Source organism: Phragmites australis, chromosome 2 (genome assembly GCF_958298935.1).
Source record: "Phragmites australis chromosome 2, lpPhrAust1.1, whole genome shotgun sequence".
NCBI lineage: Eukaryota > Viridiplantae > Streptophyta > Magnoliopsida > Poales > Poaceae > Phragmites > Phragmites australis.
The window spans coordinates 30,496,722-30,568,810 of NC_084922.1; the positions used below are offsets into that span (position 1 = coordinate 30,496,722).

The window sequence follows — 72,089 nt, forward strand, 5'->3', positions numbered from 1 at the left end:
AGATTATATCATTTTTTTGAGATTGTTGATAAAGGGGGAGAAGTTTGATGACCAAAGCAAGATACAATATGTCTAGGAATGCCAAAGTTGATAAAGGGGGAGGAAAAGAAGATACAAGAAGCAACATGATGCACCTAGGTTGACAAAAGGGAGAAGTTCTTGCATGGGTCAATAAAGGGAGATAGTGACAATGAAGAAAGAAGAACCACAACATAGGAGAAGTAAATGATAAGATCATGCATCCAAGCAATGTGGTGAGGCTTTGTGCTCTTTACGAGTGATATTATTTATTATTTGTCACTTGCTTTGATTGTGTTATCATTAATCATAAAAAGGGAAGATTGTAGTGAAAATTACTCTATTACGCTATGATTGTGATTTTGGTGATTAATGACAACATAGTCATTAGGACTAATATGTTTGTCAAAAATATATGTTAGTAGATCTCATGAATGCAATACATCAAGAAGCCACCGTAGTCGGGATAAAGTTAGGATGAATTGGAGAAGTTATAGGAGAATTAACCTCACCGGAAGATTTGATGAAGAGGAGTTTGCACTCATCGAAGCATTATGCATAGAGGTTGATAGCCTCACCGGATAGTCCGGTGAATAGGACATAAAGTCATGGAGTATTTCTGATAAAAGGGGAAAATACTGAGGACCTCAGCGGGTAGTTTGGTGATCTGCACAGGGTAACACCGAAGTATTTCTTGCAGAGAAGAATGCAAGTGCAGAACACTGAAGAGTAACTTGCCATCATGATCGTGAGCTTGAGCCCAAGTATATAATACAAATGGCAACAGCATATTTACTTGAGAAAAAAAAACTGCCTTTCTTGTGATACTTTATATCTTCTTTGCAATCGTCCAGTCAGTGTGTAAACGGTTTGTGATTGCATGACTTCAGGGGCTTGTTTGGTTCTTGAGTACTGGCCATGGAACATACATTGACAATTTATCTATTGTTCTGATATAAATTTGCTTCCTGTTCCATGTCCATGAGGTTTGCGTCTCACCCTTACGGAGTCTCATATGATGTATCCACATATTCCAGATTAGTGAGAGCGCGCACAAATACACAAGACATAAAATCTAAGTAGTATTTTCCAAGACCAGATAAAAATAAAGTATTCATAGCAGAGCTTTATGCACATTATCTATCTCCAAAAGCAAAACAAGTTATGTGTGTGATTAGTGAAGTATGCTTGATATAGTAATACAAGAGGAAAAAAGAGACCAGATGACTGCTTAATGCAGTGATACAAACTTGATTAATTTATAAAAGTTGAGAAGGAATAAGGGTGAAACAATTGTGACTTGGATAACAAAACATGGATGCAAACAGCCACGTGCGCGACGAAATTAGCGTCCGGTGGTATGTCATCAAATATAGCATCGATGATGTCCTCACAATGAAGGCTCTCCCACCCGGAGCGTCGTGGTGATCAGACCCCACGCCAGACATGGTGTCGTGGAGCACCGTGAAATCGTGGTGAAGGTCGTTTTCATTCGGTGCACCGTCGGAGTCGTAGTTGGAGTCAGGCCAGCCATGTCGTCGTGGTCGGGGTTGTCTCCGGCCATGCGAAGATTGGGAGCAAATCTGTAGCCCAGTTGATGGAGGAGACCAGGAGCACGTCATGGTCAAGCATTGATGGAGGGAATCGGGAACCACAACCCATTTGCCGATTCTCATCTATACTTATTGATGGTATATGGAAATAGGAAACATAACGGTTGGTTAATAGAATCCTTGGATTAATGGGGTGGTTAGTGGGATGGGTGCATTAAGATTAGTGCCACCACATGTCACCATTTGGAAAGGGTCCAGCTTAATGAAGCGATGAACCTGGTCTCCTAGGATTTTTTTTTCGTGCGTTGGGGTCGTGGGACACATGGTCAGCGAGTAGTGGTTTTGCTGCCTTCTGCAGTTCTGCTTGGCTCCGTCTTGGCTGCGCTTATTTTCTGTCAGGTTGAGGGGCTGGGGCTCGTGGAACGGGAGTAGTTGCGCTGAAAGGCAGGGATCACTTGGCCGTTCTGGTCTGACTATCTAGTCTTAGCTTTGAGCAGTAAATCGCGAGGAAGCAAGGTCTAGCTATCAATTCGCGCCCAGTTTCTTCGGCTTCTTGGTCTAGATATCAAAAGGTGACGTCACTGCATTGGCTATGTTCTTTCCAAGGAAGAGTGATGGCGCTGTGGTGAGGCACCGTCGGTCAGGGGTGGTGATGGTGGGCGGTGACTGCATGGAGAGTGCCGAGCAGAGGTTGTGAAGGGGTCTGCGATGGACGCTAGATCAAAAGCCGCGATCCAGGCAAAAACAGACCGGCGACGAGGAAAATATGGTAAGGACGGCAGGGTGGCAGCGCACTCACGGAGTCAAGCGATCATGCCAGCGGTGGCACCTTTAGCCCCGCGCACTCATATGCGCAAAAGTAACCTAACGAGCGAATTACTTCCTATGTCGGGACTAGCAGAGAGTTGGTTGGGCTGTCCGTGTGCCAAGCTGCCATTGGCGCACCCTGGAGCCTCACTGTGCACTGCAGAGGTGCAACAGACGACATCATTCATGGCAGGTTCAGCTCTCGGGACACCCTCTGTGTTGGTGAACACACAAGCGAGGTTCCCCCATGTTGGGGAACGGCCCAACAATTTATAAAGGAAAAAGTCTATTATACTTCCTAAACTATGTATTTGGTTAAAAATGTTTTAAACTATTAAACCGTTTGTTTTACCTTAGAAATTCAAATCTGAATCATTTTGCACCTTTGACAGTGATTTTGTTTATGGAGACAATGGTTTTGCAAAGATGAGAAGACGAGGGGTTGGGGATTGAGCGAGACTGGTTGGGCTAGGGAGTTTAGTATACTGGAATTGTCATGCCACATCGTCCAGCGTATGTGGTAGGTTCAGTTAGCAAACTAGAGTACTAATCAGCTCAAATCACTGTCAAAGTGTAAAATGATCCGGATTTGGATTCCCATGGGTTAAACAAATGGTTTAATAGTTCATGGGATTTTCCGAACCAACTGTATAGTTTGGGAGAGTAAAATAGAATTTTTTTCATTTATAAATAAGTTCATACCAGGAAATGACCTACTCCCTCCGGTTCTATATTAGATCTCATTTTAGACCGGATTTAGAATACCAAGTGGCTTAAGTAAGATTATTTCTTTATCATTTTACCCATCATATCTTAACTACCTGAGAGTTATTCAATACAACAATAAATGTCTACCAGCAGAGCTATGTGCACAAGCTCCTCTCTCTAAAGGTTTAGGGTTCAAGTATGAGTTGTAGCAATTACATTTTTTTCTTCTAATTTTTTTCTCCTTGCTGTGACTCTTTATCTATTCGTGTTTTTTTTAACCCTTTTCAATGGAAACGTTACCTTGTTCTCCCAATTTCAACAAAGCAAAATTTGTACCATGAAAATGGAAATGTTACCTTGTTCTCCCAATTTCTGCAAGCTCTGCTTATTTTCTTTCTTCTCTATGAACCTCCAGTGAATGATGGTGAGTTGAGATCAATAAGACCGCTCTCTCTGTATAGATAAAAAGGAGAAGTAGTACTACTACTTAGTACTCCTGGCGTGAATGGAATTAATAGTGCATGCAATGTTGGCTCGCTGGCTTTGAGAAGAGCAAGCAACATTTGAATGAAGTTAATGGTCCATGCAAGCCTCCAGTAATTGCAAAAGTAAAACGGACCATATGACCCATAAAATTCTTCAATGGCAACTTTTCAAGCACCCACCTAAAACTCTCTAACGACATCTAATATGAAACCGAATGGAGTAATATATATCATAGCGAAATTGTAATTCAAGTATCCCATAGGGGGCAAAAGGGGGAACAACCCTTCCCCCACTCCTATAAATAGAAGATCCTGAGGGGTAATAAGCTCTCAAGCTCATTCACTTCTCCACTTCCACTATTTCTTTTCCTAGGTCAGCACTAGGGATAGCAATGTGCACGTTTTACCTGCGTGCGTGTAAAAACCATAACATGCACAGGTTTAGGTTCCAATTTTTACCCATAGGTATGTGTGCGGGTTTAAAGTTGAATCCAATGGGTATAGAGAGATGTGTATGAAATCGTCTTACATGTGCTCCCTTTGCTCGTGTATCCGCTCCACTAATCTGACATGTGGGTCCATTCCTATTTGATATATAACCTACAGTCTGCAGACTTCCTACCCAGCGCCCCCAAGTCCCCAACCCTAGCCGCCACCACTCACCACTCATGACTCCCCATCTCCCACTTGCCCAGATCCAGACGACCAGACCTCCCTCCACCCTCCTTAATTGCCGACTGCCAAACTCCGACCGTGCTGTCCATGGCTTCGCGCCCGTTCCTGACTCTGACCATTGTTTGTGCTTGTCCCCGACCATCGACCTCGCCTATCCCTGACTGCTGACCGCCCAGATCCAAATCCTCGACCACGCCGACCGCCATCTGCACCCATCCCCGACCTACGCCGACCATCGTCTACGCCCGTCCTTGCTGACGCCAACCTTCAACCGCCGTCCCCACCCATCCTCAACCGCACCGACCACCCTGCCCCTCTTATTGAATCAGGTAATGAAGCAAACCCATGCCTACATTGGTTTAGTTATTGCTATCCTGAAAGAATCTTGCATCGGTTTTGTTGACTCAGATTAATGAACTACTTGTTGTAATGTTGTGTAGTGACGCTTTATTGATATTTGTTTCCATGGTTTGACTTGTGTTGTTGAACAATGTTCTGTTTTGTACTAAGTATGGTTGTGAAACAATATGTTCCAGGTGTTAATGTGTCATGTGTGAACTGTGGTAAACTGGTAATGGACCAATGACTAATGAGAATATGAGATATGCATGATATTTGGCTAGTTGCTATGTATGATGTATCTGTCAATCTGTGAGACGTTCATAAGTTCATTATCTTTAGTTTAGATGCATGTTTAAATTGCTGATATGCTCGGTCGGTTGGTATATATGTGGTTTGACTTGTGTAATTGTGCTGTTGTTATATGCTTGATCTTACAATGCTTGTTTACTATATTTGCGAGTATACGGGCGTGGCCATGAGTGACGGGCACGGGTTTTAGTTTTTACCCGTGGTGTGTAATGGGTGCGGACACGGGTTTGGGAATTAGCTCACGGGTATGAGTTTGTATAACTTCTACTCATGGATATTATGCACGTTGCCATCCCTAGTCCGCACCACCTTAGCCTATTTAGGTGAAGCCTCAATGCCCATTTTGTTCGGGGCAATTCCCTATTTCCCCAAGAGTGACGCCATATGTAGGGACTCGGTACCGAAAGGTAGGAAGTGAAACCTTCGAGCGAGGGACTTCGTCAAGTGAAGGCTTCGTCGATGACTTCATCGAGTGATGCAACCTAGACATCCTCCCCGGTAAAAAATGTTGCTAGGGGGCCAGAGTACTATTCCTCATGCAAGCCTTTCTACGAAACCAGGCATGACCAAGCATATATCTACACTAGGGAGTATTGATGTTACACATGAACTATGATGCTTGCTAGCTACTTTATACTTGCTATATGCTTTCAGTCACGAGATTTTGTAGTGTAGTAGGGAGTTGTGTTCCTGTTTATGTGCACATCTCAAACATACAGGCTGGATACTGCAATAGGGGTGTGTTTGGTTCTCCGAACGATGTTTTGTATAGTTGCATTGTATAAGTAGATTGAAAGGAAGTAAGCTGAGTGGAGTCATATTTATTGAAAAGAATAGTATTTAGTTGGTTGTATCTGTTTAGACATGCTAATTTAAATTTTTATTTGGTTGACTAAATTTGAGGCTGCATGAGCAGATGCAAGAGTTGATATTGTGATTGGTTACTCGTATGAAGATGATTTGTGACACTAACCAGTGGGCTCGTCTACATTAGCGAGATATAGATCCTGCATCCGTCGGTCCAAGGTGGGACAGGATGATCCTATATATTTGCACCCGTCGGGCCATACTGCAACAGTGAATGTAGGCAATCAAACGAGTTTCTTTTCGGAATTCTAAGCATTCGCTAGGCTAGGATGGGGGAGATGCGAGAAACCAAACACACCCTGGTTGAAGGCTCTTGTTGAGCATACTCAGAGTTCCAAGGCATTGGGAACCAAAGCTTGTGATTTACATTAGAGGTGTTGTTCTTTCAGGTGTGACATGAAACTTGTTAGCTGTTTAATTTCCTCTCTATATGCCTTCCGCCATGAAATATTGTGGCATGTTAAGACATGTTGCTCTCTTCATGCACACCCGAAGCATTTGCATCACATGCGCATGCATAGCATGAGCGCACATAAGCACTTACATCACATACATATGCATGACATAAGGAAAGATGGGCCCATCCTTTGTGCGCACCCGCAGGAAAGGCGGGAGCAACCTTCGGGCGTACTGCAGGAAAGACAGATCATAGCTTTCGGGTGCCCTGCAGGAAAGACGGGCGGATAAGCTGTAGCTTTTGAGTGCACCCACAGGAAAGACGAATGCGGCCTTCAGGTGCCCCGCAGGAAAGACATGTTGAGGCCTTGGAGTGCACTAGCAGGAACCACAGGAAAGACAGGTGCAGCTTTGGGCGCACCACAGGAAAGACAGGCTGCAGCCTTTGGGCGCCCTGGAGGAAGAAAAATAAAACCTAGGGTTTTAAGGACTCACCTCCGAAGTCAGGTTGACATATTACTCTTCCCGCAAGATGCGAACATGCACATTTGTATCATAGTAAGGCTCGACAAGAGGTAGACATTCCACATCGAGGGATAGCTCCATGGTTTGCTCATGTGCTATGGCACTACATTGCACTTTGGTGCTAGTCTCTCTGCGGCAAGGTATGACCTCCATAAATCAAACAACCACTCATTTCGAGTACCATCCAAGGAGGATGGCAGTGATGTTTTGTCCCGAAGCCTTCAAGTTACTACGGAGTGCATCATCGCTCATTTCGAGCACCATAAGTGGTGGGTGGGGGATGACGCTACGCCATGAAGCATCCGTGTTTCTAAGGGATGTATCATCACTCATTCTCGAGTAGCGGTCAAAAGGGAGGAAGGAACAATGATAGGGGTAGAGAGCAACCCCATAAATCAAACAATCACTCATTTTGAGCACCATCCGAGGAGGATGGCGCCCGAAGCCTTCAAGTTACTAGGGAGTGGGTGCATCACCACTCATTTTGAGTACTATACATGGTGGATGGGGGACGACGCTACGCCATGAAGCATCCGTGTTTCTAAGGGATGTATCATCACTCATTCTTGAGTAGCAATCAAAAGGGAGGAGGGGCAGATGCTAGTGGTAGAGAGCAACCCCAAAGTATTTGAAAACTTTGACCATTTCACATGACCGGGTGTTACTTTGATAGTTTCAACTTTGACACACACCTTGATGACTTCGGCCTAGGTGCAGAGTCATCTTAAGGGCATCATCCTCATAACGCATCTTGTAGACTTCAGTCTCAGTGCTCAAACACTTTCTTTAACTTTGGTGTAGTCAATGTATGTCATATAGTAGGCCACACACTGCATAGGCCTTGACTCTCACTACCATGGGGCTTCGAGCAGCTCTACGACTTCAACACTATCTTGCTTCGCCGTTGCCGTCCCACTCAGCTCTCACCATCGTAAGACTTTGAGCGGCCCTACACCTTAGACTTTGTCATGCTTCGCCGCTGTTGTTCCCCTCGGCTCTCACTATCGCGGAGCTTCAAGCAGCTCTACGCCTTTGACTCCATCGAGCTTCACCGCTACCGTTCGCCTTAGATATAATGTCACGGCCCTTCGAGTAGCTCTATGCCTTGAACTTCGTCGAGCTTTCTTCACTGCCATTCCCTCGGCTCTCACCGCTACGGGCTCTACTCCCTTGATGCTTCATGGAGCTTCACCACTGGGGCCTACGGCTCACGCTGTCAGGTCGCTTTGGCCAGCTGGAACCCAACCATCGGCCGTAGTAAACCTCTATGTAGACTTTTCTATCTTACTAGCTTTCATGTAAAGCAAGATCTGCATGACATACATGCATCGCGGTCATTGCCCAGATACTCCAAATTTTGAGGGACTAGGGCCATTTCTAGTTACATCTGCTCGTCCATCCGCGTCTCAGAACTTACAAATGAGGGAGTATTATTAGGGAAATGGCCTAGCAATTTAAGAATAGGCCCAAATGAGGAAACAACCCAATATATACCATGGCGAAATTGTAATCCAAGTATCCCACTAGAATTATATATATATATATATATATATGGGGTCATGAACTCTCATGCTCATTCACCTCTCCACTTTCTCTCTCTACCTGGGTCAACACCATCTTAACATTAGGGAGCACCTTCAAGTAGAATCATGCCCATTGTGTTTGGGGGCAATTTCCTATTTCCCCCGACACCCTAGAACCAGCTCCTCAAATGAGCGAGCTACGAGTAGGGGTGAAAATTAGCTAGATTTTTCTCACCTGTCTGATCGTCCAAACCGTTTTAAATACTAATCAGATCTCGGATATTTGAAAGAAATTTTGGATATCGGATTGGATCTCGGATATCGGATTCAGATATAGTAAGCTAGGTATCCATGATATCTGGTATCCAATAATAAAATCGGATATTTTCAAAAACTATGCGACAACTATCCGAGTCTATCTTTCAGGGCTTGTAATTTTTTCACAAGGAATTAGATAGAGACGATATTTATATAAAAATTATAGCTCTAGATGAGATCTATAAATTTGTAGTTGATAGTTTTTTTTATTTGAAGTAATTAATATGTTAAAATAATAAATAGAAGCTTCAACCAATATATTAGACTCTTGTAACTTCTCTAATTGCGCTCTAATATAACTTCTTCTATGTAAGTATATGATTTGTTTATTAGACCTTTAATATAGATGAGTTTTGGAACATAAAATTATCAAATAATTATAACATATGCGATATATATGATTGTTACTTTTATTTAATATTCGAATAAATATTCGTAACCGATATTATCTACATTTGATTTGTCACATATCCAATCCTTATCTATTCATATTTGTGACCAAGACTATCTATATTTATATCTATATCCAATATTATTCTTGTTCAACTCTAATTTTGATAAAATAAATGATATAGGACCAGTGATATCGTTCGTATCGATCCGCCGATCCGAGGCATCTCGCAAATGGATGGACGCTCCAAATGGTATAGGTCCCGGCAATCCCAGTGGCAGCGACGCTAGTTTGGATGGAACGCATCCGTATTCTCGTGGCCAAACCTATCCCTGTGGCGAAAATAATAATAATGCGCCTAAGCCGGGTGGCCGGACAGGTGCTGCTGATGGGGACTGACCGGGCGGCGCGCGCGCGGCAGGCGAGGCGGCCGTGGACTTGGAACCATCATCACCACACACGCGTCCGAGTGTTCTAACTCCAAAATCCAAATGGACCGGCTTGAGCTTCTCTGGGTTGAGGTCTGCATTTGGTTGCAAGAAATATTTTAGATTTTCTGATGATTTTTTAAATTTTTATCAAATGTATCAAAATGTGAAACGTTTTATCTCGAATCATCTGAAACGTTTCTTATTTTTAACACTATAAAGAGAATCACCTAAAATGGTATTTTATCCGTTTCGAGAATCACTCAGGTCATTTTTCTTCAACAATCTGAATCCAGAATCTCTGTCAAACATTTTCAGAAAATTAAGAGTGATTCAACAGAAAAATATTTTTACAGAATCTGAAACCGAAATATTTTTGAGAGAATTTAAAGCCATGCCAAACAAGCCCTGAGTCGAGCTCGCAGTCACTGGCGAAGTGATGTGTGTACGTGGCATGGCTGCTAGCGGAAGCAGCCAATCGGAGAATATTTTTCGAGAACGCAAACCAATTGGAGGGAGAATGATTCAGCGGCCGGACCGCGGCGAGATGCCTAGATATCATCGGAAAGCAACGGACAGACACGGGAATCGCTTCTTCTGCTGCGTTTCTCTGCTTCGCACTCGCAATTGTTGCATGAGTAAACTTGACAGGTGTTGCCTCCCCAAAGCTGAATTTCCGGAAAAGAAAGAAAGATAACCCAGTGCAGGCAGAATTATGCGACCGAGCAAGCCGGATAGCCTATAGGCGCTACCGAGTTCCGCTCGGCCCAACCGTCGTGGTGCGTGCCGAATACGCTCAAGAGCAAAGAGTCGATTCGAGTACGCGGCCACAGGTCACTGGAGTACTGTACGTACGTGGCCTGGCCGCGCTAGCGGTCAAGCGGTACCATCACAGCAGACAGCTCAGTGAAAGAGCAGAGGATTATTAAAAGGAGAGTAAGTAGTCACCGACCGGATTGCAGCGAGATAAGTTATAAAAAAGCAACGGACGTGATATTGTTGCGTGATTAAATTGGACAGGGCAGCATTTCCGGTGGTAGGCTGTCAAGTAAACAAAATTAGTGCAAGCCGAATTATGCAACCATGACCTATGATCTACAAGATACTAATACGAGTATAATAATACCACCATATATCGTGGCATGGCACCCATGCACTACAACTACAACTGTGAATTTATCGTCCCAAAAAAAGAAGAAAAGCTTTGCTCCACCATGAGACGAGTAGGCAAATTTTAGACCGGACTCGTTTGCCTCGTGATACAAACTGAACGGTATATATATCAGAAATAAATGCCGACATGCAACCAGCTAACTTCGCTCGTGTTTCATACTTTTTGGTCGGACTGAGAATGGAGGATTATAAGATTATTTCTAATAGATGCTTAAAAATCTATCCCCTATAATATTATTATAGTATCATCTAACACTATTACAATTCATCTTCAATAGGTACCATATTTCTTATCTTTTATTACTATTTTTCTCCCCTCAGGCCCATAGACATACTCAGGGAACGGTGATACCGCTCCCGTATCCATTGGCAAACTTGTCGATCAATGCCTCCTCCCGCTTCCCTGTAGCACGGGAAAAAGCAAAAATGCCGATTCCGTTGGAGCTGTTTGTAGCGCATGTGATCGGTAAAAGTACGATCGAACAGGGATATGACAAAAATGCCATCTCCGTTGGAGATGGCCTAATCGCGTTATACAAGAACGAGTATAAAGTTAATGGAGAACCCAGATTACATCTCGATTGTTGCCACTTGCCACATGTGGTATGCCCAGCTGTTGATGAAAAAAGTTGCCTTCCATGAACATGATGCGGCGAAAATCAATCGCACTGATTGACTTAAGTTTAGAGAAGTAGTTGAGAGAAAATAATGTCTACGATAGTTTTCAAAAAAATTCATCTGTAGGATCGTGTGAGAGGAATTGTGACGTCCTAAGGGGTGGTTGAATTAAAACACTTAAAAACCAATGGCTCTAAAAACTTTGTAGATAAACATATATCAAATTATATCTAAATGTGCTCTAGGTTTATCTAGTGTGTCTACTTTACCGTTCAAAAGGTTTGCAACATACTCCAGAAAGATAAATTGCAAGTATATAAATGCAAAAATGTAAATAAGATAGAGAAAACAAACTCAGCACAATAGATTTTATCCCGTGGTATTAGTGGCACGCAAGCCACTTCTAGTCCATGTTAGAGCTCCATAAAGGATGTACTCCTGATCGCCAAGACTCTCTGGTCATAGCTCTTGAGCTACCAAGCCACAAGGCAAGCACAACGAGCTACCAAGCTAAGGTCTCACCACTAACCTCTCTTCTGATTACTTGTATGCCATCTTCACTTCAGAGTTTTAGCCACCAAGGCAAGGGCATCCACGTCCCCGTATATGCTTCTTGCCGCTGCTTTACACCAAGTCGAAGTATCAACAAGCTTAAACCACTAAGGCTCAAGGTGTCGATGAGTCACCAAGATTTTAAGGTGCCGACATACCTCTTGGTACAAGGTTAGATGACTCCTTGATTCACTCTCTAGGTTGCAGCATCTAGCAACACTTCTCTTTAGGCCTATAAGCACTAATCACTATCTAATCTTCTATTTAATCATCTTAGATGATCATTTTTAGCACTTTGATGGCGTGTATATCATCTCAAGTGCATATAGGCTTTTTTGGACTCTAGTACCTTCAAATGGCCGAATGGGTGGGTATTTATAGCCTCAAACTCGCCAACTAGTCGTTGCTCAAATGGCTCAACTTTACTGTGAATACCAAACGTTACGACATTGCCAGTGGTACAAGCACCGAAACATCCAGTGTGTACTACCTTAGAAACTAGCCGTTAAAATCTCACTCAGAACCACTGTGAATACCGGACATTCCTGTGTAACTGCAACTCCATCACCGTACTATCCGATGAGTTATCTTGAGCCAACCGAGCCACTTCTCTTCTTCTCTGCAAGAAATAATGCATTCTGAAGCAAGGAGTTAGGATCCACAAAGCACCATTTCCTCCGCTATAGTACTCTGGTGTGTTCACCTCGAAGCGTTAGATCTTTCGGTGTGTTGGTCATCAACTCTCTTCAAAAAAATCTAATGTTCTATTAAATGCTTTGGTGTTCTTACTCTTCTAATACCGGACCATTTGATGAAGTAATCATCACCCTCTATCACAAATACTCCGGCGTGTTCACTGGGGAATCATCGGACCTTTTGGTGAGTGTAACTTCACTGACAGAATACTCCGACGTTGCCAAAGCTTTTTTAGGTATTGCATCCATGAGACCTACTAATATATATTCTTAACAAATATGTTAGTATCATTGATTATATTGTTATTAATTATCAAAATCACAATCATAGTCCAATAAGGCTATTTTTGCTACAATCTCCCCATTTTTTGTGATTGATCACAACACAACCAAAAAAAATGGCAAGTAATAAATAATACTAATTGTAAAGATCACAAAGTCTTACCACATTGCTTATATGCATGTTCTTACCACTTAGTCTTCCTTTTGTTGTGGCTCCCCCTTTCTCCAATGCTACTATCTCACTTGATAAACTTATGCAAGAGCCTCTTCTTCTCCCCTTTTATCAACTTTGACATCCCTAAATATCTTGCTTCCTTGTTTGTTTTTCCCTAGGCATGTCATCTTTTAAATTTCTTCTTTCTTTAATCATTAAAATTCTCTCCATTTATCAATAATCTTAAAAAGGTTATAAATGCATGTTAAACTCAAGGGAAAACATTAAAACACATGGGAGATAGTTTTATAAATCACGATCCATATGAATAGTACCACTTGAGATATGAAAGGGTAATGTGGATACTAGTTGAAAAAGGTTATGAGGCATTGATAAAAATCATAATTTATGAAACTTACATAATATAGTCTAAACTCCCCCTATATATGTGCATACATATGATGAAAAAGAAACATATGCATAACTAGGCAATATATCAAGATAGGAAGTTTAAGTCATATTATACATGGTAGTATCTTAAATCAACAAAAGATTTGATAAAGATACCAATTGAAACTTTTAAGCATTGCATACCTCTGAGGACTTGTAGATTACTCTATAAGACAAAGATATCACTTGCAAAACATGTTAGTCTCAAAATAACAACCCATAGGAATGTTCCCTCTAAATGTGTGTATATAAGTTTCGAATCTTTGTGAGATATATGTACTTATTATTGATAACAATGGGGAGGGTACCCTATAGGTTGATTCATGACACATAGAAGATGCCAATTGTAAAGCTAGTGTCATATAAATAACCTACAACTAATAAATAATGTAGGTTATACATAAGATAGAGAGAAATACAAACAACCAACCATATAAAAAACATACACTAGATATTGCAATAAATTAAAGTAAGCATATGCAATCCTAGATGAGGCAAAGATACTAATCATATAAAAAGAATTTGCATCTAGTATCATTACCTCCTTTTACATTTAGATGGGGATTTGCGTATATCATGAACATAATCTTCATCAATACGCTCAATCTTGTACATTTGGCTTCTATGCTTGATCCTTCACTTCATTTTGTGAGCAAGTCTCCAAATCATCATAGACACCTCGGGCTTTAAGTTTTCTTTGGAACCCAAATCAGTTGAGATCCTTTCATATTGGTGATGAATTCTCTAGGCACCCAAATGGGTTAGTTCCACCCCCAATCCGTTCTCCCAATAATGTGTGCAACCACTTTGGCATTGTCCTTCTTCTTGAGTTTATAGTGGTTGCTCTTAGTCTTGATCTTGTAGTTGGGCTTGGTGTAGATGTTGGAGGTCTTGTTGAAGAGGTTCTTTATCTTCTTCTCCTCCTTAATCTCCTTCTTGACTTGCTTGCATTAGAAGGACTTGTAGCCTTCTTAATGTCACTTGAAGCATGTCACGGTGGACCTCTCCACAAGCTTGTTCACCATGCTATCATGGTTATCTTGAGGAGGTTGGACCTTTCATTTGCCCTTTAATATTTCCAAGTCTTCCTTGAGCTTATTCACTTCTTGCTTGAGTTCATCATTCTCTTGTGCAATGAGTTCATTAGATGGTTCTAAAACAATATTCTCAACACATGTCTCATTGCAAAGGGGTGAGCTAGATAAATCAATCAAATCATCACAAGAACTAGAAGCATCTACCTTAAGATTGAAATTAAAGAGAGTGATAGATTGCTTCAAAGGGGTATTAGATTAAGATTCAATGTACTCAAATTTTATCTTAAGCTCTTAATGCTCCTTGTTTAGCAATTCAAAATTGATTAAAAATTGTTGATAATTGAAAATAAAGGTAGCATGAATCTCATTGAGAGCATTGAATTTCTTAAGTTGTTTAGATTGTTTTTTTTAAGACCCTTTGTTGCTCATTTATCAAATCAAGAAGTTCTTCATGGGATGGAGAATCCCTATCAGATTAATCATCATCTACATCGCTAAGGCACTTCTGTGATGATGATTTACGTGATGACGACCTTGAGAAAGAGCTTTTCTTGCAGGAGTGAATGGTGATGCTTTCATCATTTGAGCTTGACTCTTCATCTTTGCTCTCTCATATTACTATACTTACAAATGATTTGTCTCTTCCCTTTGTCCCCCTCTTCTTGATCTTGATCTTCTTCTCCTTCTTGATATGATTAATTATTTTGACCAAATCTTTCGTGGAGATTGGATAATCAATCTTAGTATTGATCCTCTTCATGTTCTTCTCCAATTGTAAGATGAGCTTGGTGACCTTGGGATCCATGTCTTCATTAATTGAGGTGCTTTACTCATCTTCTTCATCGCTTTCTTTATCTTCATCTCCATCATCTTCGCTTGAGCTTGACTCTTTCTCTCTCCTCCTCATCTTCGCCTTTATGTGTGTGCGCGGAGCTTGTTTGCTTGTGAGAGCAAAGGTCTTGGCGCCAGATGAGTAAGAAGTTTTAACCCGATGTTCATGATCATCTCATGCACGGTGATCTTGCCGAGTACTTGGCTTGGAGTCGTTTTCTTGATATCATTGTCGTCGTTAATGATGAAGACTATCAACTTGTACTTTAGAAGAAGAGCTTGGAGTATTCTTCTCATCACTTGATCATCTTCAATTTGCGTCAAACCTAGTCTATGATCTCATTGACAAAAATATTGAAATGTGAGTACATGTTATTAACACTTTCATAGGTAAATTATTTAATATTATTAAGCTTGGAGACTATCACATGATATTTCTTATTGCACATATCATTTGCATCTTCATGTATTTCAATGAGACTAGTCCAAATATCATGTGCACTGGTGAGAGAATAAATATGATTAAATGCATCAATACATAAAGATGATAAAAGAATACTCTTCACTAATGCATCACATTCTCTCTCTTTGTTTGTAAGGTGTTGCCTCATCCATTCCTCAGTGACTCTCCAAAGATCTAACTCCTTAGCATGAAGAAAACAAGTTATTAGAATTTTCCATCGGGGAAAATTAGTGTCGTCGAAATGCAAAGTGCTATGATTATCCATTCCAACTCTAAACTTCACAACTCTATGCGGTTAAACCTATCAAGAGCATGAGGCTCTGATACCAATTATGAGGAACAATGACGTCTTAAAAGGGGGGTTGAATTAAGACACTTAAAAATTTAATGGCTCCAAAAACTTCACAAGATAAATCTATATTAAATTCTATCTAAATGTGCTCTAGGTTTATCTAGTGTGTTTACTCTACCATTTAAATAGTTTGTAACCTACTCTAGGAAGGTAAATTGCAAATATGTAAATACAAAAATGTAAATAAGATAGAGAGAGAAAACTCAGCACAAGAGATTTTTATCCTGTGATATCGGTGGCACACAAGTCACCCCTAGTCCACGTTAGAGCTCCGCAAAGGATATTCTCCCAGATGTCAAGACTCTTTCGGTCACGACATTTGAGCTACCAAGCCACCAAGATAATGTCTCAAGAACGATGAGCCACAAAGCCACTAAGGTGAGGTCTCACTACGAACCTCTCTTCCAAACACTTGTACGCCATCTTTACTTCAGAGTTTTAGCCACCAAGACAATAGCCTCCGTGTCCCCATACACGATTCTTGCTGCCGCTCCACACCAAGTCGGAGGGTCAACAAGCTTGAGCCACCAAAGCTCAAGGTGTCGGCGAGTCACTAAGACTCCAAAGTGCTAGTGTACCTCTCGATACAAGATTGGATCATTCCTTGATCCATTCTCTAGGTTGCAGCACCTAGCAACACTTCTCTCTAAGCCTATAAGCACTAATCACTCTATAATCTTGTGCTTAATCACCTTGGATGATCACTTTAACATTTTGATGGCTTAGATGTATTCTCAAGTGTATATGGGCTTCTCTGGACTTTAGCACCTTCAAATGACTGAGTGGGTCAGTATTTATAGCCTCAAGTTCATCAACTAGCTATTGCTCCAACGGCTCAACTTTACGGTGAACACTGGACGTTCCGGCGTTGATAGTGGTACAAGCACCGAAACATCCGTGTCTACAACCTCATAAAGTAGCCGTTAGAACCCCACTCAGAACCACTATGAACACCGTACATTCTGATGTAACTGTAATTCTATCACCAGACTATCCGGTGAATTGTCTTGAGCCATCCGAGCCACTTCTCTTCTTCTTTGCAAGAAATACTCTGGTGTGTTCAACTCAAAGCGTTGGACCTTTTGGTGTTTTGATCTTCAACTCTCTTGAGAAAATCCAATGTTCTGTTAAATGCTCTAGTGTTCTTACTCTTCTAACATGAATCCATCCGATGAGGTGATCCTCACCCTCTGTCAGAAATACTCTAGTGTGTTCACCAGGGCATCACCGGACCTTCCGGTGAGTGTAACTTCATTGAACTCAACTGACAGAATACTCCAATGTTACCAAAGCTTTATCACCGGACCATCTGGTAAGTTCAATATCCTCTGGACACAATACTCCGGTGAGTGCAAATTCCTCTGCACTAGACGATTCAGTGAGAATAATTTCTCTAAGACTTCTCCAATTCAATCAAACTTTGTCTTGGCTTCAGTGACTTCTTCATGTATTGCATCCATGAGACATACTAATATATATTCTTAACAAACATGTTAGTCTTATTGACTATATTTTCATTAATCACCAAAATCATAATCATGACCTAACATGGTCATTTTCGCTACACCGTGTGCCCATGGTCAGTATTTGTATTGTTTTCCTAAGCGTATGTTTACAGACATGTCCATACCATAGGTAGAGATACGAGCTATTACTTGTACAACCGGGTTACATAGCTAGTTTACTAATACATCGCCCAAGCCAGAGGCCAAAATATTGACACGTTGATGATATCATCCAACCATGGCAATCACTGTGGTGTGGTGGCGAGCGACCATTGTGCTTGGTTGATCGCCAAATACGGTGTCAGTCTTGTTTGACGTGTTAGGGTAGCCACCACTTGCACCATCGCGTTAGGGCGGCCGCAACTTGATTAGCATTAAATGTCAGTCACATAGTGACAGATACCACGTGGTCGGAGGGCCTAGCCCCACTGGTCTTATTGGGGGCCTTAGCCCCACTGGTCTTATTGGGGGCCCTTGCCCCTTCCCAAGCCTCTAGTGGTTAGAAACCTAAGGGCCTCCGGAAGGTTCTGGAGGCTTGCATCATCAGGACCGCTCTGGAGCCTGGGAGTTCTGGAGGGGCTCTGAGCTTGATGGTCTTCGGTCTTAAGTGAGCGGAGTTAAGGGCCGATAGGAGTCCTTGATGGTGACCCCCCAACAGCAGCCCCTCGCGAGTATGGCCAGCGAAGCGGGCCTCCCCACGGTCCCCGAAGCAGGGCCTTTGGTGATCCTTGACTCTATTACTATGGGGCCCATAACTATCCATTTGTTTTGAGCTGCTTAAAGTGTGAACCCAATGGTTGAGCTGAACGCCTAACATCACCTACGAGAGAGGGCATTAAATGCAACCTACGGTTAGTGGTGCTGTCACGTCCTAGTAGCGGTAGTGGGACACGTGGTGTCCTAGTATTGGACAGTCGTGACGGACGGTTACGCTTCCCCATGATCGTGGGTGATTGGATGGGGTGCTCATAGGCCTTGAGGAGGCAATAACTCCTCCCTTAGATTTATAAGGTGGGGGTCCTAGCCAAGCAACGGCCTGATCCGGTGCTCCCATTTTTGAGTTGTCTTCGTTTTTAGTGAGTGCGTGCCCGCTAGACATTGTGCTCCCATTTTCCATCGCCAACAAGTGTCCTCGCCACCTCCAAGGATCCTTCACGGCTCGCTCTGGTGCTCGTAGCAAAGCTGGTTCCCTAGCAAAGGGCCACATGACATCAAGGGACCCCGACGCCTCCCGCTGCACGGAAGCAGCATCCACTATCGTCGGCCAAAGAGCGCCTGCGATGAGTGAGACCATTGATATGCACGTGCCACGAAGACCATGGCGGCATCAATTCCTCCACCACTGCCTGGACCACCATCGAGCATGGAGCTATGCCACGCTAGCAAGAAGTTCCCTCGGCAGACTAGTGCACTGGGGCATCCACCGTCACCGAGGTCGAGCATGATCGGATTGTTAATGAGGGGAAGATCTTCTCACAGGGCCATGATACCATGGTCTTCGAGGCCTTCTTCGACGCGGGCCTTGGTTTCCTAGTTGTGCCGCTCCTTGAAGGGGTGCTTCGTCACTTTTTCGTGGAGCTCCCCTAACTCTCGGCCAACGTTATCGCCCGCCTGGCCATCTTAGAATGGGCCATGCGAGTGGAGAGTTATGAGGGAAGAGCGGAGCTTTTTGCTGCCATCCATGAGGTTAGCTGCCAGCTGAAGACCCGGACGCAGGACGGAGAGATAAGGACACTTCGCTTCAGCAGCGTCAACTTCTAGCTCTGGTAGGAGTACCAGGAAGTGTTCACGTTGAAGGCCATCAATGAACGATTTTACATCAGGTGGTCAAAGGGGTGGTTCTACTACGATATAGGCTCTGAGTCCCCCCTCCTCTCTACCAACCAAAACATCAATTACGTATGGACCCCATCAGTGGATGTTTCTGAGGCTCAGATGGCCTCGAGGGTAGTGCTCCTTCAGAGGGTCGCCCAAAAGATGAGCAAGTGTGACCTCACAGAGGAGTTCATGATGTTACATGTCAGGCCCCTCCAGGCGGATTGGGATCAAGCCTTCGAGTAAGATGAGGAGGGCGAGTCGAGCATGTACTCTAGGCCCACCGTCCACTCTAGTGAGTCCTCTCCATTGTCTAGCTTCGAATATGTAGATGCGAGACACCTCTTTATTTCAGGGAATTGTCTCACTCTGGACCAAGCAGCCGAAATCGTGGAAAAGTTCCTCAGCCAGCCCTCTGTTGCAGAGTGTGACCAGCGTATGGAGCTAGTAGGGAGCTACGAGCGGCATAACCGCATATGCTCCCGCCTCGAACTAGCTGCTCCAGACTGGCTAGATTCAGCGAAGTCTCGTGTTACCAGAAGGTGAGGGCACCTGGCTATTGGCGTTGTAGCCTCCATAATTCTCGTGATCCTGCTCCGAGCCTGAGCTCCACCTGATCCTAGGCGCTCGTGTGCCAGCTCGGTGGCCGAGTCATCCGAGCCTACGTCGGATGGGACAAAGTGCCAAAAGCTTGCAATAGACACCTTGTCCATGGGCCGCACAGCTGATGACAAGGCCCAGTCCAGTGATGGTGACACAGGGAGGGCTCTAGTCCCTCTGGACCTGGCTGGTCATGTCCAAATGGGAGGAGGGGGCGAGGTGTCCCCTGATGACTATATGGTGTGGGAATTTGCCGATCCCTTCGACTTTGAGGATGTCATGGGCTCCACTAATGTGATGACCAATGGAACGAGTAAGGCATGATCCCAATTCAGCCTCTATTTTTGTTCTGCTGCTCGATGCCCGAGGATCCTGACTTTTGTGTTTCTTCTATCTGGTATTCAGAGGTTGCCCAAATGGACCCGGCCTCAGTCCTCGCTCCTGAGGTTCTGGCAACCTCGGAGAACCTAAGGACCACCCTAGAGGTGCTCGCGACAACCACTCCGGAGGTGATGGCTTTAACGCCTTGAGGCATCGCGCCAGACCACATTTTGGCCTTTGCAGCGGGCGCAGGGGAAGCCAGACTCTCCATGGTGGTTGTCTCTGCACTCTCAAGGAGGAGCTTGAGCTTCAAGGCCCTGACTCCGGATGATTTAGCTCTCTACCCAGAGGTGTTGAGAGCCTTTTGCTTCGGCCTTGTCATTTCTCAGGAGAGGAGATATAGAGCTGTCACTTGCTCCGAGGCTCTCAGAGGAGGTGGTGGCGCACCTAGAAGTGGTTGTCTAGCAGGTATGTCCTGGAGGCAGGTCTTTTTAACTCCGACCCTCAGGCCACTATCTTATTGGTCCTTCTCTGTGTTTTTGCAGCACCAGACCCTCATGGTGGCCCAAGACACTACTCAGGAGGAAAAGATGGGGCTCCAACAAGCCCTGGAGGAGGTCATGAAGCGAGCATAATCAACGGAGGATCGCCTGCAGCAAGAGACTACACGCTGAGAGCGTGCAGAGGCCACAACCTAAGAGACTGCCAAAGCTCACCGTGTTGTGGCTGAAGGCGAAGCCCAGGACCTCCGGATTGTAGTGGTCGTGGCTCAACAAGAGCGGAGGGAGGCACGTGCAGTAGAGGATGTGCTGCGTGTGGAGCGCCAAGGACTGGTCGAGCGTGCTACGAAGGCGGCATGTGCTATTGAAAGTGTCTTGGGCGACCTCGAGGCTAAAGGCCCACCATTGCCCTCTAGCTCTGATGGCATGGTCTCGGCACTCCATTAGCTCCAGTCCACGGAAGGGGTGGTGACTAGCACTGTTGAGGCCTACTCTAGCTCAAGCGTCTTGGTGCTCTGGCTAGCACTTCTACATCGAGCGGGGGTCCGCCAGTTCAGTGTGTTGGAGTAGCTAGACCTAGGCTTCACAGTTGAGGACGTCCAGCCCATGGCACCTTCAGTGTAGATTCATGTCACCTTTGATGGCTTCCACAGGGGAGTATGGGCGAGGCACGACTAGCCTGTGAGACTGCGTTTCATAGCAGAACGCGTGAAATCTAGTGCCCAAGGGGCACCCCATTCCGAAGTTCAGGCTCCGCATCCCGATAGCTCCTCTAACGCACTGACGCCACCAAAATGACCTCCTCGTCCGGACATCGCTTCATAAGAATAGTCACCGCACGCGGGGGATGCTCCACAGGATCGACCTTCGAAGGTGTAGCCCTGAGTAAGCTTTATCTTTTATTTCTCTTCTTTTTCTGCAGGGGGTCAGAGGCCTAGCGTGTTAGTTCGTCCGTCCTGCTTCGTGTATCTTGATTATGCTCGCCGAACTTATGGAGCTATGTCCCCTTCAAGCTTTTATCCACTTATTTGTACATGGTGCTAGAATGTGCTTGCCATATAGCTAACTTTTGAGCAACATTTACGCATTCAAGTTTGGTGACCCGAGGCAATAGGAACGTTTCCAAGTGCTCGGACTACCACTTTCAGAGGAGCGCTCAGCATGCCTCGATCCTCTAGGCCTGAGCTACCTTCCTTGCAGCGAGAGTGCTTTGTACTTCCTTATGATTCCCAAGGACACGTGGACCCAGAGTTGGTCGCCGATATATTGGTTAAGGTGGAGCTGAAGGATCCTCCTGCTTCTACTTTGGAGGTTGGCCCAAGTTCCGTAGGGGTAGACGAGAGGTGGAGGATCTTTGAGGATGTCGGCTTGCGTGACTCTCGGTGTTCTGTTCTCCCACAGGCCCCTAATAGATTGGTGCCAATAGATATTCTTAAGGATTTCATGGCTCGGATCAAGACGGATGATGCATAGGCTACACCGTCATCAGAGGAGTTGAATTTTATGGCCTTCAACTCCTTACTCCTTCCAGGTGGAACTTTTGTTGCTTCGGGTTCGAGGAGATTCTATCTTCTCTAGTTGGTCTTCATGCCGAGGGTACCAGCGTCGCTATAGGAACATGGTTGGTGGCTCTGGTGAGTGGAGCCGTACCTTCACATCTCGTCATGCTTCGGGGAGGCGCAGCGGCTTAATGTGCTTGTTAGATCTAGATTGATTGTAAGGCAAATTGTCAAGTACAATGTCTATACCCATCATATAAGAATAAGATTGTTTATACTTTGGCTTCACTTCCCTTTCCTTCCTTTAACCTTGCTTGCACCGACGCTCTGGTTGCCTCCCATTTCCTATCCCCTGTCGCATTGTGGTCGTTAGCTGCCAGAGGGTACAACTAGAGGTAAGCTTAAGTGTCTTATGTTGGACTAGAGAGACTAGGCCTCGCATCGGTAATTGAATACATTTATACCTCGATGCGACCAAGACGGATGCCTTCAGGTGCAGGGGGTTTGGGACTTCGACGCCTATGACGGAGGGTTTGGACCTCGACGCATGTGACAGAGGGTTTAGACCTTGACGCAACCGAGACCAATGCCTTCGAGGTGTGGAGGGTTTTGGACCTTGACACATGTGATAGAGGGTTTGTTCCTCTACGTGATCGAGGCATGTGGCCTTTCCGGTGGTGGAGAGTTTGTATCTCGACGTGACTGAGGCATGTGGCTTGCGTTCCTTGAACCGTCACAGCAGAGATCTCATGTGGTGGTGAGACATTCTATTGTTTTTCCTAACATAAGGACATGATGACGCAAAATAATGGTAGCACATCTGACACCAGTGAGATTTTTTTGTCGTACTGGCACCACGATGTGCTCGTTGTTATGTGGGCTAGCTTACCTTGAGCCCTGCATGGCAGGGACCACATCACAGGTTGGGGCTATGTTAAAGGAACCGCTTCCGCTTGACTCCTGGGGTCTTGCGCTTGTTGCGCTTGCACGTGCCGAAAGCAATTTCAGCAATGCCCTCGCCTGACTATATTTGATATGGATCCTTATTTTTTCTATTCTAACCCTAATTTTAATTATTATTTATTTATTTTATTTGAACTGTTTATTTCAAACCGTATGAAAATCGAACTGCTAATTTTCTATAATTTTAAATTATTAATTTAACTATTTATTAATCATATTTGATATGGACTCTTTGGTTTTTGAATATAGCTATTTATAATCGTATTTGATATGGGCTAATTAGTTTAATCTACACCGTTAGATATTTATAACAATAAATGGTCTAAATTATTTTCTTTTTCCGATTAACGTGGGAATTTTGTGACCTTGAGAGCGAATATGGTGGCTTCTTTTTCTCCTTAAGTAATAATATAATATTTTTAATTATTAATTTAGGTATTTATTAATCGTATTTGATATGGATCATTCGGTTTTCAAATTTAGCTATTTATTAATCGTATTTGATATGAGTCATTTCATTTAATTTAGACCGTTAGATGTTCATAACAATTAGTGATCTAGATTATTTTCTTTTTTCCGATTAATGTAGAAATTTCGTGACCTTGAGAGCGAACATAGTGACTCATTTTTCTCCTCAAATAATAATATAATGAATATTTTTAATTACAAATTTAGGTATTTATTAATCGTATTTGATGTGGACTCTTTGGTTCCAAATTTAACTATTCATTAATCGTATTTGATATGGACTCTTTGGTTTCAAATTTAGCTATTCATTAATCGTATTTGATATGAGCTCTTTGATTTAACCTAAACCGTTAAATTTTTATACCAATGAGTGATCTAGATAATTTTCGTTTTTCCCGATTAACGTGAGAATTCGTGATCTTAAGAGCGAACGTGACTCTTTTGTTCTTCTCAAATAATAATAAGATATAGAAAATGTAATAATAGATAGATGCGATACGGAATCCACGGTTGCACACACACAAAGAAACAACAGGGACAATAACACAAACACCGAGCTAGCTCGACAAAGCCGCCTCCCCCAGACCCGAGCGCACGAGCTGCAGCGCGGCACGACCGCCGCCACGCACCAGCTTCAGCTTTGCTCTTGTGTTTCCGTGCAACCCACTCGTGCAGCCGCTGTGCGCAACGGCCGGCGAGGGGTGCAGCTTTCGGGCACGGTTCGGTCGGCGACCGAGTCGTTTAGCTTGACGGACATATACCCCGTGGTGTACGTAGCTGCTGCTCACTTGTGCTGCCGTGGTGGTCATCCTCGTCTGAGAAGCCGGACTCGGCGGTGGAGAGGTCGTTCGCGAACGCCATCCGCCGGAAGAGCTCGATGTCCGCCGAGTACTGGCTGGAGTCGTACGCCGTGCTATGCCCCAGCTTCACGCCGTTGGTCAGGTCCGACGAGCTCCCGTCCACGTCCAGCGATCGCCACACCTTCCAGAAGACACCAACCAGCGTTCGATTAAAATTTTTTTAAAAACGTTCAATTAGAAAATGAAGACTACCTAGGATTGAAACTATGTCAGTATTCGGGTTCAGAGTTCGTTACCTGCACCATCCTGGGTCTCTTGGCGGCAGAGTGGCGCACGCAAGCGGCGGCCGCCTCCACCATCCTTCGCATCTCGGTCTTGGAATATCTGCCCTCCAGTGCAGGGTCAGCGATCTCCCTGTAGTCGTTCGTCTCCAGGGCGTCCACTAGGAGAAGCCGAGCCTGCAAGGAAGATGGACGCATGCCGCAACAGTGATCCTCTAGTGACATGACACACGATAGAAATAGATGTTTCCAATCCGGCTAACTAACATCGAATGCACATACCCATTCAACTAAGCTTTCTTCTCCCAGGGGTTGAGAAGCGTCCACGGGCTTCCGCCCAGTGATGAGCTCCAGGAGCACCACCCCGAACGAGAACACGTCAGACCTGTCGGTCAACTTCCCGCTTGATGCGTACTCTGGTGCCATATACCTGTGCACCAATGTGATATTCAGAGATGGACTTGGCGACTGTTTCAGTTCAGAATTTAGATTCTTCAAGAGGAGCATTTTTCTGCACACAACACAGGCCGTAGCTCAAAGGCTACCATTCTCCATGAGCTCGCTAGGCTCGGCCTTGGCCCATAACAGGCCAAGATTGTTTGTCGGACAAACGGAGCTGCTTACGTCTGGCCCAAAACTATGCTGAATATATAGGAGTGTAAAACTGCACAATCTGCGTTAAACAGCCACGGGAGCGCTTTACCCGAATGTGCCCATCACGCGCGTCGAGATATGTGTCAGCGAATCGTTGGTCAGTTTAGCAAGCCCGAAATCTGCAACCTTTTATTTTCCAAATCGTAGTCAAGAAACAGAAGCCAAATCCATAGTCAGTACAACAAGCGCCACAGAGACTCAGGATGAACCGTTTGGACGGTGAATTTTGTGGCGCAAACCTTTGCGTCGAATGCGTCGTCCAGAAGAATGTTGGCCGACTTGATGTCCCTGTGTATGATCCTAGGATGGCCTGCATTTACGAGAGACAGTTCTTAGTCATAGAACTGGCTGACAAGCGAGGAACATCCCGTGACGAACTATCACGTACAGTCTTCGTGCAGGTAGGTCAATCCACGCGCCGATCCGATCGCAATCTTCATCCGCTTCGGCCAATCCATCACTAGAAGTCCTTTTCCTGCATATCACATTGAACATTACATCCACTACGGGGGCTTAGCTGCACAAGATTCATGTCGGAAAAGCGAAGGAGGCTGACCATGCAGGTGGTGCTCGAGCGTCTTGTTGGGCACGAACTCGTAGACGAGGAGGCGGTGGTTCTCGGTGACGCAGTAGCTGACGAGCGTGACGAGGTGCCGGTGGTGGATGCGGCTGATGATGTCCACCTCGGCGCGGAACTCCTTCTCCCCTTGCCCGCTGCCCACCTTGAGCTGCTTCACCGCCACGCGCCGCCCATCGCCCAGCGCGCCCATGTACACCTTCCCGAAGCCGCCCTCGCCGATCACGTTCCCCGCCGAGAACCCGCCCGTGATGCGCACCAGCTCGTCGTACGTGAACCACGACTTGGACCCCGAGAAGTCGTACGAGTTCGTCCCGCTCGGCGACGGCGCTGGACCGTTCGACAGCTGGTACACATCCGGCGAAACCACACCTGCACATTGCATATTACCACAAGGTAAGTACAATGCCAACGAGACGGCGGCTTATCAGTATGTGGTCACTGACGTTCCGGCACGACGATGTTGCTCTTGCGCGACGGTTGCGCATGCCGCTTCTTCCCCCGGCTGTTGAAGCACACGAAGATGAACAGAGAGGCCAATGCCAGGAGGAGCCCGGCCACGGAGACCACGATGAGCACTTCGGTCTTCACGTTGCCGCCCGAGCCTCTTGCTGGGGGAGCCAGCGGCGATGCGGTCGCGGGGGGACCAGGTGAGCTCTGCCACGTGCCTGCAGGCGTTCCGGAGGCCGGCATGATCACTGTCACGGCCATCGGTGGTGGCAGGAATTGCGGGGATGAGGACGGAGTCCTTGGAACCGGAGGTGCCTGAGCGGTGGTGACCGACGGCGTCCCAGGCGTCGGTTTCTCGTGCGGTGGCGACGGTGTTCCTGCCTCGGCGGGAGGTTTGGAAGACGCCGTGGCATTGGTTGAGGGTGAAGGGGTTGAAGTTGCCGGCGTGGACTTCTCGGATGACGAGGGCGGTGGCGTGGTCGACTCCGGCGGTGATTGATGCGACGGTGGCGTCGATGCTGTTGGCGACGGCGGTGTCGACGCCGAAGGAGCCTCCGGCGGCGAAGACTGCGGAGGCGGAGGCGATGTCGACGGAGAAGGGGGAGGGGACCGGCTTGTCGGCGGCGGCGAGGGCGGTGGCGAAGCTGGGGGAGGTGGGGACGCTGCCGGGGACGTCTCCGGCGGATGCGACGCGGCCGACTCGGCTGGTGGTGTTTTCACCGTAGATTGCTCGAACGGCGTCGTCGGGCTGTGGCTGTGGCCTGAAGGCGCCGGAGGTGAAGGGGCCTTCGTTGCCGGCGGCGGCGGGGGCGGTGCCTGAGGCGGCGACGGTGCCGGTGGCGGAGGAGACGACGTAGAAGCCTTCGGAGGGGATGACGCCGACGACTCCGGCGACGGCGGTGCCGGCGCCGGTGGCCCTTCTGCGGGGGCCGAGGCCAAGCGCTCGTCTGACGCCATAAGGACGCGCGGCATCATAAGGCCGCGCGCTCAGCTGAGTCGTCGTCGTCGTCGATGGCGACACGTTCCGTGGGAGCCCTCAGGAGCAGGAATGGCATCTCTAGCGCGCGTCGGCGACGGGTGGAGGCGGCCGGGCCTCTCAAATAACCATCGGTAAACGTCAGTCCGGCGGCGTGGAGGCGGGCGCGGCAATGGATTGGAAACACGGAATGCCGAATGCGCCTCGCCTCGGCAAGAAGACGGGCGCGGCGTAATGTCCTTGTGCCCTTTTCGGTTTTCCTCCGATTTTTGTTTTTTCTCTTACTTTTCTTGGACGGGTGGAGGAACAGAGCAGCTGCGTGGGGCGTCGAGAAATCAGGGCGGCCTTACGAAGAAACCGGCGCCAACTCGATTGTTTTGAGCTCCGAGGAAGACAACTCAACGCGATCGCAGACGCAGATTCTTAGTGATCAACAGAAAGAAAAAAAATAGAAAGAGTTAGCTGTTCACCTCACTGTAAGAGCAGCTCCAGCCGATCCGGATCCTCTACAATGAAAGAGTCACTGGATCTACTGTAATGAGAAATATCAGTCGTCCGATTTGTGGTGAACGTTTCGGACTAGCTGCTACAGTACAAATGTTTATGTGCAGCATGCCGATCCACTGCTGCTATAGTAAAAATGATTAATTAATATAGAGTGCTGTAGCGCAAGACATATTTCACTATATAAATAGTATTTCCCTACTTAAACCTGATTTAATACAGAGGATTTGGATCCGCTTCAGCAGCCTCGCCATTCGACTCGGCATCGGCATATTTAGCCATCGCCCATAAAAACGTTGGTGCAACAGACTCAACATCATTGTAGCATCGCTACGAGCTGAATGCCATCCTCAAATTTGTCTGGCCCATGCGGCTCACCATCGCTTACAAATTTTAAATAAAAAATTTCCCAAATTTAACTGTTTTTTACTTCGCTAGAATTTTTAGGTAAAAATTTAATTCTCAAAAATCAAGAAAAAATCATAAATATTCATCTAAGCTAATATACTAATTTTTAAAATTATTGACAACCCTAAGTTACATAGGAATCATATATGTTATGAATTATAGATGAATCATTAAAATGTTACATACATTATCAAAACATAAGAATTATGAAACAAATATATTATTACAACTATAACATACTACTCTCTTCTATAACTTAGCCACAGGTGCTCAACTAGATTATCTTGAAGCTAAGAGTGAACATCTTGAGATCTAATAGATCTAAGATTTCAAATGAACTATTCTAGTTCAGACGTAGGCTCATGAGAAGGTATCACTTCTTCTCTCATTCCATAGTAATGGAAGTTATATTTTTCTATCGTCTCATCTTCAACAATCATATATGCATAATGATACATTTTATCATAGTGTCATCGAGTGTTTGTTAATCCTAAAACTGAACTGGTCCTCGAGCATAGCAAAACAAACTTGTAGAACTCTAAATGCTCGCTCCATATTCTTTCTAGCTACTTTTTGAGCTTGGTTGAAATATTTTTTCTTATTTCTTTAAGAGATGAAATTGACTTCACAAATATTACTCATGTAGGATAAATTTCATCTGCAAGGTAATATTTTATTATATAGTTATGGCTGTTGATGGTATAATTCACTAATGTAGCTTGATCTTTAGTTAGCTTTGCAAAGAGTGGGGAACGGTAAAAGACATTGATATCACTGTGAGATTCGAATAATCCAAAGAAAGTATGCAAAATCTAAAGATCGTGTGAAGCAACAGCTTTAAGAATAATTATGAGCTCATGCACATGGTCGGTATACATACCTTGCCATGTTGAAGAATAATTTTTCTACTTTTAATACATGCAATATATGCTACCTAGCATTCTATGGGAACATCTTTGCTCTCTAATGAGAGGTAATCTAGATATATCATTCTTATTTTGAGATCTCAAGTACTCACCTTCGAAGATTTTAACAATAGCTTTGACAAATCTAGATGTTAGGGCATGAAGCCTCAGAAAATTTTGTTGAGAAATTTAGAGGATTAGCAGACGTTCTTGAATCGATCCAAATACACAAGCTGAAAGTTGTTTTTTTTGACACGTAAAGCAAGCTTCCATTAACCATTGGCTCTAGGCGTATCGCCAGAGACCAAATCAGATACAAAGTCAGGGGCTTGGCTCATAAACACATGTGAGCTAGAGGCCGCCATATAGCGCACTGGGCAGCTAAACAATCTGCCACTTTGTTATAATATCGTGGACACAATCAGAATACACAATTATCAAACTCTGAAAGCATATGGAATCTCATTTGCCTGAACAAACACCTGTCTGGACTTCTATCCATGCCTGTACTCTTGATAACAGTGGCTAGAACTGACAAGTAATTGGTTGTACTCCATCAGATGGTAATTGATTGAGTTGCAAACCTCAGCACTATTCACCGCTCTCTCTCCTACGTTTGCTTTATGGGTGATGTCATTTTGGCATGCCGGAAGCGCTATACATATATCCATGTATATGCTACATACATATATATGCAGATATGGAAACAGAAAAAGAAGAAGAGGAGGAGGAGAAAGAATATAGCAGTTGGGCTCCTTTTCCTTTCTGTCGGGTGGCTCAGGGCCCATGTTCCTCTCCGGCAGAGTTGGCCCAGAGCAGCCCCGCGCCTTCTCCTCCTCTTCCTTTCAGTCCGAAGCAGGCCCGCCCATGAGGCCCCTTTTTTTTCTTTGCGGAGGCCCAGAAACAGAGGTCACCCATCTGGCCCAGGTCAAGCCGGCCCGAGGGGAGGGGTTGCCTAGTGCTTCTTCCTCCCCCAGCCGCACCAGTTCGGTCGTGCCTCCAGACCGAGCGGCACCTGTGCCTTATCTCCAAAAACCGAGTGCTCCCCCCTCCCATATCTCTAACAGATCGATCCGAAGTTGGGTAAGTCGATCCCCGGTTCAACCCTATCTCTTCCCATCGCAGTCCCCTTCAAAATCGCAACTAATTCCTAGGAGGCCGGCGTGCGCAGATGGAGGGGGACGGAGGAAGATTTGGCCGGAGGCCCTGCCGCCCTGGGGCGTCGCCCTGCCTGCCGCGCCGCGCCTCTTCACCACCGGGCCGGAGCCTTGCTGGCCGTGGCTTTGCGGTCGCCCACCACCAGAGGAGGCCGGAGGCCCTGGCCGCCGAAGGCCGCGCCGCCCTGCTGGCCAACGACATACAAGCCGCGCTCCTTCTTCTACCGCCGGCTGGCCACTATCCCTGCTGCGGAGCGCGCCGCGCCGCCTCACCACCAGGCCAGGAACCCTGCTGCGCCGAGGCCCGGTCGCACGTGGCCGAATGCCGCGCCGCCCCCTGCTGCTGCCGTTTCTGCTGCTGTCGAGCGGGCCGGCCAGAGCCTCTGTTGGCCGCTGCCTTGTGTCGCGCCGTTTCCCCCTGGTGAGTTTGCTTTGATTGTTCCGGCCTCCCTCTGTGTTGCGCCATGTCTCCGTTGGTCGGCCAGGTACTCGTCTGCCTATGCCACACATGTCGATTTGAGCTTGGCTGCTGCTGCATGTGTCGTTTTATATGCATTGGCTATGTGTTGGTATGGATATGCTGATCATGTTCGCCGCCGGTTGAGGCCTGCACCATGCTCAGCTTGACCTCTTGTTTGCCCTTGGGCAGCAACGTCGGGGAGCCTCTGATAGTGCCGCACCGCTCTCTGTGTGTCTGGCCATCGTGCCAACTATGCCCGCGCCCGGGCCGTTGTGCTGATTGAAGCCCGGCCGCTCCGCTTTCTATTGCAGATTATCATGCCGTGGAAGCCATGTTCCGGCCACGTGCCGCTGACGCCTGTGCTCCGGCCACATACCGCTGGCGCCCGTGCTCCGGCTTTGTGCCGTTGAAGCCTGTGCTCCGGTTGTGTGCCGTCGAAGCCTGTGCTGCCGCCGTGCTCTGCTGTAACATATGCTCTGGCTGCGCCGTTGTGCTTAGACTTAAAGCCCGACTGCCGTCTCCATGTGTCTGTTGGCCCGCGCGCCCTGGTGGATTGGTGCGCTGGTGCGCCCTTCGATGCATATATGATTACCCTTGCCATGATCACTTGATCTTGATGCTAAATGCAGACGATATGTGCCGCAAACGGCAGGAGCTTTGTGGTCCACTGTGATCACCCTGTCCGTGACTTTGAGGAAGTTAGCGAGTTAAGCACGGTATCGAGCTTTTAGTTGCGGCTAAGCTGTCGTTATCGGTAGAAGCTACGTGCCATACCGTGTTTCTAGCTCATCTTTACTACTTACATTATATTGAGGTCGATGATATGAAACTGATGTTGACTCGAGATGAATAAACAGTCAATGAAGCAATGCTAAATTATTATCCTGCTCTTTTAACTTTTATTTCTAATGCTTATCTTGCTCAATCTTTGTTACATGTGACTATAGTCTCGTAGACTCGGAGACAACATTGATATGACGATTGTTAGCATAGTTTAATCAGAGATAGCCCGAAGATAAACGTAATTAACCGGAGGCACTTCATGAAGTCTCGAGAAACAAAGACGAAACAATCTCCAAATCATATCATACAGTCAGATTGGCGTGTGCGTTGTGGAGTAACATGTATAATGAGTTAAACTTGTACTTTATGATTTCGATGATGAATTAATAAAATTTACATGTTTTCGATTATTATATTCTTCTACCTTTTGCATATTTTTATACTGATACACCCGCATATTATTATATTCAAAGTTACACACACATATATTATTATATTCAAAGTTACACACACACATATTTGACGTAAGTTTCGAATCCGTGAAACACTTTGGGTCTGTTTTGTTTAGCAGAGCTCCTAGAGCAGCTTTTCGGCTGGAATCAGTGGAAGACAGCAGTTTTCAGTTTTTAGCTTATTGAGTGGAATCCGTGGAAGTGATTCTCTGAAATGAACTAGAAGTTGAGGAGCTGAAAAAAACAGCTTCCCTGATTTACTTCTCGCACAGAATAACTTCCTCCATATTTTATTTTAGAGAATCATTAGAGAATCACTTTCAACTATAGAATCACTTTCTCCAAAAAAATCGTTTTTCACATAGAATTTAAATTAAAGAGAGCTCTACTAAACATGCCCTTTATTCCCAGCTGACCAGCATCTCCATAGGAAGGTGAAATTTGCAACTGCATACTCGGCTCATACGACTATATTTTCTGAATAGTATCTCTCCCTGAAGTGCACATCTCAAGGCTCACACGTACTTCTTCCAAGCTCATCATACGCCAGCATTCTTTCACCCGTTTGCACTTAAAAAAGCGATGATCACAATCTTCGTCAAGTCGTCTGCAAACTGGGCATAAGGTATCAAGGCGCACGCGCACCCCTCTGCTGGACACATTGATTCTAACAGACACGTAAGCTGTGGTGTGCAAATCTCCTAAGGAACATCTTCAACTTGTTCGGAACAAGGAGTTGCCAATTTTTTTGCCAACTGAAACTTCCATCACTAGTAGGCTGGAAGTTACTTTGTTGAGAAAACCAAGTGTGCCAAACTTGCCACCAAATCACCTGACCCAATATGTTTGTGAACGGACTGAGTTGGGCTACGTCTTGGTGGCCCATGGCACTTTCAAGAGTTGTTTAATGGGCCTGTAATCCGTAAAATTTCAAGAATTATGGTGGCCCATAATTCTTCTTCTTGAAACAGAACACATGCTAAATTTCTTTCTGAAAAAAAACATACGCAAAATTGTACACACAGGTGGAACAGTAGATGTCTTGTAAAATTTGTGAAACCAGGCACGGGTTAAATCATACTACTACCTTTCTAGACCATCGTGCGGCTTCGGTTATTTTCAATTTTCCATGGAAGAAATATGCCATTCGTACGAAGTTGGAGTATATTAATCCATGTTGTGGTCGCACTTCGGTTGCTTATAAATCCATGATACGAGTACCGTCTAAGATCACGTGTTCTAAGCACATTCTTGTGCTTTGGCCTTTGCTTCAACGGTCCTAATTTGTCCACAGTGTCGTCCATCTCTCTCTCAAAAAAAAAAAAAAAGTTCTAGAATGTCAAAAGGCCAATTAAGACATCACATAACCAGCAGATCAAGGTCCAAGCATCCTGTGTATCTCGTTTACTTCATAACGAAGCGAAATGTTATCATTACCAAATTATCAAGAGTAAAAACGCATTGCGGGTCTCTGAACTTGGAGGGTCTAGAAAATAGGAGATGTAACACCCAGAAATCATAAAACTCTAGTATACCATCCAAATTTGCTACAAGAATACCGAACTATAAAATTTTCACAGCATATACTTAAAAAAATAAAACAACAACATATAAACAAATTAAGACCATGATATTATTCAAGCCGAGCGATATGAATAAGTCAAATTAAGTAATTAATTCATAGGTTTAACATTACTAAATTTAGTTCGAACAAGGTGAAAAAAAACCTCAATTTCTAATATTTTATTACATCACATAACTAAAAGTAATGGTGATGATAAAAGTAGACAAGATGTGCTACTAAATCCTTCCTTACATGCTAACTTCAAGAATAACTTGGGGAAAATACAAGAGTGAGATTGTAAAATCGAAGCTAGTGAACTACTTTAACAAGCTATTTAAGCCATAGTTATTAAAACATCAATTTAATGCTTCAATAATATATAAAAGATAATACATGTATGATCATATGTTAGCCGATTCATTATACATAAAAGTAATCAGTCACTTCTTCATACATAAGCATTAGGTGATCATAGTAAAACAATTACAACATAATATGCTAGAAGTATCACTCATCATATATGACATGGTATGAACAACATGAACAAAAACCCAAACTTTAAATAGTTAATAAGTAGGGCGTGAGGATAACTCCAGCAAAAATATCATGAATAAAATTAAAATCACATGGAACAATATATATCAACTCTACTAAGATCATTCATTTATAACCATGTAACATCTGTAAGTAATAGTATTACTGTAATAACTGTATGTGATCCATCATAATAAAAAAATTAATGTAAAAACTTGTATGATGCAATATGGTGCATTCGAATGCTATGCAACGTAGATCCATATATAACTTCATGTTCTCTTCAAATCCATAAGTTACTACACTGCTTATATATGAACTTCTAAGAAGTATCACTTCTCATAATAATTCTTATGGCAGAACTTAAATATATAATACTTCCATATGAATGATCTTCAGTGATTACAAATACAATGCAAATGTATGCAGTGTAATGCATTGCATTCATACCAAACAAAATATGAAGCGGCATCGTATTACGATAATATACGATGTTGTACAGGTATGGTCATAACCATAAGATCACGATATAACTTCAAGAGCACTCCGGAATAGTCATATGACTTTCTCACCGATTTAGCTTATGCACTCTAGAATAGTTATACGACTTTCTCACCGACACGGCTCAAATGCAACGTAATGAAATGCAATGCAGATGATATATTACAATTATAAGAAAGAGAATCACACAGTTCAGCATCATCCATATATCAACATATAAAGCATACATAAAGGCAAAGGACATAAGTTATGATCTTTCATATGTAACAACATAGATGTAACATACTTCAAAATTGGTCAATAGACTACTCGACTATAAGGTCTCTTATATAAAAAAAAACTATTTCTATGCAAAACATCAGCAAGATAAGTACTACATTTATGCTAATTCTTGATCCACCCCTTTCATCTTTTATATCATGTATAAAATAGCAAGACTACATTATCAATATTACTTATAACCATATAAAACAATCTAAGTTATGAACTTTACTTAGACACATACTTTCATGCTATAAGGACATAAATACAACCTTTATTTAGATACGAGTGGGACAATCTATTCATTTTATCTTCTATTTAATATGTTTTTCTAACCTACTTCACTACCCCTATTAAAGGTCATAGTATGACCGCTTCTATAAGCTTCTACATAACTCGTTAAAAATACATGACGTTTTTTATTTTTCAAGGTTTTCGACGTGCAACTTTGACCCCTTTTTTCTATTCAAATATAGTTATAATATCAAATAAAAATATAATATTATGGTAATATATTTAAGACAAATCTACACATATAGTTTTTATATTTCTAAATTAAATATTTTGGAAGCTATTGTTGGTTAAATTTTAAACGTTTAACCGGATCTTAATTAAAGTATCAAAGTATTTATAACCAAAGAGTATGCGTTAACGTTCAGTAGTGATTAGTTATTGGCTATGTAAGATTTGGAGTACCGGATTTGAAGTTCAGTCAAGAACCCAAGTGCGCTATCCTTGTAAATTTCCCGACTTCAACGAACTATATTAAACTGCGCTTTTCAGTTACTAATAACAAGAAAACCATAAACCATATGGTATCACTCGCTCTAGCTGGCTTCCACCACTAGAAGCCGCACTGCTACGGAATGTGAGGCAAGCAAACCCTCGGAAGCTTCCTGCTGCTTGGTCCTCAAGCCGGCCGGTCTGGTCTTCATCTAGAAGGAAACTCTTATTGCTTGGAGAACTAGTTAGTTGAGGTCTTGAGGATCAAGAGCAGAGAAACAGTGTTCCCTTGTGGGGCCCAACACTTGGCCAGAGCCTGCCAGCTTATCCATTCTGAGTCTGTTGACCCTCTTCATGAGGATTTTGTCTGATTTGTCGGAGTTTAATTTCCTTTGCAAGTCAACACATCAAAGTCATCAGTCTTTGATGGAAAAAGAAGTTGTCTTGGCTGTTCGCACGGAGTGGCAGGTAGATGTAACTTGCACATAGTTATCCAGTGGAGGCAAACTGGCACCTACCTTCTTTACTTTTACCAATAAATTTTAGTTATATTTGGTACAACTCTATTTCTAAATACACGTAGGATTTAGATTTTATAGAATATAATAAATTAATTTAAATATATATTTTTAGTTTAAAATAAAAATAAAATGTCTGGACTCTCAATTTGGTCATAGCTCCGACTCTCAAAATTTCAAAGCTAAAAACGATTAACTTAAAAAAATTTAAAATTAGAGCTCTGTTAAATATGAACTTGCTCTCCAATCGATCATACGGACATATTCGGTTCATCTCCCCTTTGCTAGGTATTCAGTAAACATAATTCTATTTCTGGGGGCGTACTTCCAGAATGCGGAGTCCAGATGATAATAAATCTGTTCTAGAAACCGCGACCGCAGCACTTTACTGCTTTCATGACCGCTCTTTTCCATCGTGAGAAATGAGCATCGCTTCTAGCATTTCTGCTCGCGCGAGCAGTCAGCCTGCAGCAGCAGCAGATGCCTTGTATCGTAGTGGGACTGGAACCGGAAGTCCGGAACCGAACATTCCATTGTGACGGCCGGAAATCCTTAATGCGGCCGAACCTTGATAAGTGACTGCTGTAAAGACGCATAGGCAAGGCAAGATGCTCGCTTTCATGGTACTGTATAACCTTTGAAAAAGCACCAGCGACGGCAAGAGACGTGCCGCCGGCCGGGGCGAAGCAGGAAGTCCACCCACCACCGCGACGGAGAAGCGCAGGCGGCTTGCGGTGATGGTCATCGTGGGTGCAGTGTTGTCACTTATCCGGCGTGACCTGGTACCATGTGACGCTTTGGAGTTTGGACCAATGGAACCATTCAACTCGTCGTGGCGGACAGACGGAGCACGGTGCTGAATTGAGTTGCCAATGCTGAATTAAATGATATGAAAAATTCAAATAAAATAAAAAATTAATAAAAAATAAAATTAAGTTTAAATAGAAAAAAGAAGGATCCATATCAAATTATTATAAAATCAAATATCTAAATAAAAAGTCGATGTAAAATACAATTAATCAATAGCTAAAAATTATAGTAAAAAAATAATGAAAATATTTCAAAATTTTTACTAAGATAATATATTAAAAAGCATCGTATAGTTCAAGATTACCGTATTAAATAGACAGTAAGTAAGGCACAATACGCAGATATTTTGGTTTAGCTATCTACATCTGAAATACGATTTTGAAAGTTGATCAAATATATATGAATCGAACTAATACATATATACGATTTGACTATAAATTTAGAGCATAAATAAATTTTTTTCCAAAAATATATTTTTATATCTTCTTCAAATCTTATATATTTTGTGATTAAATGACATTAATCTCGTAAAAACAAAAAAATACTATTTTTTTAAAAATTATTATGATAAAATATTATAGTAAGATTAGTTACGTTATTAACGTAAGCCAACTTAGTAGGTGAAAAAAAAAAGCACAAGCTGAGAAGACGTGAAATCGACGCCGTCTGCCATAAAATTGGAACATGAGCTTTCACCCGTAACGCAATGAGCGCTCGATTGCAGCTCGCGGGTTGTGAAGGACTACGCTGACCGGGGAGCAGCTGCTGGCGGCCTCTGAAGAAGACAAGACGCCGCCGGTGGCCCGAAAAGCTGCTGCTCGCGGGCATTAGAGACCTCTGCCGCCGTAGGTAGCCAGGAAGCTGCCGCACCGAGGCTCTCCAGGAAGACGATGGGATCAGGGGACCCTGTTTCGAGATTGAGAAAGGGCACGTGTCTCCTGTAGGTGTAAGGTCCTGCGGATTAGAAAAGGACCCGGGTCCTGCATGATTTTCTCCCGTGTCTTCCTCCGCGTATTCCCCCGGAAAATGAAAAAACAGAGCACGGCAGAGTAACTGGATTAGGCAGCATAACGTCATGACGTAGTGGCTGACAAGACGACGGCAACAACGGCGAGGAAAGGGAATCCGTCAGCGAGAAGTTTTCACATGTGGACAAAAAACAAAAAGCTTGTGAGCAGACAAGGTGATGTTCTGTTGGAAAAACGAGTCGTTGCTTTGCAAGTTCGGCCACTTCAAGACCATGCATCATGATAGGAAGGGAAATTTCACTAGATTATGCGGACATATAATTTATTAGGACCGTCTATTTATATTGAGGTTCATACTAAATTGGTAGACAAAAAATTTATAAGATATGTATGAGAATCAATGGATATATAAGTATCAGGTGAAAATGATGAATTGTCGAGATAGCCCGTGTGTCCACACGTATCAGCGCTCAAGCCTCGTCTTCGGATGCTGATGCTGACACGGACGTCGCTGGTGGGAAAAAGTGGCGTAGTTCGCGCCAGCGCCGTCCAAACGTTCGAGTCAATGGGCCAGAATGGATGTAGGCCCGTTGTGTCTGAGCTTGGCCCATTGTAAGAGAGGAACACAGTATAAGTAGACAATTGGGATCTATCGAGAGGGGCACGAACGAACGAACATGCCAAGTCAGCTTGAACCTTTGTATCCCAGACCTCCGAATCTCTATTGATCTATCGATTCCTCCATTCCTGCTTAATCCCCCCTTCTCCAATTCCTCTCAATTCCCGCTGCTACCTCTGTGATCCTAACATTTGGTATCAAATTCATCGATCCTGGATCACCATAACCATTTCACGAGATTCCAGCACAAGCACAGAGCAATGGACCCAAATTTCCAAATGCTACTTGATGTGATGAAGAAGATGGAGTCGCGCTTGATGCAGTAGCAGCAGGATCTCCATGCCATTGATCAGAAGCATGAGGCTCGCTTCACCACCGTGGAGTCCTCCAACACGGATATCCAGGCCTAGAAGCCCAAGTTGGAAGCCACGATCGATGGATTGAAGCTTGAGGTGGGGAAGATCAGCAAACACCTCGAGTATACCGTTCTCGAGCACTCATCGGCCTCCCCATGCATGCTTGAGAACCTGAAGATGGCCTCGGCAATCCTCTCTGTTGGCGAAATAGCCATCGGCCCCGACAGGCACCACATCGACACATCTATCCAGGAGAATGGGTTAGGATCAGTTTCCACCCTTCCTCACCTCTCGATCAAGGGTATGTTTGATCATACACCTCATCGCTTCTTTGGTTCTTACTCGGATCATCATCATGTTGTTTGTTCAAGTAGCCACTCCGCTGAATCCACTCATAGATCCACGGGAAAATTACCTAAAATTCACTTTACACAATTCGATGGGGACAGTCCACAACTCTAGAAATCCCGCTACGAAAGTTATTTCAATATGTATGCGGTCGATCCTTCCCTTTGGATCAAGGTTGCCAGTATGCACTTCGTCGGGGTAGCCGCACATTGGCTACAATTGGCGGAGCGTTGTGTGGAACACACTCACTAGGATGAGTTATCTCAAGACCAGTGTACATCAAACTGCCTAAGTGTGCTTTTTCTCAAACTCAAATAACATACTTGGGTCATATTATACCACAAGAGGGAGAGTCCGTTGATCCAGCTAAAATCCAAGCCATTGAGACATGACCTACTCTAGCTAATGTCAAAGAATTAAGGGTATTTTTGGGTCTTGCTGGTTACTATCGCAGATTTGTGAGATATTTTGGTGTGATTAGTAGATCACTAACTGATATTCTTCACAAAAATACTTGTTTATGTGGACTGCTGACCATGATCAGTCTTTTTCTGCAATTAAAGCAGCATTAGCCTCAGCTCCTGTCCTTGCACTTCCCAACTTCAGCAAACAGTTCTATATTGAAACCGATACTAGTGCTACTGGCATAGGTGTTGTGCTCATTCAGTCAGGCCATCCTTTAGCTTATCTCAGTAAAGCCTTGGGGTTTCGCTATCAAGGACTCTCTATTTACGAGAAGGAGTACTTAGCTATTATCATGGCAGTCACACAATGACGTTCTTATTTACAGTAGGGAGAGTTTCTTATCTTCACTGACCACAAGAGCTTGTCTCAATTGACTGAACAACACCTTCATAATCCTTGGCAGCAAAAGGTGTTCACCAAATTAATTGGCCTCCAATACCGTATTGTCTATAAGAAGGGCTCTAAAAATAATGCTGCCAATTCTCTCTCTCAACATCCTCATATGGAGCTTCAGTCATTGGCTGTCTCTTCTATTAAGGCTCAATGGCTTGATGATGTCGTGCTCAGCTACAAGGCAAACGTCAAAACCTATGAACTGATTGCAAAATTGTCTCTCCCCCCACATCTATGCCACATTTCACATTGAAGGATGGGTTGCTCCGCTATAAAGGGAGAATTTGGTTGGGCACAAACATTACTCTCCATAATCGAGTCATAGCTACTTTGCACAACAATGCGGTGGGAGGTCATTCAGGAATTCTAGTCACTTATCGCCGTCTGAAGCAGATCTTCACTTGGTCGGGCATGAAACAATATGTCCGATAATACATTCACCAATGCAGCATCTGTCAACAAGCAAAGCCCGACTGCGCTCCTTACCCAGGATTACTCCAACCTCTTGCCATTCCTTCACAGTCGTGGCAAGTGATTTCACTATATTTTGTGGAGGGCCTTCCTGTCTTAGGCACATTCAATTGCATACTCATTGCGGTTGACAAGTTCAGTCAGTATGGTCATTTTATCCCCTCCACCATCCCTTTATTGCTGCCCAAGTTGTTGATGTCTTTTTAGACCAAATTTTTCTATTACATGGAATGCCTCAGTACATTATCTTTGACTGAGGCAAAATATTCACTAGCTATTTTTGGAAGAAACTTTTCTGCCTCACCAATACAACATTGTAGATGAGCACTTCCTACCACCTACAAACCAGCGGGCAAACCTAACATGTTAATCAGTGCCTCGAGACATTTTTGCACTATTTTGTTCATGCATGTCCTAAGCAATGGAGGAAATGGCTTGCCCATGCGGAATTCTGTGATTTGGACAGCTGGTTGAAGGAACGAGAGCTTATGAACAAATTAATCCGCCAGTATCTCCTTCGTGCCCAGTAGTGGATGAAACTACATGCTGATAAGAAGCGCTCTGAGTCAGTGTTCTCAGTGGGCGGCTGGGTTTATCTCAAACTTCAACCATATTTTCAATCATTTGTTGCCACTCGCTCCAATTCAAAGCTCTCATTCAAGTTATTTGGCCCTTTCAGAATTTCATCTCGCATTGGGACAAGTTCTTACCGTCTGTTCCATTATGAGGAACCATCCAAATAGTATTTCAATTAATCATCAGAACGATCATTTGCTTAATCATGACCACGATGATTAACCAGAAAACCATCTCGATAGTCTCGACACGTGTTTTGTGCCAAATATCGGAACACATGTCTTTCCAACATATAGTATCACAACAAAGCTTAAGAAAGAGCGAGAAATTATATTATATTATAAGTTCTTAGGCATTCAACTATTTACAATAATTTACAACAAAAGATCAGAGAAACTAAACAGCGAAAAAGTAACAACTATCAACACCAAAAGCTAGGTGAAGCCATATGCCCTTAGGCTCCACCCAAAAGCACGCCACACGAGTAGTTTGCATTACTCATTCTCGCCACCTACATCGGTGGGCGTGAAGTAGCCAAACATGAGCTCCTCCTCACCGGTAGGATCTGAAAGAGCAGCGTGGATACGGAGGTACTCGCAAGACTTAATCCATAATGAGTACATATAATAGCTCGACTCCAAGAAGAATTTATTGAGATATTAGCAAGGAATCAGCCACATGGTTAAGTAAATTTCATAAGCAAAATGTAACTAGATATACACATGTGAGCTTCTATACTTAACCAAAAGTACCTTTCTACCCTGTAACCAACAACTTGAACATAAATGTAACTGGAATCATCTTATGTAATCAATAATCATTTTCATCTATCCCCAACACACCATTCCATACCACACATCCCCGGATTCAGAAACTCTACGACCAATGCAAATATACAGAAACGTGCTCATGACTGAGAGCGCGGCAATTCAAATTATTTACCTACATGACTCGAGGACCATACGGCTCACGTGTCCACATAGTCCCACGTAAGGGGTACTTGTGTCAAATTATTTACCTACATGACTTGAGGACCATACGGCTCACGTGTCCACATAGTCCCACGTAAGGGGTACTTGTGTCACATTTCCCAATAAGCCCTAACCGTTTGATCATACGCCGATAGGTGCGGGGGTCATCCAAAACTACTCCTGAAGCAAACTAGATACCTCTACAAGCCCATTATGTCCACGACACCATTGACTCGCAAGCCAAAATACCACAACTACAAAGGTATTCGGCTTATCATTCCCATATGCGACATGTAGTAAATACGAAAAGTGCTAAAACCAGCTACACCAACGGGCGGTGCTTAACCGATGCAAGTGATCTATGGCATCTGGGTTCCTCTCCCGAACTACACCGAAGAACTCCTCCAGCGTAGAAGATCCCCCTAACACCGCCAACATCTTGTCTCATTCTCACATCTCACACAACCCACATTATTGTCATTGTGTTTGTAAACAATAAGTAAGCTTTAAACTCGCGAACAACGGTTGAACCATTGCTCGACTCTATCGAGGACTTATGCATTGCTAAGCATTTTGAATAACTTGTAAGTTAGATATTAACAATGTTATCAATGCTACAAGGATATGGATAATCAACAACTCAAGACAGAGGTAATTCAATTCATCAACATAGACTCTACCAATCTAAACCCGATAATGGACTCACTACTCATGTAAACATACATAAAGCATAATTTATCAAGTTATACAATACGAGATCCAAAGTAGTAGGTTGAGTATGCTTAGATGCTTGCCTTTCTACTCTAGCGGTTGCCTGATACTCCCGGCGCGACACTCACAGAACTTCGGTAGATTGGCGTTGCCTTCATTCACTTGGACCGTCGGCGTAACGCTCTCTAAACAAATCAAGAATGCATTGAAAAAATAATCAAACGATGAAAATGTGTGCATATGATGCATGCTTGAAAATTAATAGAGTGTTGCGTTTCGAAAACATTTGTAAAAGACCACCAAATAATTAGGGTTTGAAGTTTGAAACACCATATAAGATAGCCTAAGTGCGTAGCTTTAAGGGCTGGCGGTCAGACCGGTGTTGAAGTGGCAGTTAGACCGCTGGCGTTCAGAAGGTTTTGGCCTTTGGTGGTCAAACTGACGGTACATCGGCGGTCAGACCGGCATCTGGTGGTCAGACCGTGAGATCCTGCTAGTGCCACTTTGCGAGGCCTCCGGCGAAGGCTCCGGTGAGGCCTTCGACCATGAAGGGTACCAAAATACTCTATGAGACTAGTAGAGTGCTTCTAAAGTGATTTAGACAACATTCACCAAGCTAAACTCAAAATACCATATGGATAAGGCTTAGGCTATGTTGAACTTGGGTCTAAATGACATGGGGATCGACTCGAGCTTAGGAATGACGGAAAATGGTAGGGGATGTCTCAGCTTAGTGTAGGGAAACTTTCTATTGGAGGAGATCACTCCGGAGAAGCTCTAATTTAGAGATCGGGCTTCAAGGTAGTTTGAGGCTTGAGGTGGATGAACTCGTGTGGAAACTTCACCGACAATGAGGGTGAAGGGGACGAGCTCGAGGAAGCCTTCGGGGATCTCGAGGAAGTCGTCTCCGTTGATCTCCAATCGTCATGGATGTCGAGGTGGTCTCTCCCTCTCTCTTGGTGTGGGTGAAAGAGTGAGTGAGAGTAAGAGTGTGAGAGAGTTGGTCGATTTCCTCAAGTGAAGCATCTGCGTTGTGGTGGTCAGACCACGGGAAGTGTCAGTCAGACCGTGGAAAGCCTACATGGCTGCCCCCTAGCGATCAGACCACAGAGAATCCCAGTCATACCGCGAGGGTGGTCTTGTGCTGAAAACTTGATTTTATTCCCCTTTTCTATTTTTCTCATCTCTAAAGCATTTAGGGTTTTCTTAAAGGGCTCTAAACTATCTCCAAATACTTTTGAAACATGTTTAAACTCAAGTTATCAAACAAATATACCATAATGATTATAAATGCTTAATCATGTGATTAGCGTTTTGAGACGTGACATCAATGTATCCCAATTGAAGTAGGTGGTCAGCCACAAGCATCAGGTATCCTCATCCTTATCATATGACAATACTGCCTTGCAGATTCCTTTATAGGTACTGCAACATTGGATGATCACATGTAGGGGCACTTCAGTCCCTCAAGTCCGAGTTTGCTGATCCAAGCTGGACGACAACCTGATCACCTTGGAAGATATCGACGCCCTCAAGCAGAAGTTTCCCTTCGCACCTGCTTAGGGACAAGCTGGTTCCCAAGGAGAGGGGACTGTCAGCGCTCCAGCCTCGTCTCCGGATGCTCACGCTGACACGAACACGTTGGTGGGAAGAAGCGGCGCAGTTCGCGCCCACGCCATCCAAACGTCCGAGTTGGTGGGCCGAAATGGATGTAGGCCAGTCGTGTCTGGACTTGGCACGTTGTAAGAGAGGAAGTAAGTATAAGTAGATAATTGGGATATGTCGAGAGTGGCATGAACGAACAAACATGCCAAATCGGCTTGAACCTCTGTATTCCAAACCTTCGGATCTCTGCTAATCTATCGATTCCTCTATTCCTGCTCAATCCCCCCTTATCTAATTCCTCTCGATTCCCACGGCTACCTCCGCCATCCTAACAACACCAAATGTGGAGTTGCCTTTCCCTAGCTTAGCAGTGCACGGCTTCAAAGTCAGACACCATTAATCGCAAATCACATTGATAGATGAACTTCGAAATAACTGGCCAAGTTCCTCTGTGTTAACGCACGATCATTATCAGTTGATATACGTATGTGGTCAATGACATATCTGATAGTGTTCACGGCGCTGCAGAAGTACAGCGTCTGCCACGAAATATTTCTACTCGAATAGACTCTAGATCGCTATACATACATCAGACTGCAGAATTTAACTCTACGAGCTCCTTCAAGCGTCATATATCCGATGAGTTCAGCTTCTTTTTTTTTTTCAGACCAAAGACCCTTGATAATCACTAGCTAGTATTTTTGTTACATAAGTGTAGTATGATTGGTCAGGGCGTGATGCTGAGGAGATTGATCGTACCCTTCTGTTGATGATTCAATCGGTTATTTTTCAACCATATTCCCTTTATTTCATTTATTTTTTGATTCCCTTTTTCGTTCTCATTCTCTTTATTTTCTCTTATCTCCAATAACTTTCCTTCGAGGTTCCCTTTGAAAGGAAAGGAGAGAGAATCCCGTTCTGAAGGGAATGATTTTGAAAATCCATTCGTGATGGGACCATGAAGGAAAATCGTTGGAGTGCTGAAAGGAACGAAAATCCCTTCACGATGGGAGTTTGGGTCATGAAAGGAAACCCTTAGCTATGGTCTCAGCGCGCGCGCGGGGGGGGGGGATGCACAAGCACAAGCACTCGGAACGCGCCCGTGTCATCCAGAAGTTTAATGGCTTAACTCTCTCAAGAGATTGAGCATGATTAGCTCATTCAATAGACTTCCGACGAAAGCCATATGAACGAGCTTAAATAAAGTCGCTCATAATGACGAAAGGCCATGCATGCGTAGGACGATGGCTCAAACGCGGAGACAGAACTTGCTGGGCTCCAACTTCAACTAATGTTAGGGAAATCAAGGCTATCCTAGGAATCGTTATGCGAATCGACTTCACAGAAACTTAGATCCTCACTGTGTCGCCCATCACCACCTCGACCCTGCCCTTCTATAACCTCTTACCGGCATGATGCCTCCGCCCCAACCTAGCCCACCACTCGCGGCCACCACTTACAATCAGCGGCGCCCCACCCCCTTACCACCCCCACCCTCCACAACGGTGCCCACCGCCGGGCCTCCCTCCCTCTCCATTTCTATATCTGGGGAGAGATAACAGCTCCCGAACCCTTAACCCTAACCTTATCCAGCGAGGTCTCCGATGACGGCTCCTTCTTCAACGTCATCGTGCAGTCTTCGTCGGGTCGCATGGCTGGTCAAAAGCGCGACCTATCGCATAGTAGAGTTTCCCTTTCAAAAGAGATAGTTTGATTTGAGAATTTGCAAGGAACCAACGTTGGAGACATAGTCCTTCCCCAGTTCCTCTTCGGATTACCGAACGCCCACGTGTGCATGAACTTTATTCAATCTACAGCCGACCGGATTTATTCCTGCTTGTCTCGCAAGCAAGCGCGACCTCGGCAACCCACCAAGGTGGTTCGAGAAATATCCCAAAAACATGTGTAAACCGCGGAAAAAGTAGCAAGAACTCGGGCACACGGCACACGCACACGTACACGCACACGGGAACGCAACCAGCACAGCCTTCCCCAAGAAACGAACCCCGCCCGCGTGCCTCACGACTGACGTGTAGCGCAGCCGAGGCGCCTCCCAACCTGGGCCGGCTAAACAGAGCAGGCGCGAGCCAGAGGCCTTCGAGAACGTCGCCTCCCTCTACCGGTTTCCGCTATATAAACGCCGCGCCTCTCCCCAACCAACTAGCAGCAGACATCAGTTGGTTCCCTCCCTCCTCCTGGACGCATCCATCTGAGAGAGAAACCGAGCGGTGGGAACAAACAAGCGACATGGAGGACAGGCTGGGTGGCCGCCAGGAGCCGACTGTGGCCAGAGAGGACGCCGGCGCCGTGCCCTCCGATGACGAGGAGTCCGACGGCGAGTTCGAGTTCCCCTTCGTGAGCCGGGAGACGGCGGCGGGGGGCGGCGCAGCGGCGGCGGACGAGCTCTTCGCGGGCGGACGCATCCAGGCGTTCTACCCGGTGTTCGGCCGGGTCCTCGAAGACGCCGCGCCGGGGCCGAGAGCACCGCTGGGGCGGCTGTTCCAGCTGGAGGAGGCGCGGAACTCGTCCGTCGCGTCCACGTCCTCCTCGACCTCATCGGCGTCGACGGACGCCACCGCGGGCCTCGACGGCGCGTCTCCAGACAGCTACTGCCTCTGGACGCCCGGGGCGTCGCCAGCGTCCTCCCCATCGCGGCTGCCGCCGCGGAAGAGCGGGTCCACTGGGTCCATCGCGCGGTGGCGCCGCATTGGCGAGCTCGTCGTCGGCCGCAGCCACAGCGACGGCAAGGAGAAGTTCCTCTTCCTCTCCGCGCCGCCGTCGCCGGCTAGGGAGCACGCCTCCAGCTCCAAGCCGAAGCAGCCAAGAAGCGGCGGGAGCAACAAGCCCTCCGCCACCGAGCTCGACACGGTGGCCGCGGGGCGCCGGATGTCCTACGGCGCCAAGGCCTCCCCCGGCGCGCGGCGCACGTTCCTGCCGTACCGGCAGGACCTCGTGGGGCTCTTCGCCAACGTGCACGGGCTCAGGCGGAGCCACAACCACCCGTTGTGAGCCACGACGCGTCGCACCGGCCCCGCTGTAGAGGACCCGTTCCAATTCCCATCGTGAGGTTTCAAGTTTGAATTGGGATTCGAAATTTCAAACCTTTTGACTTGGAGCTTCCTGTACGCCTGCTTTGTGATTAGTAAAGAGCAATCGTACGGTATTAAGCAAGTCAAAAGACAAGGTGTGAAGTCAGACAAAGCAGGGGACATGTCAAGTGCGAACTGTCAAGTCGGTGGGAAGCATTTGTGATTTGTGAACTTGGTCAGCGAGTACATACAGAAGTTGAGAAAAAAAAGTGTGTATGTGGTGTTGTTTGTATTTTCTGTTTTTTAATAATGGAAAGATAGTTTTCAGCTTCTATACCACGTAGCCTTATTCTTTTTACAGGGTTCAACATCAAGCTGTGATAAGATAAATTATTACATAAATTGATCATCTCAATCATAGCAAAGTCTATTATCAAATGTCCACCGGTGCTTAGCCAATAGCTCCTCATGCTGCAGCAACGCCCAAAATCGCCACCTGAAATGCCTTTGAAAACATTTTGCATAAAAGTATTGCATTTTGCTTTGTGTTATTTCGGCAAAGCCAAATTGCCTAATAAAGTGGAGCCGCCCTAACGAAGATTATTTCTTTTGATTTTTCTCTGTACCCAAAAGCCAATCTCCAAGGTCCAAGCATAAGAGAAATCAATCTAGGTGGGGTTAATCCAGTAGTAATTTGGACTAATCCTCCAAATGGTTCTAGCAAAGTGACAATATAAAAAGAGATGTTGTATGGTCTTAGTGTTGTTACAATAGCAACATTTTTTACTGTCTTTCAAATTTCTATTAGCTAGTTTGTTCTTTGTCAAGACCACACCTCGTTGAAGATACAACAAAAAAAATTTGATTTTAAGTAGCAGTTTTAGCTTCCAGATTGCTTTGTGTGAGAATGGGACGTCCTGGTTGATCATATTGTTATACATAGAATGGACAATAGATTTTCCATTTAAATGTAAATTCCAGGTGAAAGAGTCATTTTCTTGAGAGAGTTGTATATGTGATATGCGAGCTACAAGATTTTGTCCAGTGGTGAATTTATCATCCACTAAAGTCCTTCTAAAAGAACTATTCAGTGGGTCACTTTGCATAACATCTATCACTATGGCGTGTAGCTTGTTTATTATGTTTTACAGATTTGGGTATTGCTTCCTCAAAGAGTTGTTTCGTAACCAAGTGTCTTCCTAAAATCGTTTGAGAGACATCCCTAATTTGGAACGACCCAAAACGGAGGAAGTCATCCTTGACCCTTAAAAGCCCTTTCCAAAAATGTGAATCACCAAATTTTATTTCAACTTGTGATAAAGTCCTAGACCCCAAGTATTTGTTCGCGAGCAAGTTTTGTCAAACCCCATCTTCATTTAACAGTTTAAATAACAATTTATTGAACAGTCACTTGTTCTTAATATCTAGGTCCGTAATATCTAGACCATCTTGATCCTTAGGGCAACATAGCAAACTCCATTTATCTAGCCTGTACTTTTTTTTTATCATCCCCTTGCTAAAATAATCTAGATCAAATATAGTCTAGTTTCTTAAAGACCTCTCTCGAAATATCAAAAAAAGGAAATCAAACACGGGTAAGCTACTGAGAACGGAATTTATGAGTACCATTCTGCCCCCATAAGATATATGTTTGACTTTCCAGCTACTCAGTTTTTTTTTTCAAAGTGTTTTTTGACCCCCTTCTAGTCTATATTCTTAAGCTTCCTATAGTGTATGGGAATTCCCAAATATCTGAAAGGATATGACCCAACTTCAGACCCAAATAATTGTGTGTATTAGTCCTCAAATTCCTTTGCTTCACCATAGTAGAAAAGCTCACTTTTATGAAATGTAATCTTGAGTCCAGACAATTGCTCAAAAACACGTAGTCATAACTTCGTGTTTTTAGCTTGTTCCATGTCATGGTCCTTAAATAACATAATGACATCAGCATATTGTAGTAATGAAAGCCATCATCGACCAGGTTGGAACCCCCCCCCCCCAATTTGTCCATCATCCTTAGCTCTTTTAATTAATATAGTAAGCATATCTGCTACTATATTAAATAGGATTGGGGACATGGGATCACCTTGGCGTAACTCCTCCTTTATCTTGAAGTAGTGGTCAATATCATCATTTACCTTTATACAAACACTTTCCCCTATGACATAATTGTCAATTCATTTACATCACTTGGATGAGAACCCTTTCATTCGCAGTGTCTGTTTGAGAAATAATCATATATTGCTTTATCATAGGCCTTCTCAAAATCAATTTTCAATTTCACCCATTCAATTTTTTGGTGTGCATCTCGTGTATTGTTTCATGTAGAATCACCACCCCCTCCATAATGTTTTGACCTAGCATAAAGGCCGATTGGGAGGAGTGTACTACCTTTCTAGCAACCCACTTATCCTGTTAGTGCCAACTTTGATAAATATATTAAAACTGATATTAAAGAGGCATATGGGTTGATATTGCTGGATTTGTTTTGCGTCCTTTATCTTAGGGACTAAGTTGATCACCCAAAAATTGAGACTAAAAAGAGTTAGGTGGTCCTAATGGAATTCCTTGAATAGGGCCATTAGATCCCCTTTGATTACTCCCCAAATACTTGATAGAATTCAGTTGGGAAGCTATCCGTTCCAGGAGACTTATTATACTCCATTTGGAAGGTTACCTCCCTTACCTCTTATTCGGTGAATGGAGAGGTGAGAAGGTCATTCTCCATGTTACTCACTTGGGGAATATCACCCCTACGAGTTTCCACCATTGAGAAATTGTTCTCTTCTGGGGGGGTCAAAAAGAAATTTGTATTCTTTTGTGATGTACTTTTTAAGTTGCTCACTACCAACACTCACCCCATCTTCATGTTCTAATTTTCAAATATGTTGTTTTCGGTGTTTTCCATTCACAACCAGAGGAAAATATTGGGTATTATCATCCCTTCCAATAGGTCTTTTACTTTGGCTCACTCATACCATTTAATCTCTTCTTCTCTAAGCATTTAGACTAACCTCACATTGAGGTATTGCTTCAAATTTATTTCATTCTTTGTGAGTCGGGTATGCTCCACCTTTTTAATAATGGCATCGATTAGTGATATGAGTTTCTTCTTCTCCTTTTGTCCGAGAGATCTAATTTTATTTTGCCACCTCTCCATTGTGGTATTGCCCCTTTGTTTAGATAGCTAGATGTCAGAAAACATCTCAAAGAAACCATCTTGAATTAACCATTCCCTCTCGAATTTGAATAAGGGTTGGTTAGTACTATGAGTGGATGCTCCCGTGTTGCAAACCAACGGCGTATGATCCGACTAACTCCTATCACATGCCTCATTTTTCACATGTCGGAATTTATTCTCCCATTCTATACTCATAAGTACTATGTCCAATTTCTCATATGTAGGCTCATCCAGTGTATTGGCCCAAAATTTGTACTACATGTAGCTCTGTACATATGTGTATAATGTATATTGGAGAACTAGATGGGTTTATTTGCGAGGAATTCATCATCCCTTGTTTGAAAACTACTTTTTTTTTTGTTTGCAGTCAACTTCTTTGTGTACCCTAGAAAAAAGTCAGCTTCTTTGCAATCTACTGGTTTTGTTTCTTTTTGTGCACCTTATTCCTCTTGGTGATATTTTCCGTCAGCATCTAAGCAGTGTTCTATTGGTTTACCTTGTTTTTCTTAGACATGGTGTGTGGTTTTGTTTTTGGTAGAGGCAGGACTACTAGACTTAAGTCCCGCGATGACATACGACTTGATTATTTCTTAGAAAACGGATGACTTCTTCGAATAGTTAAGTTTTATCCATCTATAAATTGATTGCCTAAAGTTTACCACATTTTTAGCCACTTGATCTTCATCCATCAGTCTCTCGCAACCTAATTGTTTCTCATTGTGTATGGAGACAGGCTAGCCTCACACATGTTGCACTCTACACTGTACATGGCATCATTACCAAATTCATTGCTCTCCACTTGCTTCTACTAATGCATTCCTTGAACAAAGTGTGGCTACGCAACAGATTGGAACCGAGTATCATATATCATGCTTCAGTACAAATGTACCGCCTTCTAGGTAAGCTAAGATACATATGTGGAAAGTTGCAGATATCTCTCTACTAGCCACTTGAAGTTGCAAATTTCTTTTTGAGATGATTTTTTAAAATATTTTTTTGAATGAACAGCACAAGATAGTGCTAATTTCATTAAACACAACAGGAATAAATACAATTAGGTAGCCATGGGAGGCTACATAAAGGATAAAAAAGAAAAAAGACAACTACATTGACAACTTATAAAACACAAGAACTTACCGCCATAACAACTACAAAAGCCAACAAAAGAAACACAATGATTCCACTTCCGTGTGGCTCACAAGATTGACGACTAGGGCTGGCAATGGGTCGGGTCGGGTCGGGTCTAGGTGGAGCAAAACCATAATTCGAAGTACTAAACAGATTAAAATAGAAATCTGAACTCAAACCCGTTGGAGGCCCATCAAGTTCAGTTCAGCAGCAGCAGATCAGCAAGCCAAGCAGCCAACAACACATTTTAACAGTAGCCAGCAGCAAACCAACAAACCTACACCACATTTCAGCAGCAGCTAGCAACAAAGTAGCAAACCTACATCACATTTCACCAGCAACATGCCATCACATTTCAGCACCAGCAAAGCTGCAACACATTTCATGTTTCATCACTAACAGTAGGCTCAACAACATTAACAGCGACAATACATGACTACAAGTGTTATTTCAACACTATAACAACACTAACAACAGCAACACTTCAAGTCATCAATAAATATTACAAGTTCAATACAAGACTCCAAGTGTTCAACTTCAACAATCAACACAACACTAAGTTTCGTTCAGCAGTCAACACTCAAATATTACAAGTTCATGCATGCTCATCATGCCAACAGTCCAACATAATCAAATATTACAGGTACTTATTACAAGTTCATGCATGCAAAATAAGTAGAACATATTATAAAGGTCTCCTTTGTCCAATTCCAAGCCTCCAAGGCTCTAACAACAATAGGCCAACATTGATGACACATGTCACCAACAATATCCAATAGAAGCATGATCATTCAATTATTGTAGATCTGTTGTCCTGGAGTAATGAAACATCAAATATACAATGAGTTATAAATATTAGGAAGTAAAAAAATAATTGATTGATGGTTGAATAATATCATTGCTTTCTCTTCATCCTCTAGACAAGTCATCAATGCACTCATAGTGGTGGACTCAAGACCTAATAGAATAGAGTATGCAAATTGAAAAAGTTAGTGCTATCATAATTGAAAGAAATGAAAAAAAAAGACTAAAACATCGAACTTCAAGTAAACTTTTTACATAACATGTCAGCACGAGACTAAGCTTGCATACACATAAGTGCTTCTACCATTTTTGGCGCAAGTCTGCTATGATGTGAACTAAGTATCCTCCCACTGATACTAAAGGCTGATTCAGATGCTACTGTGGCCACAAGAATAGCCATGATATCTCGAGCAATCTATTGTAGAGTAGGAAACTTGAGACCCGCATACTGTCACTAATGAATGATGTCTATATCCATTGTTGTAGACAACAACGGTTCTTCCAAGTATAAATTTAACTCTGTGCACACATAAGAAGATAACGCATTTGGCTCTAAAGGAAGGTATTTATCAAGTATGTTATTGGCTAAAACATCTCCTAAGTTCGAAACAGCACTAGTACTAGGAGCTTGGGCACCATGTGTTGTTGCAACAACCTCTGTAGACTCTTGATATTATGTCACCAAGTTGTACATCAAATTTATGATTTCTGCAACTTCCTTAGCTACAACTTCTGGTCCATAAATTCTATCAAAAAGAGCATTCAAGAGATAAAATTGAACCTAGGATCTAAAACAGTAGCAGCTTCCATAAGACCATAAACATCAGTCCAATATTTCTCAAACTTCAATTTCATCTTTTTTGACATTTCTTCAATCTTGGGATCATTACTAGCTCGCCATGTCTTTGTAGACAAATAAATATCGTAGACTTTAGGAAAGAAAATATTTGATCTCACGTAACAAGTGTCTAACAGTAGCTCAGTTATATCAAAAAACAATCTCAATTTATCACAAAACTCTTTACCAAACTTTCAGTCATCACTAGTTGGACAAATAGGAGTGAATAGCTTTTCGTGTTGTGCAAGATGAACAAATACTTCTTGATACTCCAATGCAGTACTAAGCATGATAAAAGTGGAGTTTCATCTAGTTTTACAATCTAGGCCAATTCTTTTATTGTTGTAATGTTCATTTGGGAAGCCATTTTTTCAAATCTATCATGCCTTTTTGAGTGGTCGACCAATATACAACACTATCACCAACCCTCTCAATGCCCTTATCCATGACCTCAAATCCATCTTTCACAATAAGATTTAAGATATGTGCAGCACAACACATATGCAACAATGAACCTTCAAAGAGAAGTGAGCTAAGAGGCAACTTATCGAGCATGTTGACAATAAGATTATCATTGGTGGTGCAGTTGTCAAGTGATGGATGACACCTTCCTCTCAATCTGCCAATCCACGAGAACCTCATGAAGAACATCACTAATAAATTCACCGGTGTGCAGGGCTGGCACATAAATGAACCTACAAAATAAGAATGACTAAATGAGATAGAAGCATTAGAATAACTAAAAGAAAGAAAGGGAGTCTATGCATAAGAATCTTCATTATTACCTAAGAAGAATTTTTTTTAGCTTCCAATCATCATCAAGGAAATGTGTTGTTACAACCATGTAGACTTTCTTTTGATGACTTGTTGTCCACATATCAGTAGTCACGGCAATACGAGATTCACATTTTTGTACTTGAGCATTGATACCTTTTGGTCTTCATAGATATCCAAAATATCCTTTCTAATTGTATTTCTTGACAATACCTTAAACAATGGTTGCATTGCAGTACAAAACTTGCAAAATCCAGCATGATCAACCATAGACAATGGATATTCATGGACACATATCATTAGTGCTAGTTCTTTCCTACAAAGATCTTGATCAAAGACATATTTCTCAACAGTAACCGTGCAATCTCGATTTGAAGATAATTTCAAAGTAGATTGCTTTAGCCCATGTTTTTCCTGATGAGACTCGCAACCTTGAGATGGTTACGCAAGTGTATTGTCCCATTTTTTGAGGCAGCTGAAAGTAATTTACTACACCAATTGCATTTAGCTTTCCAATCCTCCCCTATTTTTACTCTTCCATACTCCTCCCATGTAGCAGATTTAGGTTTTCTTTTATTCCCAACAGTGACACTACCATCTATCAACACATCATCTGTACCTTCACTTTGTTGTGTAGGATCTCCTGTAGCAGCATTAGGATCTTGGCTAGAGGGGCAAGATGGTGCTACCTGTGTACTAGTAGAAGCAGCAGTACCCACAGCATGTGATGAGCTTGAACCCGGAGTAGATATTTCCAATCTAATAAATGAACAAAGATGAGCAGCTAACTCAAAATTGTTTATGTATGATTGTATGAGCATATGATAATCAGTTTACGTTTTTTCACAGACTCAACAGGTAATAATCATGAAACAAGAAACAACTCATCAGGTATTTGATGTTATCCTCACTCTCTCACACTCACTCTCTCACACACACTCACTCTCACTCGACCTTCACCCAGACTGATAGAAAGAAAGAGACCACCTCGATGTCCACGACAACTGGAGATGGATGAAGGGAACTTCCTCGAACTCTCCAAAGGCTTTCTCGAGCAGATCCCCTTCATCCTCAACGGAGGAGGAGTTCCTATGCGCGTTCATCCACCTCAAGCTCCTACACCACCCCGAAGTCCGATCTCCAAATCAGAGCTTCCCTGAAATAAACCCTTCTAATAGAAAGCTTCCCTACACTAAGGTGAGGCTTCCCCTACCAATTCTCCATCATTTTCAAGCTTGAGTGGATCCCCATTTCGTTTAGACCCAAGCTTAACCCTAGCCTAGGTCTTATCCATGGGGTATTTTGAGTTTAGCTCAGTGAATGTTGTTCAAATCACTTTAAAGCACTTCACTAGTCCCATAGAGTATTTTGGTACCCTTTATGGTTAAAGGTTTCCCTGAAGCCTTCATTGACGGCCTCGCAAAGTGGCGGCGGCAGGGTCTCACGATTAGACCGCCACTAGGGCCGGTCTGACCACTAGACGGTGGTCTGACCACGACATACCGTTGGTCTAACTGCTAGGCGCCAAAACCTTCTATAGGCTAACGGTCAAACCACCACCTCCATGCCGGTTTAATCGCCAACAATTCAAGGCTATATGTACTTAGGTTACCTTGTCTAGGGTTTTAAACTTCGGAACCCTAATCAGTTGACGGTCTTTTGTAAATGTTTTTAAAGATGACACTCTATTATTATCCAAACATGCATCATTTGCACATGTTTCCATTGTTCATTTGTTTATGCAATGCATTCTTGATTCATTTAGAGAGTGTTGTGCCGCCAGTCCAAATGGTTCAGGGTGACACAGGACCCCTAGAATTTGTGAGTGTTGCACCGGGAGTATCAAGCAACCGCCGGAGTAGCAAGGCAAGCATCTAAGCATACTAGACCTACTACTTTGGATCTTGTATTGTATCACTTGATAAATTATGCTTTATGTATGTTTGCATGAGTAGTGGGTTCATTGTCGGGTTTTGGTGGGTAGAACTTATGTTGATGAATTGTGTTACCTCTACCTTGAGCTGTTGATTATCCATATCCTTGTAGCCTTGATAACATTGTTGGTGTCTAACTTAAGAGTTCTTTGAAATACTTAGCAATGCATAGGTCCCAGGTAGAAGTTGAGCGATGGTGTAACTATTGTTCGCGAGCTTAGAACTTACTTGTTATTTACAAACACAATGACAATTATGTGGGTTGTGTGTGATGTGAAAATGAGGTGAGATGTGGGTGGTGCTAGTGGTGTCTTCTGCACCGGAGGAGTTCCTCAGTATAGTTCAACCTGGCTGAAGGTGAGCGGGACCTCCGACCACTTGAGGCGTGGGCTCGGGTCTGATGCAATTGCCATACTTCCCGGACCATTGACTTGTACTCCCGATTAGAGGAATATGTTGCGGCACCTCCGAAGATGTGATGGACCATGTGGTCGGCCTGTTGGTATCCCAGTGCCGACTGGTTAGGGGCAACCTAGTCTTCATCGTTGTCACCACGTTTGTGCTTGCACTCTCCGAGCTCCTAGTTGATGATGCCTCGTACGACCTTGCATTTGGTTAGGTTGTGGGCGTCCGTGCGATGGATTGGGCAGTAACCCTAACCTTTTCTCCCGTCCTTCTTTTCGAAGCGTTGGCATGTAAGGCTAGCTTATTCGACTGCAAAGACCTCAAGGGATCCGACCTTTCGCTTGCTCTTTTTATTCTTCCGGTCGGCTCCTTTGGAAGAGGCAAGCCGATCGGTTGCCGAGTGCGACCTGGAGTCGATATGCCGCTCTCGGGCCTCCGCATCCTGTGTGCTTTTGTTTGCGAGCTCGAAGAGCTCAGTGGTGTTTCGGATCACCTGGGTGGCCAGCTTCTTGATCATTTTCTGGTCCTTGACCCCCCTTTTGAATGCTATGACCACGGATTCCCCCGTGATCCTTGGAATGGTGTTCCGACGCTCAGTGAAGCACTAGATGTAGTCTCGTAGCAACTCGCCTTGTCACTGTCAAACCTGATACAGGTCGTCCTCGACCCCTGGTCGGGCATAGGTTCCCTAAAAGTTGGCAACGAACTGGTCACATAGGTCTTCCCAGGAGTGAACCAACCCACGAGGGAGATTCATCAACCAAGACCGGGCAGAACCGGTCAGGGCGGTAGGGAAGTAGTTGGTTATAACCTTCCTGTGTCTTCCGGTGGCCTGCACCATGGTGGTGTAGACCTGTAAGGACTTTTTCAGGTTGGTCGAGCCGTCGTACTTTTCGGCTAGGACTGACCAGAATTTGTCTGGCCAGCGCACCTCTCGTAGCCTGGTGGACAGGGCGTTACACCCCATCCCATAATGGGGTGTTGCTAGTTGCTGGGCGGCAGCACGTGTCCCGGGGGAGAGACAGCGGTCTCTGGGCCCTGGTGACGGGGTGGAGCTGTCCGATGCTTCCCTACATGGGGAAGGTGTATGGTAGGGCTATTTGCTCTTTGCTAACACCCGTCGGGCCCTGTTTTCTTCCTCTCTAGTGGCCACCTGGCTCTGGACTACACCACGAAGGTCACGCTGGCGCAGGGAGTCGTGTAGGTCGGAGGGTTGGCCACCCTGGCTTGGTGCTGGCCCACGGGACCTATTCTGTCACGGGCCCGGCTGTGACCCATGGTGGCTGCGACCCTCACCGAACCTCGTGATAGGCATGGTGCATGCCAACGTGGTCTGGAAGAGTGCCAAGGTGCCAAGGTCACGTAGCCAAGGTGCCGCCGGTGAGCATTCTGGTATGGGCACTAGCGGGTGGCTGAGGAGAACCCGTAGGGTCTGAAGGTTATGTGCTGGCATCATGGTCTCGTAGTCGAGACACTGGGCATAGAGTGGTGATAGGACGCGAGGTGGGGAGCCCCCAAGGTTTGGGCGGCGTGATGGCCTGGGTGAAGATGCCACCGTAGAAAATGCCGTGTGCAACAGCTCCTCGGGACGATGCTGGGAATGTTGGGGTTGTCTTGAAGCTCCTGCCTGTCCGGCGCCAGACTGGTTTCCCCCTGGGCGCAAAGCCGAGGGTTCACCGCTGGTGTTTGAGGCATGGGGCCCTCCAATGCCCTCTGCAAAATGGGCCGTCATGCAGACCTCGTGTTGGGTCTCAGAGCTCCCTAATTTTGACTCGGTGTCCCATGCCTGGAGCACACCTGGTTCGTCTAGGTGGTATCCCATGATGAATAAGTTGCGGTGGCCGGGGTCCTTGGAACAGGACTCAGCAGTTGTCGTGGATTCGGCCATGGGTATCCTAATCAAGTTTTCTCAGAGTTACTAAAATGACGAAAGTACGCCCCCTACTTGGCGCTCCAAATGTCAAGGATAATTCCTGACAATGATTCTGGGGTATGTCGGATGGTGGGTGCGTGAGCGGAATTTCAGGGAGAGAATGTGTCTATGCGTGTAAACGAAGGATTTGGGGACACCGGGGGTTATACAGGTTCAGGTCTCCCGGAGGATAATAACCCTACATCCTATTTTTTGTGTTATGGTAGATCTCACTTGGTTACAGTAGTGTTCTAGCAGATTGCCAGATCTGGTTTGTCTATGTTACAACAGGGTGTTCATCCCTTTATATAGTAGGGAGAGGGAGAACTAACAAGCGAGCTCTCCACAGATGACCTCTGCTCATTCTAATATCTAACTCAGATCATCATTACGGTGTACCAGGCATGCAACTTTGCTCTGACAGCATTGTATATCGTGCTGCCGTGCGCCGTCTTTACCTAGCTCGTAGAACCTTATCCTGCTGCATTTAATATGACGGGATAGAACGATACACCTCTGCACCGTCCCCCGCCTGCTTGCCTCTGCGTGTCGTTCTCGTCCACTTGCCTCTACGCGCCATTCTCGTCCACTTGCCTCTGCACACCGCCTCCGTCCATTTGCCCATGCGTCGTCTTCGTCCACTTGCCCTACCGAATGGCTGACAACATCCCATCTATCGTGTGGTGTTGAGCCGACCTGTAGAGTCTCACACCGTAGCCTTTAATGCTACGGGATGGGACACGCCCCCCTGCACCGCCTATGACCTTATCCGTCGGGGCTGGTGCCTGGTGAAGAGAATTGCCTGAGCAAGCATCCAGTCAGGTCCAGCGACCAGGGGGACTGGTCGTGGGTTTGTGTGAAGATGCGGCGAGATTGGTCGCTGGAGGCTTTGCACTGGTCGGGGTAGCTCATCGACCGATTAGATTTTTTAGGAGATGTTCCCCTGGTAGTTTGCGCCTTACGTGGGACCTGTTTAGTCGGGGTACCTCTTTACTTGGTACACCGACAAATCTAGCACTTTCCATACGAACCACATGTTGATCTAATGGTAAGATAAGCCGAATATCTCTGTAGCTATGATCATTTGGGCTTGCACATCAATGGTGTGAGCGGGCAGGCTTGTAGAGATACTTATGGTTGCTTCGGGAGTTAACCTAAGTGGGCTCCGCATTGAGCGATGCCTGATTCAAATGGTTGGGGCTAACTGGGAAAGGTTGGCACGAGTACCCCCTTAGGTGGGCATGTGTGATCACTCCAGCCGTATGTTTCTCAAGTCATGTGAGCAAAGTTGTACCCCTATACAAGGTGTAAGAACAATTTGAATTACCGCGCTCTTGATCATGAGCATGCTTCTATCTATTTGCAGCAGTCATAGAATTGCGAATGTAGGATGTGTGGTATGGTTGGATGAGATGGGTTTGAGATGGTTCATTTTACAGTTATATTCATGAGATGGTTCCATTTACGTTTATATGCAAGTCAATGGTTACAGAGTAGAAAGGTGTGGTCAAGTTCAGGTGCTCACACATGATTACATACGCATGCGAATTTACTTAACCTTGTGGCCTACTCCTTGCTAATGGCTCAATGCATAATCCTTGAAGTCGGGCTATTATAGGTACCCAGTATGGATTAAGTCTTGCGAGTAACTTCGTACTCACGCTGCTCTTTCAGGTTTTACCAGTGAGGAGGAGCTCGTCTTTGGCTACATCATGCCCGCTGATGTAGGTGGCAGAAATGAGTAGTGCAAACTACTCGTGTGGCGAGGCTTTTGGGTGGAGCCTAAAGGCATATGGTTTCACCTAGCTTTTGTTGGTTCATAGGTGTAAATCTACTGCAGTGTAGTTTTTAGTTTTGGTTAGGAGGCGATCTGTTCTTTATCCTCATAGCTTTCTTTGGATTTAAAATGTTGTAAATGGTAAAATTCATTAGAACTTGTAATATAATTCAATTACTTACTCTTTTTTAAGCTTTGTTGTAATGTTATATGTTGTAAAGGTATGTGTTTCGATCTTGGACACAAAACATGTGTCGAGACTACCGGGATGGTATTCTGGTTAATCATCACGGTAGTGATTAAGCAAATGATCGTCCTGATGATTAATTGGAATACTATTTAGTCGGTTCCTCACATGATCCATCAAACTTGGCTAGGTACTTCAAGAAGAGGCAAGCACTTTAGCGGACCATTGACCTATTATAAGTTCTATGTCTGCATCTTGTCGATGCCACCGTCAGCGGTGTAGGTCACAGTGGAGTGCAAGGGGGATCTTCAACCCCCACGAATGGTGAACATTCAAGTGCTTTAGTGGAGTCTAAGATAGGTGTAGCAGGAAAGTACAAATAGTACTCTAGAGTCTCTAGCTCGAACACGGTGGGGGTGGTTGCCTGCTATAGGGGGTAGGCTTCAGACGGTTGCTTATAAATTAGGGACACTGCCTCCAACTGTTGAAAGTCAATCCCCGTGTAGTAACAGTAGTACTCTAGGTTCTCTGGCTCAAGTGCAACAGGGAGCAGAGCCATCGTGTATTGCTCGCAATCCGAAGCAATCATAGTCGCAGATGTTGTGGTTGTCTCATCTTTTGCCTTAGCAGCATGAGCTTAGGGTTGCAACCCAGGGTTGGTCATGGGCCCCAACTACTCCATCCATGATGGCAACCAAAGGATTGATAGGGGTAACAACTTGAAGCAACGTTCACTCCATGGGCGGATCCTGATGCTTATGGGACTAATTCATGAGCGACTCATGGTTCTTCTATGAAGCAGAGGTGGTCGGCGCCCTGCCCACCTTATTCATAAAGGGAAACTCTTGGCCATTTGGGTCCAAAATGGTTGTGGGCAAGGAGTCTCTAGGAGGTGTGCAAACAGTCGTGAGGCGTGCAAACAGTCGTGAGTGAAGACCAGAACAACGATGTCGAAGAGCGCCGAATCGAAGGACAAGGACCAAAGAGGCCAACAATATAAGCATTGAAGGGATCCTCATGAGGTAGCTCTGTGTGCTCCATGTGGTTGGCCACACGTGCCAGCCACAGCTTGATGGCAGAAGCCTCATCTCCGAGGTGAAGCTTCACTTCCTTTAGATGGGTCACCAACAATTGTTGGAGCTCTAAGTGCAACGACTCCACTAGAGGCACAAACATGGACTAAATGTCCGGGGTGATCGAACCCAGTGGGACATGACCATGGCAACCGCATGTAGCACCCCCCTTGTCGTGGAAGATGGAGAGGAAGTCCTTGCCATTCCTATCCCTTAGTGTAGGTGTACCCATGATGTCTGCCCAGCTCCGAGCTTGTTGATGATGGTGTGGTTAGGCGAATGGGGAGCGGACTCGTGGGGCTAGATAGGTGGATTAAAGGTGGTAGTGCCGCTCCCCATGCCTAGGGTGATGACAATAGATGCAACGAAAGAAGTCACAACATGAGCTAACTTGGTGGTCGTGGGAGAGGTAGCGGTAACATTGACCCCGTGCCCTCATCTTGAAGGCAAGGCTACGCTCCGACTGTGTTCTGTAGGGTGGCAATTGTGATCTATAGGGTAGTGACTATAACTGCATGTTGTTGCATGGAGATGGGTCATGACGAGGGGGACCCTTCGAGCCCACTGACACACATGATGATTTGGTGGAGTGAGCCGCCATGTCCGCCTGGGTCCCCATAGGAGCGATGTACAGCGACAAAGGAAGCAAAATGACCCCACCTCACCTGATGCATAGATCTAATGGTGGTGCAGCTCATGTGCCGTCCATGGCAATGAGCCCACTCAGATTCATCGGTGCTACAGCATGGCAAGCGATGTCCACAGCAGCAACGCATTAGCAGAGTTCAGCAGCAGCATCCCTTGTGGGACGAATCTTCCTCTAGATCCAAGGTTTGTCGGCTACTCTAGCGGGGGAGCATGACGGCGGCCCAAGGTAGCATCACGCCTCCTAGCTCACATGGCTAATGAGGAGGAGGGGAGACTCAGTGAAGGGAGTGGGCCTTGAGGCCGAGCCAGCGGAGATCTGATAGCGGGGCTCAGCTGACGACTAGGTTGCTTTAAGCACCAACGATGGACAATTGTGGAGGGAGTGTTGGTCGTGGGGACAAAGTAGGTGTTGGCTAGAGATAGGGCGATGCTGTAGAGTAGGGACGATGGTGGCTGGTGGAGTGACAATCGGTGACCAGCGGAGGGAATCCACGGGCGTCGGGGCATGCCAAATTTGATGGAGGAGCGGGCGAGATCTGGCGAGGATGTGATAAGAGGCAGCTTTCAGCGAGAGGGGGATTAGGCGGTGCCACCCACTGCCGACCCCTGCCATCGTTCATAAGCCACATAGTTCAAGTCAGGACATGAGCAAGCACGTTCAAGCCTCCCATTTGCATCAACGCGTGAGCTGATTGTAAATCAGTCATGCGATATGAAGCAATTTCTAAGTAAAATAGTTGTGTTTACCGCCCTATAAGTCTAATCCCATTACAAAATCTCCCCTAAGGTTATAACTTGATGACATGTTAACATATTTGCTGTGATGTGACATCAAATGCTGCACATAGGCTGTTAGCATGGAAAGATGGGGATGAGAAAGGTCTACTAAATCAAATGTGTTGCTATTCGCCGGTGTTGGAAACATACTTGGAGCACTTCATGTCGAATCATGGCAAAAAAGTTAATATGGCCTCAAGTGACCCCGATGGGCGTTTTGCTGCAGGGTTAGACTTGCAGGGTGATGAATACAACTATATTATTTGCGGAGGGATTTGTAAGTTCATGTATGCGCAGTACTCCGTACATAGGGGTGAAAGCGGGCCGAATTTTTTCCCTCCGCCCGATTGTCCGAACCATTTTAAATGCTAATCGGATATCCGAATGAAATCTTGGATATCGGATCAGATCTCGGATAGTTGTATCATATATTGGATTCTGATGTAGGGAGCTATGTATCCGTCGAATATCGCATATCCAAGAATAAAATCAGATATTATCCGAAGGCTACCCGATACTATCTAAGCTCATTGTCTGGAGCTTGTAACTTTCATATAGAGTCGGATGGAGACGATCTTTATATAAAATTATAGCTCTTGACAAGATCTATAAATTTGTAGTTAATACTTTTTTATTTGAAATTATTAATATATTCAAATAATTAATAGAAGTTTTAGTTAGCGTATTGGATACTCGTAACTTCGCTAATTTTGCTCTAATATTACTCTTCTATATGAGTATATTGATGTTTTACTTGTTAGACCTCTAATATAGTTAAGTTTAGGATACATGTAAAGGTAAGTATGGTACACCACCAGCTTGATTATATGTGATGACGGAATGATGAATGACAGACAGAGTCATGCTCATGCATGTCTATGACGATCGAATCGATCAATCGCAAACTCACGAAAAAACTACTAATATATATTTTTGCGCAATAAAACTTAACATTTTTGTGTCTATTAGTTATCAAAAAATTTAAACTTTGGTTGCATGCATAAACTATCAGGGAACGGAGGGAGTACACCACCAACTTGATTATACGCCATGATGTAATGATGAATGACAAACAGAGTCATGCATCTCCATGACGATTCAATCGATGTCGCAACTCAGGTGGATTTTTGCGTGCACATACAGTAGTAGTATGCATTCAGGTCCGGAGCAAGAACTAAATCGATCAAGATGTGTTCTATGTTTCCGGCAGCAATCTCCGTTGCAACGGTAAACCAAACGATGGCAACGGCGAACCAAACGCTACTATACAGGTAGATCGGAAAGCCATTACGTTTGTTGAATTCAGAGTTGCCTAATGCTCAAGCAACCTAGGAGTAGAGCTCTACGTTGACACTCATTAATTTTCTACGCTATTTAACACAGCCCACTCGTGATTCTCGTCTCATCTCATCAAAGAGAATTCAGAAAATGACACTTCTTTTTTTTTAAAGAAAAATTTTATTAACTCCCAACGTTACATCAGAAAATAACACAACTAAAGATTGATAATCCACAAAATACCACTTATGTGTCATATCATAGAGAAAGAGAGTTGCTTTTGTTGGTTTATAAGTGTAAATCTTTCGCTGTATAGTTTCTAGTTTTGGTTAGGAGGTGATCTATTTTTTATCCTCCTAGCTTTCTTTTGATATAAATTATTTTAAATGGTTAAATACTTTAGAACTTGTAATATAATTTAATTAATTGGTCTTTCTTACGCTTTGTTGTGATGTTATACATTGAAAGTCATGTGTTCCGATCTTGAACACAAAACACATGTCAGGACTATCAGAATGTTATTCCTATTAATCATCGTGATCGTGATTATGCAAACGATCGTCCTGATGATTAATTAGAATACAATTTGATCGGTTCCCCACAGCGTGGTATCAGAGCTTGGTTTAATAAAGTAGTCTAAAAATGCTTAAGACGTGGGTTAGTGAGGTGTTAAATCCACTAAAGCAACCCACTAAAGTTTATTTCGTATCTCCTCTTGCTAATATGCCTAAATTTGCTATATTATGCCCCTAAGTATATGGTATCCGGAGATGTATCGAAGTGAAGGTCGTGGTTGACGAATTGAATCACTTTTATAGTTGGAAGGGTCCGTCGTGTGTTGAAAGCGGTGGCGTGGACTACTGCTGGCGCCAGACTCCCAGCGGTCTGACCACCACATTGCCTGTTGTCGATGACATGGGAACCAGAGGTCCCCGAGTCCCGAGGCCAAGACAGCAGAATGCCACATGGCGCCTTCCCTCGGGGACCATCCCCCCGAGGGCCGAGAAGAGCCAGTTCCGGGAGAAGTGCTCGGGGCCATGAACAGGGGTCCCCGAGTACATGTAGTTCCCCGAGAACCCAAGAAGAGCCGGTTCCGAGAGGGGTGCTCGGGGCCATGCACAGTGATCCCTGAGTACCCGTAGTTCCCGAAGGACCCGTGGAAAGACAAATCCGGGAGAGGGCACTCGGGACCATGAACAGTGGTCCCCGAGCACCCAGAGTTCTCCGAGGACCTGAGAAGCGCCTTACCGGTGGACCCCACAAGGGCTCAACGGTGAGGTATCAATTGGTGAGAGGCCCGATGCTGCATTTAAGAGGGAGCGTGGCCTGTCACTTCCAACCACTCCCCCCATGCCTGTCGTACTGAGTACGTCAGTCCCTGCCACCTCCTGGCAGGAAGGTGTGGTCATATTTAATGCGACGGGTCCCATCGCACGTCACCCTGTGGGCCCCATAGGGGAAACGGCTTGGAGATATCGTCGCTGGGCTCGAGGCATATCGCCTGCCCCCCTGTTGTGTCAGATCTACCTTGACCGAGAGGGCATGCTGGGCAGTTCGGTGGCTGCCCGGTGGGCCCCCTGCATCTGCTAAAGTTGGGCGTAACGGGTGACAGGACCGGCTGAAGGCACATTTTCAGCCCCCTGTAACATCAAATAGCAGCTCTAGCACACACCTGAAGGTCGGAGAAATCCAAGCCGAGTAGAAGCTCAGAGAGATCGGCACTTGAAGACCGAAGCTCTAGACTTAGACAAAAAATCTTGTAACACAAGAGATCTAGAGAAAGGCATTTCAAGAGCATTAATAGCACATCATACACATAGGAGTAGGGTATTATTCTCCGTGTGGCCCGAAATTATCTAAAATTCCCATGTGCACTTACTCTCACTAGCCAACGATCATCCGTCCCGCCTAGATCTCATATATTCGCATTAAATCCACGTACGAGGTAGATCCAGAATCAACCCCCCGACCAAATCTCAAAGGGGGTCCCTCAGGATCCCCGCTTGTGATGTTCACCCACCGACAGCTGGCGTGCCAGGTAGAGGGGTTGCATCCCTCAATCCGCCTTGTTTTCTGCAGGAAGAATGGCGGGCGGACATCGTCTTCAGCGCACTGGCCCAAACTCGAGTGAAGAAGTGGAGCACGTGGCCCGAGAGGCCCCGGCTCCTGCTGTTCCTTAGTAGCAGCAGCAGTCGGCCTGTACAGCGCCTCCCTACACCGGGGACAACGGCGCTGAGACCAGCAAGGCCGTCACCGTCGCAGGTGGGCCGCCCAACCCTCAGCAGGCGGCAAACGTCCCTGCCGCAAGATCGACGTCCAGACAGCGCCGGGCGCCATTATGGTGTAGGCTCGCCTTCGGTGACGCCAGCCCTGGGAGTGCTTTGCTTGCGGCACAAGCACTCCTCAAGCACCCGTCTATCCAGGCAGCGAGGGAAACCCCGGAGGGCCGTTAGCTGCAGGAGATGGCCACCTTGGTGGGCACGGCTCACCGGCAGGTACTAGCCGAAGGTTCCCGTGCCACCTCCCACCACGATGCAACAAGAGCCAGACCATCTTCGGGTGGCGGCAGAACCGACCGGGGGGGCTCCAGATGGAGTGCCGCTCCCCTGGTCACAACAGGAGCTCAGAACCTCCGCTTGCACCTCAATGAGTGGAGGGCTGTCAAGGATGCGCGTGTTACTCTCGAGCGCCACCGGGAGTCCCGGTGCGAGGCCGAAGTAGAGAACCAGGCTTCCTCTATGCCAGCCCGCGACCGCCGGGGTTCCCCAGCGTGCTAGTGTTCGCCCCCTAAGGGCACGGCCGGCATCGTGGGATACGGCACGGGCTGCCGCGCATTCACCAGTGAGCTCTGCTGGGTCAACTGGCCCACGAAGTTCCGCCAGAGCTACCGGAGAAGTACGACGGGTCTATCGACCCCGTTGAGTTCCTCCAAATCTACACCACCGCCGTCCAAGCAGCAGGCGGGAATGAAAAGGTTATGGACAACTACTTCCACGTGACATTGAGAGGCTCTGCCCACTCTTGGCTAATGAACTCACCCCCAGGATCTATTGGCTCCTGGATGATCTGTGCCACCAATTTGTGGCTAATTTTTAGGGTACTTTGACACACCCCGGCTTGGAGTGCGACCTCCATGCCGTTAAGCAACAAGAGGGGGAGACGCTGAGGCGCTTCATACAACATTTTAGCCAGGTCCGCAACACCATTCCGCGGATCACCCCCCACGCCATCATAGTCGCCTTCCGGTAGGGCATCCGCAACGAAGGAATGCTTGAAAAGCTAGGTACGCACGAAATCAAAACCACCGTGGAGCTCTTCGCGTTGGCCGACAAGTGTGCCAAGGCGGCGGAAGCTCGGTCTGACATGTCCCGCGCCCTGAGCAACCCGCTGCCAACAAGGAAGGTCCTTCCCGCTCTGACAAGTGGGAAAAGAAAATGAGAAAGAAGCGCGGCGTTACCCCTGTCGTGCCGGCGGAGGGCGCTGCCCGCAGGCCTGCATGCTGGGCGGCTGTCGACAAGAAGCCCGCTCCCGCTTGTGAAAAATGGTGTGAAATCCATCAAACTGACTGGCACGGCCTCACTGAGTGCGGGTCGGTCATGGGCCTTGTCGACCGGCGCCAGAAGGAGCGCGAGGAGCACCGCAGGGGTGGCGACGACAAGGCAGCCCCCGAAAATCAAGAGCACGGGTTCCATGAGCCTGAGCACACCGTCGCTTTCATCGACGGAGGCGCATACACGCCCTCCTCTAGTCGCTGCGTCAAGACAATGCGGCGTGAGGTGTGCTCGGCAACCCCGGGCACGGCGGCCGCAAGGCCTCTGAAGTGGTCAGAGACCCCGATCACCTTCAGTAAGGCGAACCACCCCGCGAGTACTGCAGGGGTGGGGCGACTACCTCTGGTAGTGTCCCCCACCATCTGCAATGTGAAGGTCAGCCGAGTGCTGATCGATGGGGGCGCAGACCTGAACCTCCTGTCCCAGGAGGCATTCAAGAAGCTGCAGGTGTCTCTGAGGCGTCTAAAGCCGACCCTCCCCTTTTATGGGGTGACGCCAGGACACACATTACCCCTCAGGCAAGTTGAGCTGCCCGTCACTTTCGGGAGCTGGGACAATTTCCGGACGGAGAACGTCATCTTCGATATCGCGGAAGTCCTTCTCCCCTACAACGCAATCCTCGGGTGCCCGGCGCTCGCCCGGTTCACGGTGGTGACGCACTATGCCTACCTCACGGTCAAGATGCCGAGCCCAGCTGGCGCTATCTCCATGCCCATCGAGAACGGCAGCGCCGTCTCCTGCGCTGAGCATCTATACTCGACCTTGGTCTCTACTCGGGCCGAGGTCGAAGGACACCCAGGGGGCTCGGGACCCTCCTCATGCAAACCCCAACTCATCGCCGATGCCTCCATCCCCACGAAGGAGGTCGTGGTGGGCAAAGACTCGTCCCAGGTCATCCGAATCGGTGGTGACCTGGGCGAAAAATAGGAAAGCGCGCTTGTCGCCTTCCTTCAGGCTAATGCTGAAGTGTTTGCATGGCAGCCGTCAGATTTGCCCGGGATCCCTAGGGAGGTGATAGAGCAACACCTTGTCGTGTGCCTGGACGCACGGCCGGTGAGGCAGAAGATCCAGCGGCAGGCGCCCGAGCGCCAGGAGTTCATCCGAGAGCAAGTCAACAAGCTGCTCGACACCGGCTTCATCCGAGAGGTCCTCCACCCGGAGTGGCTAGCAAATGCCGTCGTCATCCCGAAGGCCAACGGTAAGCTGTGGATGTGTGTTGACTACACCGACCTTAACAAGGCTTGTCCAAAAGATCCTTTTCCTCTGCCCTGCATAGACCAGATAGTCGATTCCACCGCGGGGTGCGATCTTTTGTGATTTTTAGATGCAAATTAGGGTTATCACCAAATCTGCATGGCTATGTAGGACGAAGAAAAACATCTTTTATTTCCCCGGTGGGGACCTATTGCTATGTGTCAATGCCTTTTGGTTTGTGCAACGCTAGATCTTCATTCCAGCAGGCTATGCGCATTACCCTTAATACGTAGGTTGGTCACAACGTCGAAGCTTATGTCGATGACCTCGTGGTCAAGTCCAGAGATCGGGCCATCCTGCTGGAAGACTTAGCCGAGACTTTCAGTAGTCTCCGCACCACCCACCTGAAGCTCAACCCCGAGAAGTGCGTTTTCGAGGTACCCGCGGGCAAGCTCCTCGGTTTCTTGGTTTCCAGTCGGAGAATCGAGGCCAACCTCAAGAAGATTCATGCCATCTAGCAGATGCGTCCCCCAGCTCGGCTGAAGGAGGTTCAGCGCCTCGCTGGGTGCATGGCGGCCCTGGGGAGGGCTCTGTCCCTCGGGCCGTTGTGGGCAGGTCCCAGTGGTCGCCCCGAAGCCTGCTCCCGAGGACTGGCCGGTCCGGCCGCCAGCCGTCGCGCCGCAGGCCGGGCTTTGGCCCCCGGGTTGCTGTGAGCTAGACGCAGCCTCCGCCCCGGACTCGCCACCTCGGCTGCCCGCCGTCGCGCCGCCTGCCGTCGGCTGCTGTCGCGGAGGTGACGGCGACAAGGATGAAGACAGTTGAGGGATGTACGCCCAGGGACGCTTCCCCTTGTCGCCTCAGGTCGGCGGCCTGCTATCATTGACGGGGGTGCCCCGTCCACCATTGTCGTCCGCCCCAGGAATTTGTAGAGTCCCGGGGTCTCGGTGCCCCGAACGGTCAACCAGCCCCTGGGCGTCGAAGGCCGGCATTGACTCCTGTAGAGCCGCCCGGTCGGGGTCTGCACAAAGCACCAGCTCCTCGCGTGGCAGCACCGCCCGGGCAAGGTCATCGACGCCGGTCACCACCTTCAGCAGTGTCTCCAGGGCCCCCTTGTCGAGGTCCCCCTCCTCGCCTATGCAGGTCCTCATCAAGTCGCGAGGCCCGATGTACATCCAGGCGAAGCGGGCGCGTTCCCTCAGAGGGACCAGACGGCGGCGCAGGTAATCGGCGACCACCATGAGCGAGGTAAGCCCCGCCCGGCACAGGTCTTCAATGCGGTTCAGCACCGGGCGCAGGCGCGCATCCGCCGCAGGGGTCGCTTCCCAGATCGGCTTGTGGGTCCCCTCCGGCGATTGGGGCAGCGAGAGGCGGTCATGGGGACTGATGTCGACGTAAATCCAGTCCCGGCGCCAGTGGTCCCACTTGCCGCGCAACACCTGTAGGATGTAGGCGTCGCCGAGTCCCTCCCGCAGGCGGAAATTGCAGCAGTCGACAACCTCTACCTCGTCAGACCCCTTCTTCTTCCCAGCTACTCGAAGGATAAAGAAGTGCCGGAAGAGCACGACCGACGGCGGCACCCCCAAGAACATCTCGCAGACGTGGGCGAAGATCGCCAGGATGACCACTGAGTTCGGACTCAGGTAGGCCAGCTGGACGCCGAAGGTATCCAGCACTTGTAGAAGAAACGTCGAGAACGGCGGCACCAGGCTGGAGGCGATAAAAGAGACGAAGATCACGATCCGCCTGGCCCTACGCGTGGAGGGCGGATAGTTGGCCGGCGTCACCACTGACGATTCCCGCTGGCCAGTTGGGACCATCAGCTTTTGGACCTTCTCTGCCCCCTCCTCGTTCATGAGGCGGGACCTCGGCAGGACACTGTTGGCGCTCGACACATCCCGACGGCCGCTTCCTGCCCTTAGCATTTTTTGGGGGTGGGGAGTGCGCTGGAGGTGACTAGAAGCAAGGTGCGCCATGGGCTGGAGAGAAAGCTCTTGGTGCGCAAGGAAAACCAAGGCAAAAGATGGCAATCGCAAGAATGGCGTGGGGGGTAATGGTTCGTTGCCCCTCTCCTTTTTCTATCATGGGGAATTCAGACGCCACATTCCTCAGCGCAATTTACGAGGTGTATCTCCCTCGATCCACGCGATTGCCAGGTGCACCACCCTCGATCCGCACGGTTTCCAGGCTAGCCTCCCGCCTCATTATCACTCCCCTCGAAAGTCAGAAGGGCACGCGCCCTTTCGATTTCCCCTTTGGGCTGTACCAAGAGCCTGGGCCAAAAAGCTGCAAGGCCTGCAAGATTTTGGCACCTGACGACAAGCCGCGTGGCACCAGTGCTGTGATCGGCCTCGAAGAAATAGGGCCCCATCCGCAGTCTCTAGGCCATCGCCTGCCGATGGGCCCGAGGGCTGCTGTCAGTGACATGGGAACCAGGGGTCCCCGAGTCCCAAGACCAGGACAGCAGAATACCATGTGGCGCCTTCCCTCTGGGACCATCCCCCCAAGGGCCGAGAAGAGCCAGTTCCGGGAGGGGTGCTCGGGGTCATGAACAGTGGTCCCCGAGTACCCGTAGTTCCCCGAGGACCCGAGAAGAGCCAGTTCCGGGAGGGGTGCTCGAGGCTATGAACAGTGGTCCCTGAGTACCCGTAGTTCCCCGAGGACCCGAGAAGAGCCGGTTTCGGGAGGGGGGCTCGAGGTCATGCACAGTGGTCCCCGAGTACCCGTAGTTCCCCGAGGACCCGCGGAAAGACAAATCCGGGAGGGGGCGCTCGGGGCCATGAACAGTGGTCCCCGAGCACCCAGAGTTCCCTGAAGACCTGAGAAGCCCCTTGCCGGTGGACCCCACAAGGGCTCAACGGTGAGGTATCAATTGGTGAGAGGCCCGATGCTGCATTTAAGATGGAGTATGGCCTATCACTTCCAACCACTCCCCCCCACGCCTGTCGTACTGAGTACGTCAGTCCCTGTCACCTCCTCGCAGGAAGGCGTGGGGATATTTAATGCGACGGGTCCCATCGCACGTCACCCTACGGGGCCCATAAGGGAAACGGCTTCGAGATATCGTCACTGGGCTCGAGGCATATCGTCGGCCACCCCTGCTATGTCAGATCTGCTCTGACTGAGAGGGCATGTGGGGCAGTTCAGTGGCTGCCCGGTGGGCCCCCTGCATCTG

General features: G+C 45.9%; 3 protein-coding genes across 3 annotated transcripts; 2 read left to right on the plus strand and 1 right to left on the minus strand.

The window, feature by feature from the left end:
- Positions 1-24,164: 24,164 nt before the first annotated feature.
- On the minus strand, positions 24,165-27,597 carry LOC133910000 (proline-rich receptor-like protein kinase PERK8). Its single transcript, XM_062352524.1, has 8 exons — positions 26,382-27,597; positions 25,915-26,307; positions 25,747-25,833; positions 25,598-25,668; positions 25,408-25,484; positions 24,987-25,134; positions 24,720-24,881; positions 24,165-24,604 (listed from the first exon to the last, which is right to left on the minus strand). Exons 1-8 carry the CDS (start codon positions 27,358-27,360, stop codon positions 24,365-24,367), a joined length of 2,157 nt encoding a protein of 718 aa, XP_062208508.1. The 5' UTR covers positions 27,361-27,597; the 3' UTR covers positions 24,165-24,364.
- Positions 27,598-29,964: 2,367 nt separating this feature from the next.
- Positions 29,965-31,982, plus strand: LOC133905226 (uncharacterized). Its single transcript, XM_062346963.1, has 4 exons — positions 29,965-29,982; positions 30,080-30,261; positions 30,350-30,756; positions 31,107-31,982. Exons 1-4 carry the CDS (start codon positions 29,965-29,967, stop codon positions 31,466-31,468), a joined length of 969 nt encoding a protein of 322 aa, XP_062202947.1. The 3' UTR covers positions 31,469-31,982.
- Positions 31,983-46,503: 14,521 nt separating this feature from the next.
- Positions 46,504-47,787, plus strand: LOC133908344 (uncharacterized). The gene has a single exon (XM_062350328.1). The coding sequence runs from the start codon at positions 46,672-46,674 to the stop codon at positions 47,431-47,433; it is 762 nt and encodes a 253-aa protein (XP_062206312.1). The 5' UTR covers positions 46,504-46,671; the 3' UTR covers positions 47,434-47,787.
- Positions 47,788-72,089: the final 24,302 nt, after the last annotated feature.

Coding starts and splice junctions, on each gene's coding strand:
- LOC133905226 (XM_062346963.1), top strand. Junction 30,262..30,349: donor ACAGATCGATCCGAAGTTGG/GTAAGTCGATCC, acceptor CGGCGTGCGCAG/ATGGAGGGGGACGGAGGAAG. Junction 30,757..31,106: donor TGTCGCGCCGTTTCCCCCTG/GTGAGTTTGCTT, acceptor TTTCTATTGCAG/ATTATCATGCCGTGGAAGCC.
- LOC133910000 (XM_062352524.1), bottom strand. CDS start 27,360: ATGATGCCGCGCGTCCTTATGGCGTCAGACGAGCGCTTGGCCTCGGCC. Junction 25,135..25,407: donor CGCGTGATGGGCACATTCGG/GTAAAGCGCTCC, acceptor ATTGGTGCACAG/GTATATGGCACCAGAGTACG. Junction 24,605..24,719: donor AGAGACCCAGGATGGTGCAG/GTAACGAACTCT, acceptor GTCTTCTGGAAG/GTGTGGCGATCGCTGGACGT.
- LOC133908344 (XM_062350328.1), top strand. CDS start 46,672: ATGGAGGACAGGCTGGGTGGCCGCCAGGAGCCGACTGTGGCCAGAGAG.